This window comes from Salmo salar, chromosome ssa23 (genome assembly GCF_905237065.1).
Source record: "Salmo salar chromosome ssa23, Ssal_v3.1, whole genome shotgun sequence".
Taxonomy (NCBI): domain Eukaryota; kingdom Metazoa; phylum Chordata; class Actinopteri; order Salmoniformes; family Salmonidae; genus Salmo; species Salmo salar.
Window position 1 is genome coordinate 24,661,756 of NC_059464.1, and position 72,089 is coordinate 24,733,844.

The window sequence follows — 72,089 nt, forward strand, 5'->3', positions numbered from 1 at the left end:
CCAAGCATACTTCCAAAGTTGTGGCAAAATGTCTTAAGAACAACAAAATTAAGGTATTGGAGTGGCCATCATAAACCCTCACTTCAATCCATAGTACATTTGTGGGCAGAACTGAAAAAGCGTGTGGGAGCAAGGAGGCATACAAACCTGACTCAGTTCCACCAGCTCTGTCAGGAGGAATGGGCCAAAATTCACCCAACTTATTGTGGGAAGGTTGTGGAAGGCTACCCAAAACGTTTGACCCAAGTTAAACAATTTAAAGGCCTTGCTACCAAATACTAATTGAGTGTATGTAAACTTCTGACGAACTGGGATTGTGATGAAAGAAATAAAAGCTGAATACTTGCACAATACTTGCCAAAGTGCATTTATAAAGAGAGATCAAAGAGATGCGGAAGACCACAGTATCTCCAATTTAATGGTGCCATTTTGAGAGATTAATAATCCCTCTACTGCCTCCAATAGACAGGGATTAAGCATACCCTTAAACAGGTGTTCTAGAGAGTCTTTGCTGGGGCCCCTTTATATAGCTTTTCCAGCTCCACTAGAGCTGAAGGGATGAGATTCCTCCGTGTGCAGTTGGATAAAAAAAACAATGGGGAGGGATGGAATGCTGAGCCCCACTGTGGCTAATTGATTTGAATTCTGTTGACCATGTGTCTCCTCTACCTTGCACTGCATTGGGGGTTTAACATGGACCACATTCTATGAGAGTGGATGTCTTTCAGCCCTGTTAAGTGACAGTGGATTGAAATACTTAAAATAGAGCATCTTCAAACTAAAATGTAGCGGTGGTTTCTGTGTGGCATAGTCACCTTTCTGCAGTGCTTGACTTGGACTGAAATAGGTACCGGTGCTGGTACTGTTTATATTGGAGCAGGAACTCCATAATAGTTTTAAGCTAATTATTCTATAGGATGAACAGGAGCTCAAGCAGTAGAACATTTTAGTGCCGGTACTCAGCTCCAATGAGCTCCTGCTCAAGTCAAGAACAGCCTTTTTGTATGATAAACTGTTCTGCCTCAAGGACTGGCGCTATTCACTATGTCCAATTACGTTCCAAGCATATTCTTATTTTTCTAGAAATCAGTATTGATTGCCAAGGCTTGCTTTCATGTGTGAAACACTCTTGCCCCAGAAATAGCATCCATCCTAGAGACACTCTCTGTAGGCTACTATGTAATATTTCCACATATAGTTAGCTCAATGTGACAGAGGGCTGAGGCCCAATGTAACATTACCCTACCCCCAACAGTGCCTTTCTGATCTAGTTCCACCATTTTCCATAACATCCTCTTATTTGGCATAAATCTCAAACCTTAATGCTCCTATCTTAGGATATTGTGGGTAGAATGAAAGTAGCAGTGTAATGTACAAACCAATGATGATGTCAGCTTGTTATTGACTCTCCAAGTCTGAATGACTGAGCAAAGGATAAGGGGTGGAGTGGAATCTATCTATTGCAGTCAGTGACCAGCCAGGCAAAAGTGGGTTTACAAGCGAATGTGGGGGATGGGTGGGATCCTGCAGTCTCCTTTCCACAGACATAATCTCCAAGTAACTGCACAGCTTTTCAATAGTTTACAATAATCTCTTCCCTGTATTCTGATGAGAACTAAATTAGAATAGCTAGGAGCAGAGGCTGCCATTATGGACAAAGTGGAACGTCATGACAAAGACAATTGAGAGTAATGCTGAAATGGATACCACATTACAACCTCCAGTAGAACAGAGAGTAGAATTAACAAAAATGTTGCTGAATGCAAAGGTGCAGATGTATTAAAATGGGGAAAATACTAAATTACACATTATGTAACATGCTCTAAAATAAATGCCTCTCCATTGCTGCCAAAACCACAGTCCTGACTCCTGAGACAGACTGCATGGGGGAGTAAGAGCGAGGGAGGAGTTGGACGATAACACACACTTCTCTCTCCCACCACCCCTCAGCACACAGGAAAAAATATTCTGTGTACAATATTTGATTTACATTGTTGTGGTGCCTTTTATAAATCCCTTATCTGATTTGGGATTGTATTCATAGTCTAAATGAGATGTACATATACACATTTAAATTGAGATATTTCTAACTCCCTTACACTGATGGTGAGTTGTATGATAAAACTGTATTAAACTACCAAACAACATACCTACAAACATTTAACAACCTGCAAAAAAAAAAGGGTTTTCGTTAAAAACACAACCAATTTGTTCATGTATAATGAACATAAATGATTATAGATAAATATGGATCTCACAGGACAGTTTAGTTGCAAATTGTATAAATGATTACCAACTTGTAATATTTTGGTTTCAAATAAAGGGCAGCTTCTCCCTTCTACACTAACATGTTGTTTATTGTGTCTTCTCTCTGGAGGACAGTTCATTGTCTGAGTTAGATTTCTCATTTGTAAATGTTAATGAGCAGAGTTTTGGATCGATTCAGAACCAGAACGGCCCAGGCTCCACACATATTGACTGGAAGCAAAGTATACCATCTCAAGCAGTACTTGGTTGTGCTCCTGAATAATTTATTCACTTACCTACAGCAGGAGTTTCAATCTTTAATGATTTAGCTAACACTCAAATTATACCATATTGCAGTATCTGCATTACTGAGCCTTTATAAAGAAATATCACAAAAAACAATGATTTGCTAGAACCCAGTAATGCTCACATCCCTGTTTCTGATGCAGAAAATGAAATGTCCTTGCCCTATAAAGATAATTTCCTTCCGCTATGTACAGACAGATCTAGACACCACAGACATTTCAAATTCAAATTCTGTACCATCACACAGAATTGATAGGCAGAGATAACCTCATTTGAAAAGGAAGCAATGTCTCCCTGGCAGTGGGGGAGGAGGCTTGAGGTTGCAATGTCATCAATGGCTGGCATTGTCAGGGTTTAACGGCAATGGGTATCTCTACTAGCTATGCTGTTCAGATGGCCAGTGTCACGCAACGGTGTGGAGACCTCCTAGGGGATATATCTATTGAGCTGGGCACTGAAACCTCATTAGTAGAAAGAGGAAAGTGGAAGTCTTTCTCTCTCTTCCTCTCACTGACACTATACATTGGTCTCTCTCTCTCTCTCTCTCTCTCACACACACACACACACACACACACACACACACACACACACACACACACACACATGCAAATCCGTTCATGCTACACACAGATTACAACAACGGCTGCTACCAGACTCTTAGTATGATTGCTAAATACTGCACAAATTAAACATTTGCCCATCAATCCCCCCTTCCCCAAACAGGTGTAAGTATTGGACTATAAATTGTGTCTTCGTTTATTATACTTTCGGCAACATAACAGGTACTATCATACAGTATTTCACACATCACGATATGGCCATGGATTCCTGAAGACTATTGCTATAGTCTTCTCCTGAGATCGCAGCAAGGGGTAAGATACCTGAAAATAACAGCCTTCCTCCTGCCCCTCTTCCCCCCTCCACTGTTCACTTGTCTTTCCCTGGTGTGTTCAGTAATGGCCATTACACTGGCAGCCCTCTGCCCAGAGGAGCTTCAGACTCTACTCTGCCTCTCATCACTCCCCCGCTTTGTTTCCAGAGACTCTCTTATCCTGTCTCTACTCTCTACCCTCAGTTATCCTCTCCTCACTGGCCTATTCACCCAATGATAAAATGTGTCTTTGTAATTCCAACCTACAAAGCAAAAAATACATTTGAATATCCCCCTTACCTAAACCTGTAGGGTTTCATGTGTGACATGAAAGCTTCATTTATTTAATTTTAAAATTTATATTTCACCTTTATTTAACCAGGTAGGCCCGTTGAGAACAAGTTCTCATTTACAACTGTGACCTGGCCAAAATAAAGCAAAGCAGTGTGACACAAACAACACAGAGTTACACATGGGATAAACAAACATACAGTCAATAACACAATAGAAAAATCTATATACAGTGTGTGCAAATGTAGTAAGATTAGGGAGGTAAGGCAATAAATAAGCCATAGTGGCGAAATAATTACAATTTAGCTTAATTGGGCTAATCATTTAAAGATGTTGATTTTCCTCATGCTTAGTATTAGGCCTATTCTCTTACCTTGCAGTATTATAATACAAAACAAAAGCATTGGTGGCAGGGATGTGAAGTAGTGTAATATTATTCATTTTTTCAACCAATGAGAATTATGAGAGCCAATTGTGAAACAGGAAGACACTGTTCTTTGTACAGGTTTAACAGAGTATCCTTTTATTTTTTTATTTTTTTATAAACATCCTTTTTTTTTAACAAGTATCCTTTCACTATCCCGACCTGGGCTCAGACTAGGGACGGGATCCTGGGCTCAAGCTAGGGATGGGATCTATTCGGTCAGGCTACTGCTGGGGTTGAGTATAGCCAATGTGGTATCGTTAGCTAGTTAGCTGTGTGTGCACTAGTAGTGTGGATCGTGCAAGTGACGTCACCTGCCCTGAAACCTAAAGTTCTGGGCAAATTCGTTTAGCAACGGTCACCCGTTTGTTGTTTGATTCAACAGCCATTTGCATCAGAGGAAAAAATTTAACAATGTCATGGTGTTGCCTGTCATTTGTTAGAGAAACAATTGACGTTTTTATTGGTCTGCCATTTTTCCTTACCTGTCATGTTTTAGTTGGTGACAGCATTCGCTGCTTCCGGCTTTACAGTACAAACAACAGAAAACTCTGCAACACCTTGTAGTCCTGTATCCCCCGGGTGTGCAAAATGAGCGTGCCCACTGTATGATTATAATAATGTGTATAAAACATTGTACATGTACTGTAAATGTAGACTACATAATACATGAAGTGGTGTTTTTGGTCTAACAGTCCTTATAATATGCTATTATATTCAGTGTGTTAGGCCTATATAGAAAATTAATGAATCATTAAGTGACCTTACTTTATTATACAAGCACCATTCTGAGAAGTGGCGGAGCATCGGATTAAGTAAAACATTTTTAATGTTCGCAAGTATGGACCCACCAATGTCACAATCTAACAGAAATCCTGCTCTCACAGCATTACTATGACCAATGGTTAGGACTATTGATTGTTATTTATACGTTATTACAACCAGATTAATTAGACAAGGACAGGCTTCATTATTCTCAACATTGGATATTTCATTGCTAATGTGTTTTTCTCTGTGGGGCTAGGGCTGAAACATCTTGTTTGTAACAGGTCAAACTCATTAAAAAAAACATTTTAGATAGATGGGAATATTATAGACAGCCATCTAGCTACCTAGAATAGATGGTTAACGTGATAGCTAGCTAACTAAACAACTTACCAGTGTGCTACATCATCCTGGCAGTCACATGCCACCGATTTTTACTGCAGTTTAGGCCTATCCATGCAGACAATGCCTTCTGCTGGGCTGCTTCTTTGGGAAATCTGTCATCTTTAATTTCCAAAAATAGGTTTGTTCCCAGTCGTAGGAACCATGCCACCAGTGAACAACACGATCCAAATGTTTATTTTGACATGTGAAAACAACTAGACTTAGTAGCTAGCTTAACTAGCTAGCTGTTTAGCCTGACGAAACAGTTGGGTTGCGTTCAGTACAACAGAACGGTGTGCAACGTTGAATTCAACGAAAACGGTACAGTACTGAATGACCAGTTGAAAAACATTGTGATTATGGTGGCCCAGGTGGGAGATTGCCATATGGGGTGCTGCACAAGTTTTGCGATTTCAAATGTCACACCCATATTGGTCAGGCCACACCTCGCCACACCCACCAAACGGGAGAAAAAGTACCCCAAAGGCTGTTGAAGAACAGCGCACACCGTTTTGAGGAAATGTATCATTCAATACAAACCGTCACGCAACGTACCAAACGTTGAATCAAACTGAACTCACCCCAGAAGTTTGAACATTCCATATGTGCAACATCACCCACTTCAGGCTAGTATTATTATGTGATAAGTTATGATTTAGATATTTGAATATTTTTTATTTGGATTTCTGCATCTTGAGACTTGAGACACATAAACATGTGTGTACTGCTCTACATGTGTATTTTATATAAATACTATTTCAACAACACTAGCTAGGTTATATAGGTACATGAAACACTATTTTATACTGCGACACCCATTTCAATATTTTTGTGTCCTTCATACAGTTTCTACATAACTGCAGAGAATTGCCTAGGCCTGCCTAATTTTTGCCTGGAGAGTCACCTCCTCAGTGTTTCTGTATCTGAAGCCGTTGGCTGGTTCTGAACGGTTTGGCTCTTTCTCCACAAGCAAGCAACCTTACAATGTACCCCAATTGCTTTTCAATCTCATTTTTTTAAGGATTTATCAAATGCTACACTTATGTAATCAAAACACATCGCTCATTTGGGATTTTAACTACCAAGCCGCAATCTCGGAGTAGATTTATAACGCTTTATTGTGACTATATTTTAGAAAATAGCGGTGGAGGAAGAGATTCCATATAAGGAGCACAGCAGAGAAGGCACCCGTTGTGTGATCTGGACAGTTTAAGTAAGTGTTTTCTTGGCTTTTCTCGTGATTATATGTAGTATAAAATATACTACGAGGCGCATTCATTGTACACTATTGTTTGTTGGTCGTTATCGTCAATTATTTCACTGTCACCAATGTTTATTTTTGTAATTTCAACAAGGTGGGGGATGGGCAGCGTGTGTGCGCGCGAAAGAATGTGTGTATGTGTGTGTGTGTGTGTGCGCGCGTGTGGTGACTAGCAGCTTGTTTCCTGTTCCTACCTACAACTTCACAGGGTTTGTAAGGTTGCTTGTTTACTAGCCAGTTTTTACATGTATGATAATCACTGCCAAGTATTTTAGATAAACCATTATAACACTTTGACCATCTGAGCGGTTGAAAACGCAGATTTGTGGCCACAAATCTAGGTGTGATGTGCAAGGTTTGTTGTGATACATAGCTAGACCCATAAACATGCTAACGTTAACAACCATTAACTGTTGCTAACTACATAAAAGGGATGTGGAAGGATGTATTTAGCCATATGTTAACTTCTATGTAATAAAGGAACAAAATCAGAGCTTATTGACAATTCAGTAATGTAACCCATGAGTGTGGGGGAGGGGAACCCAGAGTCAAAGCCAGACTACTCTAGCTCAACTTCCTTACAGTATAGCCTAGTTGAAATCCAGGAAATCATTAGTGAGGTTATGTAGTTATCTAGCCAACTACATAGGCTATACATATGATTTTCCTGCTGTATTGCTTAACCTAAGAATTAGTCTTTAATTGACATTTTGTAGGTTAAGCCTGTTTAAAAACATATTGACCTGAATAGTGCAGTCTGACCACTGCTGTATTATATTATGGGAATATTCAATAAGTGAAATTATCTATGATAATAACAATAGAACAAAGGTTATAACCCAATACTAGCCAAGTTAATTATCTAATTTACACACAAGATGTCTATATTCATATTTCACATAGACATGAAGTTTATTGTATTTGCTATGGAAACATTTGCTTATTCAATGTCTCACCCACTCTTATGTAGCTAGTGGTGGAGTAGCACAGTTATGTAACTGGTGCTTGACAGTAGACTGAAGGAACATGTGGGGGATGGGAAGGATGAGTGGATTTCAGTTCTCCAGCAGCAGTTCTTTGTTTCATAGCTAGATTGCCAGGACAATGACAGAACAAGACATCAATATTAAATCATCTGTTATTAGTTCCCATACCAACCCATATTTAATTTAAATGGCACATATTGTCAGAGATTGTATTTCAATTTGTAAATGATTGTCAGAATTATGATCTTCAGGCTTGGTCTTATTGTGTGTTCATGTGCTATTGGAAACTTGGGACTACTGATGGAACTCCCTCATACTCCAAGCTCCTGGAATCATCATAACTACGCATTTACAATGTCCAAAACAATTCATGTGAGCTTCCAAGTTGGAAAAACTTGTGGGAAACCTGGATAGTTGTGCCCTGTGTTTTACAGTTAGGCTAGACAGTTTTCTAAATTTCTTCTTGCAAGGAGCACATGAACATAAGATTACACCAATAGGCTATCTGACAGTTGGTTGGCCTTATTTAGCCAAAATAATTTATTGAGCCATTGAGGGAAATCAAGTGACATATCTGAAGGAGTGAGGCTTAGCCTAGGCCTAATAGTAATAATGCTGGCCTCTCCACAATAATTTGAAGGGGATTCAGCTTGGAAGGAATGATGAAGCCTTGTTGGGGGTTAGGATAAATCAAAAAGGTCTAATGTGTACACACAGAGAGATGTGAAGTTAACTCTTCTTCTCTGGCTAATATAAATCAGTGCCAGGCTGTGTGTTATGGACCTTTCCATTGCTCTACAGTTTGTTTTTCCTCTGGGGAGCCCAAGGATACAAACAGCAGCCCCTCTCCTCTCCCTGTTGACACTAGTCACATGGTGTGTATTGTGACCTCAGAGTCAAGTTCATCATTCTGAATGCCCCGGAGCCTAGAGCACCCAACCACTTTTAGAGTAGTGCCTCTAAAGGCATCAGCATGCTTCAGTTCGGCTGGCGGCTTGCCGAAGTCGGCAAGACAAACCGAACGAGTGTGCTCACATACTCCCTAAAAGACATTTGCTTGAAAAATGAGGAAAAAGCGGCAATAGTGCCGTTTGTCCATTTTCTTGAGATGCCGTAGCCACTATACACTTCCTCAAAATAGTCAGAATTTGTCTAACATAACTCAAGAAATCTGTTATTAATTTTGACATTTTTGCAGAGGAGATCTTAGTCTCACAATTTTATATCTAACTAAGATGTTTGGTGCAGTATTTCACAATGAAAAATGTGCATGAAAATGAGTCGTCTCTCGTTGAATGACAACAGACTTTATTGAAGAATCCCTACTGTTGACCGATCACTGGCGAAGGGGCGTAGACTTTGGCTCCGGACATCAGTTTGCCTGTAGAAAAATGTTTGTGTCCGAACAGCTGAAAAAACTCTCACTGAAGTCCAAAATGGACAAAAACGTCATAAAATTGTCGTCATAATATACGCACAAACTCTTTCGAACTGTTTTGGCTGAGAAGCATGCAGATGCCTTAAGTCCCAAGGCATATCTTTCCTGTGCTGTAAGACGTTTTCTGACACAGTTTACAGCCTACACATGCAGAATACATTTGCTGAAATTAATCTAGGCAAATTACAGGTTTTAATTAAACAATTTTGTGAAAAATATATATTTTTACTTCCAGATGTTAAGTATGATTTTTACACTAAGAAACGCCCAGACTTGATTTGTTATGAATTGGCCTGGTGCCATATAAGTGGTCTGTAGATATTTGTGAAAGTTCATTTATTCATTGGTTGTATCAGAAAATATTGGACACATAACATATGGACACAACTGATATTTCACTCCGTTTGCCCAAACTGTAGCCTAAACTATTTGTATAACATACATTTGAGATTAATGACTAGGCCTACATTACAGTGCACTACGTTTGAAGAGTCACACAAAGCAGGGATTTAGCCAATACGTGAATCACTGAGACAGGTTTGAACAGTGCAAATGGGTAAGCCTATTACTAGGGTGTTGGCTAAGGGAAGAGTAACATTCCAAATACATCTGTCACGTGAATACTCCACTTACATTTCCCTTAATGGGTTCTAAAGATTTTCACGGAAATAGTTAAACATGCTGCGAAGAATGATTGTGTTGGTCAAGCAGAGCGATCAATGGAGGAGGAGGCAGTTTTTTTGGGAGCACATAAAATGTAGGCCAATGTTCAAAACATTTGTTTGCAGCCAAATAGGATAAAGGCAGATTTACTCTTTTTAAGTAGCAGTAAGCTAAGAGTGACCTGCTTGGGGATAAAGGCTGTGTTTACATTGGCTGGTCTTTTAGATGGTGTACATAACTTCCTGAGAAGTCTGATCTAATATGAGAAAACATGTGAAACCGATTTGTGTGTTACTGAGTTTAGGACTGTTATAAATTAGGAGTAGGCCTATATTAACTGGGTTTTCTTTTTCACAATATTAAAATAAGGTTGGCTAATGAAGTGCTAGTGGAATGGAATAAGGAAGTTCCTTATAACCTTTATTTGTTTGATTTAGGCCTAAACCTGAGCAGAATGACTCGCTTTCCATGCACGGCTATCTATTAAATCTAACTAAAGTTATCAGGGATTTGGCATGGACCATTCTCTGGTCTTGGATGGCCTAATTAAACTCTTCACTGCATGTTTTGCTGGGGCTGTGAAAACAGCTCTGTCTCACCCTTGGTTACGAGGAAGACTGTGAAAAGGAGTTGGGACTTGGGAGGGAAGTGGAGGGTGGTTATTGACCAATCCTTTGACGGCGACTAGATTGTTGGCCCATGTGTATCAAAAATGTGCTGCACAAGTTTAACAGTGACCTAATGAATCGTTCATGTCCATTGTTAGTATTACTAAATGTAGTTTTTGCATTAAATTGCCTAATGATTGTCGAATGTACATTGTGATAGAAACAGTGTGAATGATGAGTAAAGGTCTAGATTCTAGAATGAGGGAATTAGGCTATAGGCCTAGGTCAATACAATTATTCCCACATATTGTATATTGCCTTCATTGCAGAATGTAGGCTACAATAAAACATTTGAAAATACAGCAAGCTAGCAAACATGTTAAACTGCCATTTTAATGACATGCTGGGTCTGTGGGATCTCGTTCTTCCAGCGCTGAGCCAAGTAGCCTGGCTAAGCATTTACAGGATCTGTACTCCCAGTGTAATCCTAGCCTATCTTTCCCCATCTTAGAAACTCTACTATGGAATGTGATATGTGCTGCAATAACAGTGGGGGAAGGAAAGGATGAGGAGTTCCTTTGCTCTTAGGTCTTTCTCATATAGGCCTTCGCTTACAACAGTGGTTGTCAAAGTGGGGGTCGTGGTTTTGGGGCATCGCTAGTGTGAAACTGAATAGGAAAAGTATATAATTATCATCCATATTTTAATAGGCTACATGTAGCCTGCCGTTTGCATGTTATATACCTTTGCCTATTTAATCTGGTTTCTAATATAGGCGTACGGCCCATGAGTGATTTATATATATTTTTTAATCAACAGGAATTCAGCAAAAACTTTTTGGGAGCTAATTTAGGAAATCTGTCCACAAGTACAGCGGCTAAATCTAGTTGCCTACCCCTGGCCTAGAGTATTGCACAAAATTGTCAACAAAAAAAAAACTGTTGATTGTTGACTAATGACCAGTCATTAGCATAGGCGCTCAAAGGTGGGCACATATATCAGATTAGTGACCAGAAAGGACTTGCTTAAGTTTCTGTGGTTTTGCCTCACAAAAACAGAATAGGTCTACGTTTATATTATCCATATAAAATATTTAAAAAAAATCTAATACGGAGGCATATTTGCCAGAACAGTAATAGGCTACGTCCCAATTTCATTGATCATGTTCATATGTCAGATAGGCCTAGTTTGGGTGGCTACTGGCTGTACGTCTAAAAGATAGCTGCAACATCGCTGCCTTCAATATTATGGGATGAAGATGTAACATTCTGGCGAATTAATTATTGTATTTGTGAGGAAGAAAAGGGCTACCCAGTTGGCAACAAGCATTATGCGGGCAGGCAGCCCTTCAAAGTGATAGCGTGCAGTGCAGACAGACCATGCTTTCCCTCCGATCCTGCAACCACCTCTGCATACATGTAGGCCATATCATTCTGCTTGCTCTGTACTCCAGAGAAGTGAGTACATTTGCGCAACGATTGTGCGTGCATGTACGTGCGCGGGGGTCGCAAGCTTCGAACCACTGTTTTTTGGGGGTCGCGGGTCAAAAAGTTTGACAACCGCTGGCTTACGACGTCTCTTAAATCTTTAATGAAAAGTGATCCCTGGTGTATAGGCTACTGTGTTGACTCTCATCAAATGGGCAAGAGGCTCTCTTCTCTTACCACCTTTCAATCTGAAACTGTGTTACTTTGGCTAGGCTATTTGCTGATTTGGGTATCAAGGACCATCCTGCTACGGCTTAATAGTTAAAGACAAATCTGACGGCTCTAATTTAGCAAAACAAATGTTTTGCTATGATGTTGTCTGCAGAAGTAGTATGGAGAAGCAGACTTGAAGATTATAATTGGTTGTCCCACCCTGACTGTTTGTGGGTTAGGCTAGCCTTACACTAAAGGTTGCGTATGATGCCAATGCAGTGGTTTAAAGTACTTAACCTCCCTGGGCAGTCCCACCCTAGTCAACAGCCAGTGGAATCGTGTGGCGCGAAATACAAATACCTCATAAATGCTATAACTTCAATTTCTCAAACATATGACTATTTTACACCATTTTAACCTCTATGGGCTAGGTGGGACGCTAGCGTGCCACCCGTGGTGCACTCCATCAACAGCAGGTGCATTTCAAGAGCGGCAAATTTGAATCCAAATAAATGTCAAAATTCAAATTTTTCAAACATACAACTATTTTACACCCTTTGAAAGATAAACATCTCCTTAATCTAACCACGTTTTACGATTTCAAAAAGGTTTTACGGCGAAAGCATAAATTTAGAGTATGTTAGGACAGTACATTTACAAGAGTTGTGTGTAATGTTTTGTCAAGTCAAAGACAGGGTCACCAAAACCATAAAACCAGCTAAAATGATGCACTAACCTTTTACAATCTCCATCAGATGACACTCCTAGGACATTATGTTAGACAATGCATGCATTTTTAGTTCTATCAAGTTCATATTTATATCCAAAAACAGCGTTTTACTATGGCATTGATGTTGAGGAAATCGTTTCCCTCCAATAACCGGCAGTCAAGTCAGCGTCACAAATTAAATAATTAAAATTAGAAAACATTGGTAAAATATTATATTGTCATTTAAAGAATTATAGATTTACATCTCTTGAACGCAATCAACTTGCCAGATTTAAAAATAACCTTACTGGGAAATCACACTTTGCAATAATCTGAGCACTGCGCCCAGAAAAATACGCGTTGCGATACAGACTAGACGTCATGTTGGGGAGATCTAAAATCGAAAATACTATGTAAATAATCCATTACCTTTGATTCTCTTCATCAGATGTCACTTCCAGGTATCACAGGTCCATAACGAATGTAGTTTTGTTCAAAAAAGCTCATCATTTATGTCCAAAAATCTCCGTCTTGTTAGCACATGATCTAAGCCAGCCGGACTTCTCGTCATGAACGAGGGGAAAAAATATATTTACGTTCGTTCAAACATGTCAAACGTTGTATAGCATAAATCATTAGGGCCTTTTTTAACCAGAACATGAATAATATTCAAGGTGGACGAATGCATTCTCTTTTATAACGTATTGGAACGAGGGTACCCAACATGAACTCGCGCGCCAGGTGTCTAATGGGACATCATCGTTCCATGGCTCTTGTTCGGTCAGATCTCCCTCCAGAAGACTCAAAACACTTTGTAAAGGCTGGTGACATCTAGTGGAAGCAATAGGAAGTGCCAAAATATTCCTCAGCCCCTGTGTTTTTCAATGGGATAGGTTTAAAGGTAATACAACACATCAGGTATCCACTTCCTGTCAGAAAATGTCTCAGGGTTTTGCCTGCCAAATGAGTTCTGTTATACTCACAGACACCATTCAAACAGTTTTAGAAACTTTAGAGTGTTTTCTATCCATATATAATAAGTATATGCATATTCTAGTTACTGGGTAGGATTAGTAACCAGATTAAATCGGGTACATTTTTTTATCCAGACGTGCAAATGCTGCCCCCTAGCCCTAACAGGTTAAAGACAAGACTCTCGTTAATCTAACCACACTGTCCGATTTCAAAAAGGCTTTACAATGAAAGCAAAACACTAGATTATGTCAGGAGATTACCCTGCCAAAAAGAATCACACAGCCATTTTCAAAGCATGCATATATGTCACAAAAACCAACACCACAGCTAAATGCAGCACTAACCTTTGATGATCTTCATCAGATGACACTCCTAGGACATTATGTTATACAATACATGCATGTTTTGTTCAATCAAGTTCATATTTATATCAAAAAACAGCTTTTTACATTAGCATGTGATGTTCAGAACTAGCATACCCACCGCAAACTTCCGGTGAATTTACTAAATTACTCACGATTAACGTTCACAAAATGCATAACAATTATTTTAAGAATTATAGATACAGAACTCCTTTATGCAATCGCGGTATCAGATTTTAAAATAGCTTTTTGGCGAAAGCACATTTTGCAATATTCTGAGTAGATAGCCCGGCCATCACGGCTAGCTAATTTGACACCCACCAAGTTTGGCCCTCACCAAACTCAGATTTATTATTAGAAAAATTGGATTACCTTTGCTGTTCTTCATCAGAATGCACTCCCAGGACTTCTACTTCAACAACAAATGTTGTTTTGGTTCTAAATAATCCATAGTTATATTGAAATAGCGTGCGTTGAGGTCAGTATCCGAAGTGTGACGCGCGGGCGCATTTCGTGACCAAAAAATTCAAAATATTCCATTACCGTACTTAGAAGCATGTCAAACGCTGTTTAAAATCAATTTTTATGCTATTTTTCTCGTAAAATAGCGCTAATATTCCAACTGGGCGACGTTGTATTCGTTCAAAGAAAGAAAGAAAAAAATGGAGTCCTCTCGTGCACGCCTGCTCTAGTGTCAGTGTTCCCTGCCTGACCACTCACATACACTCCCGCTGTTTTTCGCCCAGAGACTGCAGAGCTCTCATTCCACTTTCTGGCGCCTTCTTAGAGCCAATGGAAGCCTTAGAAAATGTCACGTTACAGCAGAGATGCTGTATTTTTGATAGAGATGCCCTAGAAGGACAACAAATTGTCAGACAGGGCACTTCCTGCATGGAATCTTCTCAGGTTTTGGCCTGCCATATGAGTTCTGTTATACTCACAGACACCATTCAAACAGTTTTAGAAACTTTAGAGTGTTTTCTATCCAAATCTACTAATTATATGCATATTCTCGTTTCTGGGTAAGAGTAGTAACCAGTTTAAATCGGGTACGTTTTTTATTCGGCCGTGAAAATGCTGCTCCCTAGCCCCAACAGGTTAAGTAATTATTTACAGTATTTTATTTTATTTGTGGTCGGTCCAAGTGATTAGCATAGCAAGGGAAGTTTGCAGCGTAAGCCCCTCAGCCCTCGTTTTTTAATGGAGTTTGCGAGTGTACAATTATGTTCACTTCGGGACCTGAAACACCCCATAATTCAATTCGCGAAGATTCTACATCCGCTAAGAAATATCCGCCAAAACTTAAAACCTCAATGTCAATATGGAGTCAACATACAAGTGTAAGTAAAAACGAATGTAAATAAGTTAGAAATTGTGCTACTAATGCACAAACACGTCTTATAAAAGAAATTATGTTTTTGTTTGGTTAGCTTTTGGAAATTGTAGAAATAAAACATTTTCCTTCTTCAGAAGTAGCTAGTTAATTAATTTGCTAGCTATCATACAGTAGGCGTATATTAATAATGATATAGTTAATTTAAGTAGACATGCAATCCCTCGCCCATGCCCTGCAAGTGTATACTCGTCAGACGTCATCAGAAGTGTCCACTTAATTTGAGGGCTGAGGGGACAGGGTGTGTATTTAAAGTGTTTGGAATTCATCCATGGTCATCCCTACTGCCTCTGATCTGGCAGACTCACTAAACACAAATGTAAATGATGTCTGAGTGTTGGAGTGTACCCCTGGCTATCTGTACATTTTAAAAACAAGAAAATGGTGCCGTCCACTTTGCTTAATATTGGGAATTTGAAATGATTCATACTTTTCCTTTTGGTACTTAAGTATATTTAACCAATTCCATTTACTTTTGATACTTAAGTATATTTAGAAACCGAATACTTTGACTTTTACTCAAGTAGCATTTTACTGGGTGACTTTCACTTTTACTTGAGTAACTTTCTATTAAGGTATCTGTACTTTTACTCAAGTATGAATTGGGTACTTTTTCCACCACTGTGCCAATGATCCATCGCATTTGTTTTGTAACGCGTATTCATTGATTTTAATCAGCATCTCTTTTCTTCTTTTTCCTCAGGCTGAAGAGGGATTACTGTCAGATATCTGAATGACACTCGGGCACATGGTAAGCACACTAACCTCCCTCTATAAACTAGCTGATGTCTGAGGTAAATCTCTAATGTTGAGTCTTTGCGTTAACAAACATTTTCATAAATGCCTGCTTGTACTATCAAAGCTGTTGCAGGTTGTTTTATTGTGAGTGAGGAATGAAGGGGGCTATAGGCTATTGGTGATGAACTGCGTGCCTCATAGCAAAAGGCAGACTTGTTGCACCCACACAATGATCATTGTAACTTTAGGTCATTAGTGGGCTAAATGTGCTGCTTGAAAAACCTGCCTCTAAATGCTGTAGATTAAAGGGAAACTCCACTCAAACACTATCTTTTGGTATTTTTTCCATTAGTCCACTTTTGATACAGTCCTAAAATGTTTTGCATGCCAGCAGTCAAGTTTTCAAGATATTGGACTTTTAAAAAGCAAAGTGTCACTGGTCACATCATCATGATGATGCAACTAATGAAAAAAATACCCAATATATTTTTTATGTGGATTTTCCCTTTAAAGCAGTGCTGGTTGTAAAATATATAATCTACTAGATTGGAACCACACTATCAGGAGTTTAGTTTAATAAGTGATAGGCTGCTATCCTAGTATTGGCTTTTTGTCATAGCCATCAAGTAGTGATGGGGGAAAAATTAAAAGTTACATATCGCAATATTATTTTGGGACAATAATATATTGATATTTGACTCCCAAGTATAGAATTCTATTTTTTTGCTACTGTGGATAGCATTAGATAGCGCTAGTCTGCTGTACCTGCGACAAAACTCAGCAATTTTTTTTTATCCTATAGTCTGTTCTCCATTTTCTTTTTAAATAGTGAGCCAACATGTTTTCAGCACTTTTATTTCTCTGTGACTGATCAACGTATCGTGATAATATCGTATTGTGAGGTGCCTGGCAATACCCAGCCCTACTATCAAAGTATCTGTAATGCCATGGCACAATGTGCAAAAAACTTTTGTTTAGGCCTGGTTACTGTTGTTTGCTACCGTTGAAACAAGGTGATTAGTGTAACTTGGGTTTGTTAAGGTCTTCAGGGATTTTTCTGCCGTTGAAATCCTCAGGATGCCTGAGGATGTCCAATCAGTGGACTTTTTCAATAAGAAAAAAAAAAAAACATTTTCTGGATGGGATAAAAACTTATAAACTAAAACCAGATATATGGTATGAGTAAAAGATAATGGACCTATATATTTTTTTTAAATCTTTGAAAACTATCATTCACCAAAATAAAGGGAGGCAGGGAGAATAATAATAATAAAAAAAATGAATCTAGCAGTATTAATTCTCGTTATGTTTGAGAAAAATGACATTGCATCAATCATGGCAAAATGCATAGAATTAGGTTTAAAACTGCAGCATGGAGACATTTCTAGAATTGCAGCAAATGAGCTTAAAATGTAACAAGTTCTCTATTTCGCCAAGATGTGGGGGCTATAATTTTTTCTCAGAAATTCAGCTGCGCCAACGGGCCAGCCGCACCCATTTCCAAATCCCCTGCCACACCCACCACCTAAGCCCCATTTTGATCCAGAAAAAACTCTGGTCTTACAATATCAGAAGTGCTTTTTCGAACATTGTCTTTGAACTACAGAAGATTTTATTATGTAGCATTCAACAGAAAGCTTTAGGCTACATACCTCTCATGCTTTCACACGTCAGGGGAAAAGGATTGTCTACTACTCTTCAGTGGTTTCTAAATGTCAACCTGAAGTCAGATGTACGTTGATATAAGTACAGTCAAGGGGAAGTGTGTGTGTGTGTGTGTGTGTGTGTGTGTGTGTGTGTGTGTGTGTGTGTGTGTGTGTGTGTGTGTGTGTGTGTGTGTGTGTGTGTGTGTGAGTTCACACCCAAAATAATGATTTTTTTTTTATGACAATGTTGCTGCTAGGCTTATGTGTAGATTACTATCGACCAAGTAAGACAACACAATGACATTTGCTTACTGCTGCCATTGTCTCTTACTTTAGGGGCATCAATGAGAGGTGGATTGAATATGGGCTAAATTACAAAGGGATGGGCTGAATGTGATGTTGGGCTGATCTTTTTTAAAGCTTTGATTAAAGGGGAACTCATTACCATCTATGCTATTGCGTTGTTAACATTGTTTACTTACAATCTTGGGCCTGGAATCAATGCATCAAGCATGCTGCTTGCTAAACAGGTCTAACGATACTCTACTCTAAATATAGTAAAGATCGGCAAGTGTATGCCAGACAGACCATGGAGCATGTCTCGTAACCCTTTCACATACAAAAGAGGCATTTTGTAGTGCTGCAGTGTCAGTTTCCTAAAAACTGCTTAGTTTTAACCCTCTTGCTTGTCTTGCAGGTGCTGAGACTGGTGGACTGTACCCTTTCAAAGCATATTTGTTGTGAAAACAGACTTACTACTGTGGTAAGTAGGGTCCTACATATTAGTTTCTCTATTGTGTTTTTGGCTAAATGCTGTGTAATTGATTTGCTCTTTTTATTGGATGTCTCTTTAATTCTCAGCTCTGTGAGCATAATGTGACAATCATTATTGTAGTATAGCCTAGTTACTGGGGGAGGAAAAGCTCTCACGGCAGCAGGCAGTGCTGCTCCGCTATGGCTCTGATTTACTGTAGTGAGTGGATAGTAGGCACAGTGAAGATAGAGAGTGCTGTAAGGTCACCAGGGTAGAGTGGAGCCATTTTACTTGCATATGCGCCTAATTATTCTGCTGTGCGACCTGACATTTTTATTTAGGAGCACCAGTGCATCTAGAAAAATTAAGCATTTTAGTTTTAATATCTCAAATAATACCTACATTTCTTTGTGTGTACCTTCAGAAAGTATTCACACCCCTTGACTTTTCCCAAATTTTTGTTGTTACAGCCTGAATTTAAAATTGATTATATTTAGATTTTTTTTGTCACTGGTCTACACACAATAACCCATAATTTGAAAGTGGAATTGTTTTTCTACATTTTTATAGATTAATTAAAAATGAAAAGCTGAAATGTCTTGAGTCAATAAGTATTCAACCCCTTTGTTATGGCAAGCCTAAATAAATTCATTCAAGTCAAATTTTGTCATTTACAATTGCGACCTGGCCAAGATAAAGCAAAGCAGTTCGACAACATATAACAACACAGATGGAGTAAAACAAACATACAGTCAATAATACAGTAGAAAAATAAATCTATATACAATGTGAGCAAATGAGGTGAGATCTGAGTGCCCGACTTACATTTTTTGACTTAAATCTACTGGAAAATGTTATGGCAAGACCTGAAAATGGTTGTCTAGGAATGATCAACAACCAATTTGACAGCTTGAATATTTTTTTTAATAATAATGGGAAAATGATTCACATTCCAGGTGTGGAAAGCTCTTTTTGAAGGCACTATATATTTTTCAACAAGGGTGCACATGTGCTCCTTGCAAAAAAGGTCAGTGTAGAGCCTTGGTGACTCTTGCATAACTCACTCAGGCAGATCAGGTTTCAGACCTCTGCACTGAAGTGGCAGGGATCCTCTGCAGAACACTGTCTTGTGATAAGCCTAATAGCTTGGTAGCATTGAATTAAGAATATTCTCTATTTTGAGAACATTATAGATTGAATAAAAAATCTCACAGGTCTACACTGGCTATTTGTATGTTGTGGTAGTGACGACTTCTTTGCCTTTACTAAATGGACCTTGAATGTGCTCCTGACATTGGGATTTATCCAATGTCCTCAAATCCAAGATGGCATAGCAGTCAGACATCCTTTGTCCTCGTTTTGTCGTGTCCCGTGTATATATATATTTACATATTTTCTTCACATATCTTTTTATATATTTCTTTCTAAAAACTCAACTTCAAAACACTCTCCTGCAACCCGCATCACCAATTAAAAAAAAAAAAAAGTATTATTTACCTCAAATCTGAAATCCACAACAGAAGCTAGCCAGAAGTTAGCCAGTTCACTAGCTAACGTTAGAATTCAGCTAACCACGGTTAGCGGTCATCAGCTATCGCTTAGCTCGAAAAGCTATTGCCAGTTTTGTACAACGCGACTCAGACCAGAGCATACCGGACCTATTTTCTCTCCATATCCCCGGATTTCTACCGCAAGCTCTGGACATTTACACCTGGATCTTACAGCTAGCTAGCTGCTATCCGAGTAACTATTGGCTAACGTCGGTCCCGGAGCTAACATCAATTATTGCCGAGCTAGCCAGCTGAAGAGTTCCATCAGCCACTCCAGGGCTACAATCACCTATCCGGACCCGTTTTACTGCCGATGCGGAGCCCCATCGGGCCTTCACGACTGGACTACCGACATTATCTGCCCGAGGGAGTTATCCAACTGGCCCCTCCGTCGCGACGTAACCTGAACGCCCATCTGCGGCCAGCTAATCGTTAGCTGTCTCATCGGCTGCTATCTGAATAGGTCTATCGGCCAATATAACTAACTATTTTGCCAATTGGATTGGTCCCCTCTACCACACAGAACCCCACTAATCTACCGACGGAAACGCACGAGGTGGCTAATAACAGACCATCTTCTGCCAACTTGCTACCCATGGCCCGACTAGCCGTGACCGCAACCGACCTCACTACTCACTGGACCCATTTGATCACTTGGCTAAGCATGCCTCTCCTTAATGTCAATATGCCTTGTCCATTGCTGTTCTGGTTAGTGTTTATTGGCTTATTTCACTGTAGAGCCTCTAGCCCTGCTCATTATACCTTATCCAACCTCTCAGTTCCACCACCCACACATGCGATGACATCACCTGGTTTCAATGATGTTTCTAGAGACAATATCTCTCTCATCATCACTCAATGCCTAGGTTTACTTCCACTGTATTCACATCTTTGTCTGTACATTATACCTTGAAGCTATTTTATCGCCCCCAGAAACCTGCTCCTTTTACTCTCTGTTCCGGACGTCCTAGATTATCAATTCTCATAGCTTTTAGCCGTATCCTTATCCCACTCCTCCTCTGTTCCTCTGGCGATGTAGAGGTGAATCCAGGCCCTGCAGTGCCTAGCTCCACTCCTATTCCCCAGGCGCTCTCTTTTGATGACTTCTGTAACCGTAATAGCCTTGGTTTCATGCATGTTAACATTAGAAGCCTCCTCCCTAAGTTTGTTTTATTCACTGCTTTAGCACACTCTGCCAACCCGGATGTCCTAGCCGTGTCTGAATCCTGGCTTAGGAAGTCCACCAAAAACTCGGAAATCTCCATCCCTAACTACAACATTTTCAGACAACATAGAACGGCCAAAGGGGGCGGTGCTGCAATCTACTGCAGAGAAAGCCTGCAGAGTTCTGTCCTACTATCCAGGTCTGTACCCAAACAATTTGAACTTCTACTTTTAAAAATTCACCTCTCTAAAAACAATTCTCTCACCGTTGCCGCCTGCTATAGATCACCCTCTGCCCCCAGCTGTGCTCTGGACACCATATGTGAACTGATTGCCCCCCATCTATCTTCAGAGCTCGCGCTGCTAGGTGACCTAAACTGGGACATGTTTAACATCCCAGCCATCCTATAATCTAAGCTTGATGCCCTCAATCTCACACAAATTATCAATGAACCTACCAGGTACCACCCCAAAGCCGTAAACATGGGCACCCTCATAGATATCATCCTAACCAACTTGCCCTCCAAATACACCTCTGCTGTTTTCAACCAAGATCTCAGTGATCACTGCCTCATTGCCTGCATCTGTAATGGGTCAGCGGTCAAACAACCTCCACTCATCACTGTCAAACGCTCCCTGAAACACTTCAGCAAGCAGGCCTTTCTAATCGACCTGGCCCGGGTATCCTGGAAGGATATTGACCTCATCCCTTCAGTAGAGGATGCCTGTTTTTTTTTTTTTTTAAATGCCTTCCTCACCATCTTAAATAAGCATGCCCCATTCAAGAAATTTAGAACCAGGAACAGATATAGCCCTTGGTTCTCTCCAGACCTGACTGCCCTTAACCAACACAAAAACTTCCTGTGGCGTTCTGCATGAGCATCGAACAGCCCCCGTGATATGCAACTTTTCAGGGAAGTTAGAAACCAATATACACAGGCAGTTAGAAAAGCCAAGGCTAGCTTTTTCAAGCAGAAATTTGCTTCTAAAGTCCTTGGAGAATAAGAGCACCTCCTCCCAGCTGCCCACTGCACTGAGGATAGGAAACTCTGTCACCACCGATAAATCCACTATAATTGAGAATTTCAATAAGCATTTTTCTACGGCTGGCCATGCTTTCCACCTGGCTCCCCCTACCCCGGTCAACAGCACTTCACCCCCCACAGCAACTCACCCAACCCTTCCCCATTTCTCCTTCTCCCAAATCCAGTCAGCTGATGTTCTGAAAGAGCTGCAAAATCTGGACACCTACAAATCAACCGGGCTAGACAATCTGGACAATTTCTTTCTAAAATGATCTGCCGAAATTGTTGCAACCCCTATTACTAGCCTGTTCAACCTCTCTTTCGTGTCGCCTGAGATTCCCAAAGATTGGAAAGCAGCTGCGGTCATCCCCCTCTTCAAAGGGGGGGACACTCTTGACCCAAACTGCTACAGACCTATATCTATCCTACCCTGCCGCTCTAAAGTCTTCGAAAGCCAAGTCAACAAACAGATTACCGACCATTTCGAATCCCACCGCACCTTCTCCGCTATGCAATCTGGTTTCAGAGCTGGTCATGGGTGCACCTCAGCCACGCTCAAGGTCCTAAACGATATCTTAACCGCCATCGATAAGAAACAGTACTGTGCAGCCGTATTCATTGCCCTGGCCAAGGCTTTCGACTCTGTCAATCACCACATCCTCATCGGCAGACTCAACAGCCTTGGTTTCTCAAATGATTGCCTTGCCTGGTTCACCAACTACTTCTCTGATAGAGTTCAGTGTGTCAATTCGGAGGGCCTGTTGTCCGGGCCTCAGGCAGTCTCTATGGAGGTGCCACAGGGTTCAATTCTTGGGCCGACTCTTTTCTCTGTATACATCAATGATGTCGCTCTCGCTGCTGGTGATTCTCTGATCCACCTCTACGCAGACGACACCATTCTGTATACTTCTGGCCCTTCTTTGGACACTGTGTTAACTACCCTCCAGACGAGCTTCAATGCCATACAACTCTCCTTCCGTGTCCTCCAACTGCTCTTAAATACAAGTAAAACTAAATGCATGCTCTTCAACCGATCGCTGCCTGCACCTGCCCGCCCGTCCAGCATCACTACTCTGGACGGTTCTGACAACTACAAATACAGTATATTATAAAAGTGAGTACACCCCTCACATTTTTGTAAATATTTGAGTATAACTTTTCATGTGACAGCACTGAAGAAATGACACTTTGCTACAATGTAAAGTAGTGAGTGTACAGCTTGTATAACAGTGTAAATTTGCTGTCCCCTCAAAATAACTCAACACACAGCCATTAATGTCTAAACTGGTTGCAACAAAAGTGAGTACACCACTAAGTGAAAATGTCCAAATTGGTCCCAATTAGCCATTTTCCCTCCCCGGTGTCATGTGACTCGTTAGTGTTACAAGGTCTCAGGTGTGAATGGGGAGCAGATGTGTTAAATTTGGTGTCATCGCTCTCACACTCCCTCATATTCACTGGTCACTGGAAGTTCAACATGGCACCTCATGGCAAAGAACTCTCTGAGGATCTGAAAAAATAACTGTTGCTCTACATAAAGATGGCCTGGGCTATAAGAAGATTGCCAAGACCCTGAAACTGAGCTGCAGCACGGTGGCCAAGACCATACAGCGGTTTAACAGGACAGGTTCCACTCAGAACAGGCCTCGCCATGGTCGACCAAAGAAGTTGAGTGCACGTGCTCAGCGTCATATCCAGAGGTTTTCTTTGGGAAATAGACGTATGAGTGCTGCCAGCATTGCTGCAGAGGTTGAAGGGGTGGGGGGGTCAGCCTGTCAGTGCTCAGACCATACGCCACACACTGCATCAAATTGGTCTGCATGGCTGTCGTCCCAGAAGGAAGCCTCTTCTAAAAATTATGCACAAGAAAGACCGCAAACAGTTTGCTGGAGACAAGCAGACTAAGGACATGAATTACTGGAACCATGTCCTGTGGTCTGATGAGACCAAGATAAACTTATTTGGTTCAGATGATGTCAAGCGTGTGTGGCGGCAACCAGGTGAGGAGTACAAAGACAAGTGTGTCTTGCCTACAGTCAAGCATGGTGGTGGGAGTGTCATGGTCTGTGGCTGCGTGAGTGCTGCCGGCACTGGGGAGCTACAGTTCATTGAGGGAACCATGAATGCCAACATGTACTGTGACATACTGAAGCAGAGCATGATCCCCCTCCCGTAGGAGACTGGGCCGCAGGGCAGTATTCCAACATGATAACGACCCCAAACACACCTCCAAGACGACCACTGCCTTGCTAAAGAAGCTGAGGGTAAAGGTGATGGACTGGCCAAGCATGTCTCCAGACCTAAACCCTATTGAGCATCTGTGGGGCATCCTCAAACGGAAGGTGGAGGAGTGCAAGGTCTCTAACATCCACCAGCTCCGTGATGTCGTCATGGAGGAGTGGAAGAGGACTCCAGTGGCAACCTGTGAAGCTCTGGTGAACTCCATGCCCAAGAGGGTTAAGGCAGTGCTGGAAAATGATGGTGGCCACACAAAATATTGACACTTTGGGCCCAATAGGATATTTTCACTTAGGGGTGTACTCACTTTTGTTGCCAGCGGTTTAGACATTAATGGCTGTGTGTTGTGTTATTTTGAGGGGACAGCAAATTTACACTGTTATACAAGCTGTACACTCACTACTTTACATTGTAGCAAAGTGTCATTTCTTCAGTGTTGTCACATGAAAAGATATACTCAAATATTTAGAAAAAGTGAGGGGTGTACTCACTTTTGTGAGATACTGTACCTAGGTGTCTGGTTGGACTGTAAACTCTCCTTCTAGACTCACATCAAACATCTCCAATCCAAAGTTAAATCTAGAATTGGCTTCCTATTTCGCAACAAAGCATCTTTCACTCATGCTGCCAAACATACCCTCGTAAAACTGACCATCCTACCGATCCTCGACTTCGGCGATGTCATTTACAAAATAGCCTCCAATACCCTACTCAATAAATTGGATGCAGTCTATCACAGTGCAATCCGTTTTGTCACCAAAGCCCCATATACTACCCACCACTGCGGCCTGTACGCTCTCGTTGGCTGGCCCTCGCTTCATACTCGTCGCCAAACCCACTGGCTCAAGGTCATCTACAAGACCCTGCTAGGTAAAGTTCCCCCTTATCTCAGCTCGCTGGTCACCATATCAGCACCCACCTGTAGCACGCGCTCCAGCAGGTATATCTCTCTGGTCACCCCCAAAGCCAATTCCTCCTTCGGCCGCCTCTCCTTCCAGTTCTCTGCTGCTGATGACTGGAACGAACTACAAAAATCTCTAAAACTGGAAACACTTATCTCCCTCACTAACTTTAAGCACCAGCTGTCAGAGCAGCTTACAGATTACTGCACCTGTACATAGCCCATCTATAATTTAGCCCAATCAACTACCTCTTCCCCTACTGTATTTATTTATTTATTTATTTTGCTCCTTTGCACCCCATTATTTCTATTTCTACTTTGCACTTTCTTCCACTGCAAATCTACTATTCCAGTGTTTTACTTGCTATATTGTATTTACCTCACCACCATGGCCTTTTTTGCCTTTACCTCCCTTATCTCACCTCATTTGCTCACTTTGTATATAGACTTATTTTTCTACTATATTATTGACTGTATGTTTGTTTTACTCCATGTGTAACTCTGTTGTTGTATGTGTCAAACTGTTTTGCTTTATCTTGGCCAGGTCGCAATTGTAAATGAGAACTTGTTCTCAACGTGCCTACCTGGTTAAATAAAGGTGAAATAAATAAATAAATAACATTTATACTAGTATACTGCCCTACCAAGCAAAAAGGCAGTAACTACTCATAGCATGGAACTGAGAAAAATTGCTTTTATTTACCTTGGTTTCACAGTAACTTTATGCAGTTACTGCTAACATGACCCCCATTTTCTCCAAAACACAATACAATAGAGGCACGATACGTCCACATGATTAAGTATGTATTTAATGTATAAAAAATGTATGACATGAACTCATTTTTGACCAAATGAGCACTTACTGCCTTTTTGCTTGGTAGGGCAGTATATTGTTGGTCTACAATTGTTGACTTTACAATTGGAAGCAAGATGAAACACTGTAGTTGATGAATAAGCTCTGGATCAAAAGGTGGAACATTTTGTGATTGGGTTTATTATAGTTTGTTAGGCCTGTTGATTCACTCCAACAAAAAGGCCATATCTGCTGTGAACGAAGTGCTACAGGCTCCATTTATCAGTATGCATTTATGAGGAAGTAGCCTGTAGGCTACACATGTATGGATAATAACCACTGTTTCCTGATGTAACAGGAAGTGTGTATTCATTAAACTTTGCAGAGCGCTAAGATAAAGTGATTAGTGAGGAGAAGATGAAAATAACATTTGCATGGCACGTTGGAGTGAATAATGTAATTTCCATGTAAAATGACCCATGAGCAACATGTGAAGTTTATAGGAACATATCAAATATGGCTACAAATGAAAGGTAAGAGTCTCAATATTTTTGGCATATTAAGGCATAGATACATTGTTCAACCAATTTCCATACTAAAAATAAGGAATAAGCAAAGGCTTTTAATTCTGGTCACACAGATGGAAAAAGGGTCTTTAAAAAACATCTAATACAAAAAGTCTTACGGTATTGGAAATACATCAGGCACCTGCCATCTAATATCAACATTTATATTTAGTTTAGCAGGAATTTGCCTTCTGCAAGTTTAAGAAATATTGCCTAGTGTCTTGTGATTCTCTTACCACAAACTCACATAGCTTAAAGATATTTTGTAATTTCTCTCCCTCATGAGGAGGGAGGATTAGGAAAGTTCAAAGTAGTAACAAATAAAGGTAGACCTACCAATTAGTTAGTGTTTTTACTGATGACAATTTTGTTTGACTTATTAAGTGATTAAAACTTGGACTTTGTTATCAAATAGGTAACAGTGAGTGAAAAATCAGTAGAGCACATTAGAGTACAGAATAGTCTTTGTCGGTGTACCAAATATACCATATACTGGGGTATTTTGAAATATGGATGGTTTGGTTTTCAAAACTGTAAAACATTATATTATAATAAAATACACATTTGGGGAGGGGGTCTGAAGATGTGCCAAAATAAATTATCTCCATATCAAGGGTCTAGCTATGCATTTGGTTTGCTCACTTGCCACTTAGCTAGCTAGCTTGCAAGATAAAGCTTATTGGTTACAGCAGAGACAATCAATCCCCTCCTGGAACAAGGTCCCTGCTGCCTACATTTGTTTTGTGCAAAAAATAAATAGCATTTGGAAAGAAATAGTGCCCCTTGTGTGCACTGCTGGTAATACCATATGGTACAGTAACGGTATGAAAATCTTGGTACCGCCCAACCTTAGTACAGTAGAGTAAAGAAAAGTAGAGTATAGTTCAGTACAGTAGTGTTGCACGGTATACCAATACTTCGGTATGAAAAAGGGTTCGGTACTAGGGCTGTGGCAGTCATTACATTTTGTCAGCCGGTGATTGTCAAGCAAATAACTGCCGGTCTCACGGTACTTGACTGCTAATTAACATTAACACGTTCCGCATCTCGTGGCTTCCATGCTTTGCCTGAAGGACACTGATGCAGACCTTTTGGAACATCTATGTTTTAAAAAGCCTAATTAATCAACTTTAAAATAACTACACTATCACAATAAATCCATTATTTGTTTTAGACCGGTCTAAAGAAACATGTTATGAAGAAAATGTAGTCTATTTCAGAAGAACATAATAGCATACTCTGAGTTGTCCTTATTTTATAGTATGAAAAATACAATTGAACATATCTTAATAAAATGGAAAGGATATTTTCTCCAAACGATTACAATGCGGCTATTCTGTGTTTAGCCGTTAACAAAGAAACTGTTCCTTCTGTATGCTTAATTTAGAGTAATTTATGCAACTTCAGTTGTGATACAAACGTTGGGCTATATGTTTTGATTTTTAATACATTCTAAGGCTGCATAATGGGACTCTTGATCATTTGAAAAAAGTTGCAAGCTGCACACACCATCAGTCTCTCATTCAAAATTTGACAAGTGCTTGATAATATTCTCACCAAGCCTTGAATTTCCCGGCGGCATCCCCCTTGTGTGGCCGTAATGCCCCCTAAAAAAATAATGCCTTTTGCGGCCAAAGTAAGTGGCCGTTGTGCACTTGGGCTGAATATAATAATTATAATTCCCTTCTCCCGGCTGCCGTGCTCCGAAGCACCTCTCACTCACATGGCTCTCTCAGATGTAGCCAATGCCCGTCACGTGATTGGATCCTTCTCACAGGCATTTTGGCTAAGAAGTAGGCCACAAGTGAATGAAGACCGACACATCGGCGACGCAACTGCACGTGCCCCTCTTATCGACTTCCGAGGCGCGTATTGAAGATGTTAGAACTGTCCACATTCAGCCAACAAGATGAGTAGGCCTAATGAACAGCAAAAGCAATAGCCTATGTCTCCCATCGTACAAAAGTTGACCTATTTTATTGGTCAACTTGTCCTATGCGAGAAATACATTTTCCAAACATACTCTGGGACAGTTGTGGGATGCGATAGATCCCAAATTAATACAACCACTCACGTCCAAAAAAAACATTTAAAAGCACTGTTCTCGAAAGTGACGGCAAATGCGATTATGCATGTAATGCTTTATTATAAAGGTGCATTTTTATGGTTAAATTATCTTTCCCGAACTTGAAACTTACGCGCAGCCTTTGTATGCCAGTTAGACTCTACACCAGTTATAAAGCGGATTAATGTGCTTAATTTGAAGAAGTTATTTGGCCACTTTAGTTGTGATACGAACCTTATCAAAACATGTGGGGCTTTGGGCTAGGCTACATTAGGTGTTCGACTATGATTTGAAAAAGTCAGGGGGAAAAAAAGGTATGCGCTGTTTGTTGCCTTACTGCACAAGCTGGGCATCATTCACACTTGATAATACATCATATACATTATGGGCTAATATTGTGACCCATCAGACTATTCTTAATTTGTTGTTGTCTTTACATATACTAAATAATATGTGTGAAATTTGTTTTGATTTGGAATGGACCATAATCTTGCACCTGTCTCAGAACAGGGGCATGGAAAAATAGCGAATGGAGGATGCTTTTCCTGCGGTTAATTTTCATGCCGGCCAGGTAGGCTATACTCCCGTTGAAAGCGAAGCAATGTGCTTAATATTAGGAAAGTTGATAGATAAATATAGTAGGTCTAGCCTATAGAAAGCTGATGGGAACCTCTTTTTAATAGAGGCCATCAAAACTCTGTTTTCTTACACAATCGTGTAGCCTATAGAAATGTGGTGCTACATAAGCTCGTGGGCTCTCATGAAGTGTTTGATTCGATTTTTGATGACATTTGCATTGATGTCAGAGTGATTAGTGGGGCAATAGAGTGCTGAGTACCAGGCAGTTAACAAGTTTGGTAGGCTACTAATGACCATCAGCAGCATCAGAGCTTGGAGAAGCCTAATTAACAGTCATTTGGAATTTGACTGTGGTCATTTGGAATTTGACTGTGGTCATTTGGAATTTGACTGTGGTCATGTGGAATTTGACTGTGGTCATGTGGAATTTGACTGTGGTCATGTGGAATTTGACTGTGGTCATGTGGAATTTGACTGTGGTCATGTGGAATTTGACTGTGGTCATGTGGAATTTGACTGCGGTCATGACTCGTGACTGCTGGTGTGACGGTAATATGGTCACCGTAACAGCCCTATTTGATACAAAAGTTTTTGTTACTTTCGGTACTTATGCCAAATGTGTCTCACGGATCATGTCTGTATCAACTCAGCTGATGTCCCTCTTATAGCGCGAGCGCACTGTGCCTGCTCCACATAGCCTGAACTGGGAGTCTGGGCTGCATCATGTTAGCGCCCCACTCATGCTGCACAGAAGTAACATACTTGAATAATGTGACGTGGCATGTAGAAATGTTTAAATTGTTAATTACTGTCCGCAAAACAATGTTCATACAGGCTAGAACAATTTGCAATGCAAGATTTGCAAACCATAATGCAAATTATGCTGATTTCAAAGCTGGTTGCCACCAAAACTTGATGAATTCACCTAATTGGTCTCTCTCTCTCGTGTATCTCCCAAGGATTATCTATTGTTTCAGCGAACTGTGGCTGCCCCCCTCTTGCCTGGTGAATGACGTCATTACTGGTTATAGAGACAGAGCACACTTTTATAAAATTAGCTACTTATATGCTAATGTTCTTAGTCAGTACAATCAAATAAGTCCCAAATGAAAGGGAAGCAGATTGTTTGACATCTGTAGCCCCATCAAATTATCCAAAGCAAGTTCAATAACTCAATGAATGCACACACTCCTATTGAATATGCATTAACCTGTATTATGAATAGGCCTAGGCTGCTTCTTGATTTACCCAGTTTGTCAATAGAGATTTACCATTCAAATAAATGCTTACCGTTATGTTGTCATGTAGTTAGATTGGTCAAATTGATTGTATGATTGTATAATTGATTCATTAACCTCTCTAGGGTATGTGGGACGAAATCGTCCCACCTACTCAACAGCCAGTGGAATCCCGTGGCGCGATATTCAAATACCTTAGAAATGCTATTACTTCAATTTCTCAAACATATGACTATTTTACACCATTTTAAAGACAAGACTCTCGTTAATCTAACCACACTGTCCGATTTCAAAAAGGCTTTACAACGAAAGCAAAACATTAGATTATGTCAGCAGAGTACCCAGCCAGAAATAATCAGACACCCATTTTTCAAGCTAGCATATAATGTCACATAAACCCAAACCACAGCTAAATGCAGCACTAACCTTTGATCTTCATCAGATGACACTCCTAGGACATTATGTTATACAATACATGCATGTTTTGTTCAATCAAGTTCATATTTATATCAAAAAACAGCTTTTTACATTAGCTTGTGACGTTCAGAACTAGCATACCCACCGCAAACTTCCGGTGAATTTACTAAATTACTCACGATAAACGTTCACAAAAAACATAATAATTATTTTAAGAATTATAGATACAGAACTCCTTTATGCAATCGCTATGTCCGATTTTAAAATAGCTTTTCGGCAAAAGCACATTTTGCAATATTCTGAGTAGATAGATCGCCATCACAGGCTAGCTATTTTGACACCCACCAAGTTTGGGACTCACCAAACTCAGATTTACTATAAGAAAAATTGGATTACCTTTGCTGTTCTTCGTCAGAATGCACTCCCAGGACTTCTACTTCAATAACAAATGTTGGTTTGGTTCAAAATAATCCATAGTTATGTTCAAATATCCTCTGTTTTGTTCGTGCGTTCAAGACACTATCCGAAGGGTGACGCGCCCGGCGCATATCGTGACAAAAAAATTCTAAATATTCCATTACCGTACTTCGAAGCATGTCAACCGCTGTTTAAAATCAATTTTTATGCGATTTTTCTCGTAAAAAAGCGATAATATTCCGACCGGGAAACCCTGTTTTCGTTCAAAGACTGAAAATCTAAAATGGACTCTTCACGTGCACGCGCGCCCCCGTCTCATTGTTCTCAGATCGATCACTTACCAAATGCGCTACTGTTTTTCAGCCATGGCCTGCAAAGTCATCATTCAACGTTCTGCCGCCTTCTGAGAGCTTATGGGAGCCGTAGGAAGTGTCACGTTACAGCAGAGATCCTCAGTTTTCAATAAAGAGAGTGTAGAAGGCCAAGAAATGGTCAGAGAGGGCACTTCCTGTTTGGAATCTTCTCAGGTTTTTGCCTGCCATATGAGTTCTGTTATACTCACAGACACCATTCAAACAGTTTTAGAAACTTTAGGGTGTTTTCTATCCAAATCAAACAATTATATGCATATTCTAGTTTCTGGGCAGTAGTAATAACCAGATTAAATCGGGTACGTTTTTTATCCGGCCGTGCAAATACTGCCCCCTACCCTAGAGAGGTTAATGCATACATTAATGCACACATAAAACATTTCAAATGTAATGTTATTGAAGTCAAAAGTTGCCCAACGATTGAACAGAGCAGGAGCCATTCTGTGGCTTTGGCTAATATGCCTTCTTTTTTTTGTTGTGGTATCTTTTTTGTATTGAGAATCGTGATGGTATCAAGTATCGTGAAACTAAACCTGGTATCGGTATTGAAGTAAAAATTCTGATATCGTGATAACACTACAGTCCAGTAGAGTACAGTATAATGTAATGTAATGTGCTTTACTTTACTGTCCTGTACTGTAGTGAACTATACTGTACTTTTCTTTACTTTACTGACCTGTACTTACTCTGCTGTGCTGTACTCTACTTTTATTTATTGTAAGGAACTATACTTTACTTTTCTGTACTGTTCTGTACTGTACTGAACTCTACTTTGCTGTACTCTACTAGACTATGCTCTACTGTGCTGTACTGTGATGTCCAAACTTGTGAAGCATAGACATCTGTGATTGGTACAGATTTGGTCTGGTCTGGACAAACCAAATTTGGTCTTGTTTGGCGGCGAAACTCATTAAAATAATAACCAGTGTGTAGAATAATACCCAAACATTCAAAAGAGGACATTACATTTTTCTACCTTTGCGTACCTATTCAGGATACAGCACCGTCGTTACACAGTTGACTGGCGGCTGACAGAACGTGTTTACATGTCGTATTGGGTTCAACACGGGGATTTGTATTTGGCTGTTTAGAAGTTCAAAATTAGGGATCGTATTTTGATCATATTTCCAGAGGTTGCTTTGTGTGAACCAGGCTACCGATGGTCTGGTGAGTCCAGCAGTATCAGATGAATGTTGGCATGACCACTGATCCAGGAAAATAGTCTGGTGGAGAGATGGGACCTGTAAGATGGAAAACAACATAATTGTGACCAAGTCTATACAGGTCCAGAATCCACATGCATAGGTTTTAAGCTCATTCAGCGAGGTTTAGTGCCTTGACAATGATTATCTTGGTTGCTGCGGTTGAGGTGAGGCGCGACACTCTCTCCGCTTTATAATCATTTAACAAATCACCTTCATTTTCAAAAATGTGTCATTTCTTAGGGAGGATGTGTTCCTTTGTGAACACGGGTGCTACCATTTCCTTCCTGTGAAACTACAACATGTGGACTGCATGCTAAGTTATGTTGTTGATAGAATCAAACCTTATTTAGACTAGGTTATTGGTGTGGAATGCACATTATTGCTGCGTGAGCTTGCATAGAATGTCTGAGGTAGGCTGCGCAATACTGAATGTGTCTGAGAAAACAAGGTCAAACTCCGATGTGCATTCGCTCCACTCGGCCCTCAAGGAATGCAGACATTTCACACCTCCACATAGGAGGACGTCCCAGGATGACCCTATTTTTCTGACCTTAGAGCAAACCTCTGCGGAGAAGCCTTGTGACGGCATTTTCTTTGATCCCAATGCTATCTGTGTGCCAGAGATTAAAATAGGCTAGCATCTGAGTCAGTGCTCGCACCACACTAGTAGGACTCACTGACAGAGAAATGCCCTTGCCAAGACACGCGATAGCGCTTCCATTTCCCACTCGCTTTCAATTGAGTTGTGTCAACTAGGTTTTACACTGAAGCCATTGCTATTTGCAAGTCCTAGGCTATACCACAGTCTATTATTAGGTCAGCATGGCAACACTTCTGCCTTTGTTTGATTTAGCCTTATTTGTTTGCTGACTTAAGCAACATTATTGTATTTGTCTGTTTAGCCATGCATTTATACAGACTATATGATAAATCACTGCAGCAGTGATGAATCAGTGAGTGTGTGTGTGAAAAATGTGGACAAAGGAGCTCCAGCAGTGTTCATGTGAAAAATGAGTGCACACTGAGATTATGAGTAGCTACCCAGAGAGTGGGATTGTAACAGCTCATGTTGCTTTTGCTCGTTTACCCATGTCCAAGTTAACCACAAACGCAGCAGACAGGCATGCCACTACAATCTGTCACCTCCGAGCACGAGAATGCCCTCCAAATTGATTGGGGATGGGATCTTGAACCTACAGTAATACCACAAGTTGACATTACCTCAATACTTTTTGATACAAACCTGCTGTAGTAGGCCCTATTTATCTCTTTATATTGCTCTTGCAAGGTCATTTTCAATACAGGCTCAAGCTGTGTTTATACATTTCCTTGAAAATATTGTCCAGCCAGGACTTCATTGGTTCAGCTTTTAGATCAGGTTGCACTTAGTGAAGGTTGTTTATAGCATGTCTGTCACAGGAGGTTGGTGGCACCTTAATTGGGGAGGATGGGCTCGTGATAATGGCTGGAGCAGATTGAGTGGAATGGTATCAAATACATCAAACGCACGGTTTCTATGCATTTGATTCCATTCACTCCGTTCCAGCCACTATTATGAGCCATGCACCTCTCAGCAACTTCCTGTGATGTCTGTACATTGGAGGAGGTTTAGCTGAGTGACACGTTCATGTGACACAAAATGCAGTGCAGCAAATATTTCGTGTTTTTATTATGTAAAATACATATTTAATAGGTCTAACTAATCTGATTATCACTTTTTTACACCCTGAAAGATAAGTTGCCTGCGACTTTGGTTCTGACTTAGTGAGTCTAGGGGAAAATGGAAATGATGCAGGTCCTACTGTGCGAGCAGATGTGTGCTCTGCCAATATACTTTATAGCCTAGCCATTGACAACACATAGCTAGAGGACTCTTATAATGTATCAATAACAGAGGAAGTTCATTTAACCCCATTTGTACTCCCCCATACTAACATATTCCCCTTATTCACAACATTGTGAGGGATGTGTACTAAACTGTAAAAGTAGGTCAACCAAGGTTAATCTGCTGTGACACTGTCTGCTAGCATGTGGCATGTACGCCTAATAATCACAACTCATTGGTAGCCCTCCTGGAATGATCAGGGAGAAGTTCCTTCAGTCTGTTAGAATTGTCAGATGGCCATACAGTAATATCTAGGGGCAACTTTGATGGGGGTGGGGGCCACAAAAATCCGAACTCATCATGAGGGCCCGCAAGTGGCTCACGGGTCTGCAGTGGCACACTGGTCTGCATACCCACATTCATACACCCCACAACCCCACCTTGCGAGCAAAACAATTTAGTGGCCCTCCTCTTGACAGCGGAGAGGAGTTATAATTTCCTTCAATTCTACACATTTTGCCATTGGGCATAGAGAAAATTTTGCCGTTTTAAGAAAGTTTGTTGCAATTCTACTTGGGCTGGGAATTTTCAGAGACCTCACGAGATCGCACAATGATATTATCACAAGTTGATGTTATAGGTGCCAATATGATATGTATTGCGATTCTCATGACCATTCCATGGTCCAAACATATTGCTTACCATACAGTCTCTGCTGCAGAGGGACAAGAGAGCCATGAGATAATTATGTTTTGATCAGTCATGGAAATAAAAGTGCTGAAAACAAATAGCCTCTCTATTTAAAAAGATGGAGAATAAGCTATGAAGGAAACACTGGCGTTTTGGTGCAGGTACAACCATCTAGCGCAAAAATAATATTGCGATATTGTCAAAGCGATATGATATACGTCAAATAATATCCCAAATATGTAACTATCGATTCCCCGTTGCTAAATTTCGACACATTTTGCTGTGGAGTGAAGATTTGTACATTTTATAACAAATTTCACGTAATTCTACTTGTTTTTCCATGAGGAGGAGAGAACAATGTGCGGTTTTACAGCAGATTTTCTGCAATTCTACACGTTGCTATAGTGTGGAGAGACATTTTTGCTGTTTTTAATATGATATCTGAGCGACTCACAAAATAAATCGGCCCCCCTGTCAATAATTGAACCATGATTGCTACAAGTTTAAATAGCTGGCTTGACTAATTTACCAATCTAAAAAATGTTAGCTGACATGGGGTAATTGAGTAACTTTCAGTGATTAACATAACAGAAACATTGCTGATGCACAACCAAATTTTGAAATTGCACCTAGTGTATTCTACTATTCTAACTCTCAGCAGTTTGGAAATTGGAACTTGATCCAGTTTCCCTGATCTAGGGGATGTTAACCGTATAGTGCCCTTTGGGCTGGATGATATGGCCAGATTATCGTATCACAATATATTTCACGGTATTGATAGTATTTTGTTTTTTATAATAAAAGTTCAAAATTTAGTAGTGCATTACCCTATGGTGGCAACAAATACATTCTGAGGGATTTCAATCGGGCTTTCTCCATTTTGATTGTTTTATACTGTTCAATCAAATGGAATAATTTTCTGCATTTTCATAAATTTCTGCATTTCCTGCACTGATTTGAGATCACTTCCACTGCCACATAGGGCTGCATGATATGGGCAAAAAATCGAGGTCTTATTTTTAACCAAATACTTGCAATTTAGATAAACACTTGGGTGAGCTGTTTGAATCATGAAAATGTAAAAGTAATTCAAATTCTGTAGTTGGAATATAATAGTGGGCACTTTAAATAGTGTTTGACATGACAACAAATTAAAAAGCCAGAGAGGAGTTATTGTGTCAGAGTAGGAAACAAAGTGATAGCCAGTGTTTCCAAGGGGACTCTGTAATCTTTGGCTACATTAAATATTTTCTCTTCATGTAGCTTAGCTGTATTAGCTAGCTATGTCTGACTCAGTACTTTTATTAGCTAGCTAGCGAGTAGCATTAGCGGCTAACATTATTTATTTTAGCCACAACTTGTTAGAAAAGAAAAACTAAACAAATAGTGTAATTATAGAATGCTTGTGGATTTATATTAAGAAGCAAAATGGAAAGCAGCATTGTCATCAACATCTTGTTGCATCTGCTGTATTGACCATGCAGACTGAAGAGTGAACGGCAAGTGATCTCGTGGTCGAGCAACAACAACTGCTCTCCTTGAGTGACAAGGGGCAGGACTTGGTGAGAGAGGGATAGCAACGACTCAAGTAGCGGACGTTACACACTGGCGTATTACATTTAACAAACCAAACATTGAAATACCATTATAGAAGGTAAAGTAAAACCCTAACCGGTCTGCACATCAATACCGGTATAAAGTAAAATACGGTATACCGATCAGCCCTAAATGCTCTTACTGTCTTTGTTGCAAAACTTGTATTGCTTTAAGAGAAAGGAAAGAGGCAGATCTTTTGAGGCACACGTATGCAAGAGGTGGGTGTTGTAAGAGTAGCTAGAATTCATACAGGCCCAAAAAGTCTGTATCCCAAATCAATTGAAAAATATTTTCTAACTTTAAGTTGGGATCACCAGTGCTCCCAATGGAAAATGTTAATTTAGAGCCCTGCTGGTGTGAATAGGACTGAGTGGCTCACTTCAGAGAGAAGTTCATGGTTAATTAGGGAGGTTCCTGAAAAGCCCTTGCCTTAGTAATGTTGCCAAACAAGTCTTTGACATGACTTATCAGCCATCTCAAGAGGACAAGAGTTAATCTGTTTTCCCAGCCAAGTGCATGTTTGTGTGTGTCTGCGTCTGTCTTTGTGGCTGTATGTGTACTTTTTAGCTCCTTTTAAAGCATTCTGAGATAAGCCTGTCTGTCTCAGTGGGGGAAACAATATAGGCTAGTGGCCAACCCTCAAAAAGGTCTTTCATTTGTTGAGATACCCCTATCCGAGGTAGAACAAAAAACAAACATGTTTTTTCACATCTCTTATGTCTCCCATTTCTGAAATGGATGGTTGTAAAAATATTTTACTGCAAAAGTGGTTACTATAAAACTTTTAATTAAACACCGTCTCAAATAGCCGCCTGTCTCTTTTAATAGCAGAACAACGGCACACATTTCAGCAAATTAACACCTGTTTCAAATAAACACAGGGTCTAAATGAATTGTTTACAAGGTTTGTTTGATTTGTTACATTAAATAATTCAATAATGACTTGAAAATCATCTGATTTTATAGCAGTTTCTAACAGTTGAGAACTGCTAGCTAACTGGCAAGCAAAAAACAGTCAACAACTTTAGCAGTGCAGACCCCCAGAAATCGTCTGATCGCCCTTTAGTTGCGAAAGTAAGAACTGCCGAAAATGCACAGTCAGAGAAGAATAGTTATTCAGTTAAGGAAAAGTAAAACAATTCTGAAATAGAGGGATACTTAGACAAAGAAACATGACACAGTGTGTTAATGATAACACAGTGGAGGAAATGAAATGTATTAAAATGTTGGAAGTGAATGCAGGAGTTAAACAATTAACTATGCAAATTAGCAAAAGCTGTGTGCATTAAGGAAATAGACACCTGGCTCAAATAGAAGCCTTTCTCTAAAAAGCGCCTGTTGTGATTTAACAAATAAACGCCCAGGCTATTAAAGTTTTACGGTAAATTAATATTGTGACACCCCCCCTAAACTCCAAATGTGCAGAATATGCCTGGCTGGTGGGGGGGATGGGCCACATAAGCTCATGTAACCCAATATTGCAAGCTCTGATATTGCAAAAATGTGGAATACAAGTAGTCAGATGTCTGCACCTACATACACAAACTAACAGCATTGGGATATCTCAATGCAACTTGGAAATATAGACCTGTAAACACAGAGCTACAATAGGTGGGAATATAAACTATGAATATTTATGATATATTTTAATGTTTCTGCTAGCTGATAAATAGACAACTTTCCAAGAAAAATTCAGTGCTGTATGGTCCAGCCTGCCCAAAATACATAGTTAAAATGTTTATGTTGTGGCTATTGTAATCCAATCTGGGAAAATGGTGGGCACAGACACGTCTATGGCAAACAAAAGCACCCTGAGGATGGTCAAACTTAAACAACAAAGATGCTGTATGTCATTGTGTATGGTGGCTGGGGATTGACTGTGTGATAATGGCCTTTGTGCACCATGCTTGATCAACTCCACCTCCTCTGCAACCCGTTTACTGTCCATCAAAGCCCAGGGATCATCTTCAAATGTATATGTGTGTAGCGCTGTGCTACGTCCCTCGTAACGCTTCTTAGTCGTCTATGACCTACACTCGTAAGTAACCTCTAGTTGACCTGAGGTTGCCCTCACCGGTTCTGTCACTCTCCTCATCTCCAGCTGGGCCTGCCCCAGACCATAATCACAGCCAGTTAATATCAGCCAAATAATCATCTTAGCCGACTTCCAAAGGAATGTGAAGGAATATGTAAGATGTGACCTGCAGGATTTTTGCCACATTCAACATAAACTCTACCCACAGGTCAATTAGGCGATGGAAAGATCTAAGGGCAGGGGTGTTTATGACAGCCTTTTCACACTCTTCTTCACAACCAGACAACTAGGCCTAACCAATACACTACCGAAGTATCCCCAGCATCATTCAGGCTAAGATAACATTCAAATGAGTCAATGGGTCTTGCTGGCATGCAAGCAGTATCTCCTGAGTGCCTGCACCTTAATAAATAACAAACCCAACTGTTGTAGAATTGGAAATGGATCAACACACAGCCCCAATACCCCGCCAGTCATACAGGATAACCGTTAAGCTGTACAATCTGGTCAGGCTCCATAACTACATCCACCACTAGCTACTTTCTCTCCCCACCCTGTTTAGACACACTCATGTCCTGGTCACCTCAAAGACTTTGAATCAACCTTGCACACTTTGTTTCAGTGGGGAAAATAGGGAAGTGGTTAGAGCTGACAGATTGCTTTCCTGTAACTTGGTTATGCTACTATGTCACTGGCGTACCGGACATTCCCGCAGCCCCCGCAAGTCGGGGGTGCCCACGAGCCTGTCATCGATGTCAATTTGTATTCATTTTTATAAATCATTTTGACATTAATCCTCCAATAAGCCATTCATAAACCTTTTTATTTTCCATATGTTCTAGGAAGCTAAGTGTTTGTTTCTTGGGCTTCAGAAATGTGGCTGAAAAAAAAAAAAAAGATTGAAAGTATGAGGGGATATCAGTGAATAAATGCCGTTGTCAAGGCTACGGCAGTGCCAGTGCAATGAGTAGAGCTTACTCAGGTGTTCAAAAGCTCATATCAGACCGAGAGCCTAATGCTTCTTATGTAGTTCTTTGAGTTTTAGTTAAGAAAACTATGTCTTGGCAGAAGCGACAGTTACAGGGATGGTAAAAACTGCTTGATTGCCGTAGCAACATCAGGGAAACTGGGCAGAAGGGAGTTGTTTCAAATACATCAGTTCTGCAACATCTTTAATTGAGCCTCTCATTTTAATTGCCGGCCTTAACACGTTACGGAAAGAGATTAACTGTATAGGAAGCTCTGGGGACAGGTCATCTGGGTACTGGACAGCCAATAAATTGGCAGATATAAACAGATTATCATCTTTAGCAGACAACAGTACTTGACAAAAAAAAAGCTGTTTGCAATTTCTTTCATACTGGTGAACTGGCATTTGAGTTGTGTGATTGCATTATCAACAGTCCCTTATCTCTGGTACGCTACATGACCAAAAGTATGTGGACACCTGCTTGTCGAACATCTCATTCCAAAATCATGGGCATTAATGTGGAGTTGGTCCCCCCTTTGCTGCTATAACAGCCTTCACTCTTCTGGGAAGGCTTTACACTAGATTTTGGAACATTGCTGCGGGGACTTGCTTCCATTCAGCCACGGGCATTAGTGAGGTTGGGCGATTAGGCCTGGCTCGCAGTTGGTGTTCCAATTCATCCCAAATGTGTAAGATGGGGTTGAGGTCAGGGCTTTGTGCAGGCCAGTCAAGTTCTTCCACACCGATCTCAACAAACCAATTCTGTATGGACTTCGCTTTGTACACAGGGTCATTGTCATGCTGAAATAGGAAAGGGCTTTCCCCAAACTTTTGCCACAAAGTTGGAAGCACAACATTGTCTAGAATGTCATTGTATGCTGCAGCGTTAACAATTCCCTTCACTGGAACTAAGGTGCCTAGCCCGAACCATGAAAAACAGCCCCAGACCATTATTCCTCCATCAAACTTTATAGTTGGCACTATGCATTGGGGCAGGTAGTGTTCTCCTGGCATCCGCCAAAACCAGATTATTCCGTCTGACTGCCTGATGGTAAAGCATGATTCATCACTCCAGAGAATGCATTTCCACTGCTCCATTGAGTCCAATGGTGGGAACTTTACACCACTCCAGCCGACGTTTGGCATTGCGCATGGTGATCTTAGGCTTGTGTGCGGCTGCACGGCCATGGAAACCCATTTCAAGAAGCTCCCGATGAACAGTTCTTGTGCTGACGTTGCTTCCAGGGGCACTTTTTCGGTAATGAGTGTTGCAACCGTGGACAGACAATTTTTTAATGCTTAAGCACTCGGCAATCACGTTCTTTGAGCTTGTGTGGCCTACCACTTTGCGGCTGAGCAGTTGTTGCTCCTAGACGTTTCCACTTCACAATAACAGCACTTACAGTTGACCAGGGCAGCTCTAGCAGGGCAGAAAGGTGGCATCAGCTTGTTGGAAAGCTGGCATCTTATGACGGTGCCACGAAAGTCACAGAGCTCTTCAGTAAGGCCATTCTACTGCCAATGTTTGTCTGTGGAAATTGCATTGCTGTGTGCTGGATTTTTATTTTTTTTATTTATTTTTTATTTACTTTTTTACACCTGTCCGCAACAGGTGTGTCTGAAGTAACCGAATCCACTAATTTGAAGGGGGTCCAAAAACTTTTTTATATATATAGTGTAGGTCTTAGGAAAGACTGTCTGGGTTGGCAATACTCAGTATGGAAAATAGTCGGGCCTGCAACCTGGACCAGAGAAACTGCGTTATGCCAGTGTAATGTGTGCGAAAGGCTTGTTATTATATTTTGCGGAATTGCCCATTGTTGATATGCTGTAAGTGTGTGAATGAGATTTAAACATGAAAAGCGAACACTCATTGTAAAGCTATATTTGGCTTCAGGTATTCAAACGCAAGAGGCATGGCAGTGCCACACATCTTTCTAGATATACCTAGAGCCTTATGAAGCACTTTTGAAAACATAATACACATTCAATACATAACAAACAATGGCAACTTATATGCAGGCAAAAGCGTTTGAGTGAAATCATGTTGGCCATGTTGGATTAAGAATAAAATGTATTTACACTAAAACAGTCTTTAAGGGTATGAGTGTTATACACACTTCTGAAAAATGCCTAATCTACAAAATGCATATTTACATGTGATCTAAACATCAAATGGAATTATGGCAGCCATATTTGATTTTCAACGCCATATTGGATTTGAGGCAAAGCCCATGTTGGCTCTGTGGTGACCTCTGACTTAATTCCGAGAGTAGGGGCTAAAGATACAAAATCCTTCAAGGAACCTTGGACTCCAAAAGATCTAATTCCAATGTTGGAGCTCATTTGTTTTCCATAGAGCAGATTACACTAGCCACAACATAAAAAAACATGTGTAACTGTATGTATTTTTGTCAGGCAGGACGATACAGCACTGAATGAGAGCAAATTTGACTTGGAAAGTTCTCTATTAATCATCGATCTAAATTTAAAGCATACAATCCATCATAAATATTCATAGTTGACATTTCTGCCTATTGTATCTCTGTTTACAGGTCTATATTCCCAAGATGCATTACATATCCTAATGCTGTTTGTCTGTGTATGTAGGGCAGACAGCTGACTACTTGTATTCCAAATTGTAGCAATATCAGAGCTTGCAATATTGTGTTACATGAGTTTGAGGCCCATCCACCCTCCAGCCAGGTATTATGTTTCACTTTTGGAGTTTAGGGGGTTTGCCACAATATATATAAATGTAACAACTTTTGCTGTAAAATATTTTTCAACAACTATACATTTATTTTATGGGAGATATTATGGACGTGGGAAAAAAACATTGTGTTTTGTTCTACCTTGGCTAGAACAAAAGGCCTAGTTGTGTCTACAAAGTGAGTCAACTTGGCTCCATAGGCAATGTGCATGTTGTGTTCTATTCTAGACCAATGGATGTAAAGGTGGCATAATCGAACATCATGCAGGAGAGAGGCTGTGAAACAGTGTTGAGCAATATTCATATCAATGGTTAAAAGTATAGAAGACCACGGACACCTACCATATGAAATGCCTATTACAATCACTTTGGGTTGTGTGTGTGAGTTGTAAACAATGTGACTCCTGAGAGCAAAGATGTGAAGTGCTCCATCTCTACAGCGGTGCGCTCTCGCTCTCTCAAAATAGACCAAAACCTCATCACTTAGATATGGCGATGAAAAGGAAATGAACTACGTCTCTAGTGGTGTGTTCAAGTATAAAAGCAGCTGACAAAATTGCAAACAAACCACATCCCATGACAGTTTTTGTCAGTTATTATGTGCATCTATCCAATAGGCCTACACTTCTCTGAAGAGAATTAATGATGGTCGACAAGGCAGTAAAACTTCAATAATACTATCTTCAGTAGCTGGGACTACTAAGATTGCACCTCCCCTGTAGAGTACTGTTATGGTTATGCAATGTTTTGACATGGAAATGAGAATGTGCTCTAGTAATCTAATGGCAATATGCCTCTTCAGATCTGATGTATCTTTGGGTGAATGTACAATTCTGCATGTCAGGCTGGCAGAGATTGCTCCTTAATTGGGATTGCTCAGCAGTAGTTAGAGAAAGGGGCCCATATTATAATCACATGGAACCTTAAGGTTTGTGTTTTGTGCTCGATCTAGAAATACATTTTGGCTATGCATTGATTTGTTATTTCAGGTGTGTATATAAAATACTTCTGTGAAACACCAGTAGCACCGGTCCTGCAGTAGTTTTTCCAGAGAGAGGGATGTTTGTGCTCCTATTCAATATCTTTCTGTTGAATGAATGAACCCAGTTGAGAGTAGCAGACAGACTGTCCATGCTGTGGTCATGCTTGCTTGGTTGTCACTTCCTTGATTCTACAAGGTCTCTGACTAGCCCTCTTCTGCTCCGATTCAGACCTGGCTGAGATAAACACCACTGCTGCAGTGTCGTCGGCTAAATAGGACTCATTGTCAGCCGGCTACTTTTTCCACTTCATTAATTCAACCTAGGCTTCTTTTCATTTAAAAGTTTAAATTCGCTAGTCAGAAAAGTTAATATTGCCTTCTCCTGCTAGAATGAACTACATGGATCTTCTATTGATAGGACAGGCGCCTGTCAGTCACAAAGCGAGTGATGACGGGGACACACTGCTAGTTTGTCAGTCTTCTGTCTGTTTATTTTTGTGCTCTGGTTGGCTGCAATAAAATGTATTTTCACAGAGGAGGGAGAGCATGATGCGTTATCGTTTCCTGTGAGTTAATTTACACGTCCCATGTAATGTAAGTGGTAACGATGACGGAACACCTGCTCCAATATCCAATGATGGGCGTGGCGCGAATTACAAATTCCTCAAAAATACAAAAACTTCAATTTTTCAAACATATGACTATTTCACAGCATTTTAAAGACAAGACTCTCCTTTATCTAACCACACTGTCCCATTTCAAAAAGGCTTTACAGCGAAAGCAAAACATTAGATTATGTCAGCAGAGTACCCAACCAGAAATAATCAGACACCCATTTTTCAAGCTAGCATATAATGACACAAAAAACAAAACCACAGCTAAATGCAGCACTAACCTTTGATGATCTTCATCAGATGACACACCTAGGACATTATGTTATACAATACATGCATGTTTTGTTCAATCAAGTTCATATTTATATCAAAAACCAGCTTTTTACATTAGCATGTGACGTTCAGAACTAGCAAACCAGCCTTCTGAGAGCCCATGGGAGCCGTAGGAAGTGTCACGTAACAGCAGAGATCCTCTGTAATGGATAGAGATAATCAAGAAGGGCAAGAAATTGTCAGACAGGGCACTTCCTGCATGGAATCTTCTCAGGTTTTGGCCTGCCAAATGAGTTCTGTTATACTCACAGACACCATTCAAACAGTTTTAGAAACTTTGGAGTGTTTTCTATCCAAAGCTAATAATTATATGCATATTCTAGTTTCTGGGCAGGAGTAGTAACCAGATTAAATCGGGTACGTTTTTTATCCGGCCGTGTCAATACTGCCCCCTAGCCCTAACAGGTTAAATCAGCATGTTGTTTGTGAAACAGTATCTTCTAAATCAAAGAGGAATAGATGAAGCATGAATATGTTGGCTATATGAATAAAGATTTAATGTAGCCAAAGATTATAGGGTCCCCGAGGAAACACTGAACATCACTTTGGTTCCTACCCTGTCACAATAACTCGTTCATGGCATTTTCATTCGTTGTCATGTCAAACACTGTATTCAAAGTGCCCACTATTATTTATATTCTAACTATAGAATTATAATAAACATTCTATTTCCATGATTCCACAAGTTCACCTAAGTGTTTTGATCTAAATCGCAATTGCAACATTTGGTTAAAAATAAGGCCTAGTATTTTTGCCCATATCGTGGCAGTGTGGAAATGATCTCAAATGAGTGCAGGAAATGCAGAAATTGATGGAAATGCAGGAAATTATTTTAGGTTGAAGTTGAATTTAACAGTAAAAAACAATCCGAATGGCAAAAGACCTATTGAAATAATTTTGAATATGTGTTGCCACCCTAGGGTCACGCACTACTCATAAAGCAAATGTAGAACTTTTCTTAACTTCTTTGGGATGGGGGCGGTATTTTGACATCCGGATGAAAAGCGTGCCCAAAATAAACTGCCTGCTACTCAGGCCCAGAAGCTAGGATATGCATATAATTGGTAGATTTGGATAGAAAACACTAAAGTTTCTAAAACTGTTAAAATAATGTCTGTGAGTAAAATGGCAGGCGAAACCCAGAGGACAACCCCCCCCCAAAGATTTCATCCTACCACTGTTTTCAATGGCTGGCAGTTTTATAATAGGGCGAAATCGTGCCCGGTTGCAGTTCCTGGGGCTTCCACTAGATGTCAACAGTCTTTAGAAAGAGTTTCAGGCTGGTTTTTGGAAAAATTAGCCAGAAATTGTCGTTTTTCTAGGTGGCTCCCATTTTGGCTGTAGTGTTTCCAAGCGTGTAAATTAGAGCGCGTTCTTTGGTATTTTTCTCCGGTAAAGACAATAACGATTCTCCGTCTTAAATTTTATCGTTTCTCATCTCCTGCTTTCGCCGTAAAGCCTTTTTGAAATCTGACACGGCGGCTGGATTAACAAGTTAACCTGTTAGGGCTAGGGGCAGCATTTGCACGTCTGGATAAAAAAAATGTACCCGATTTAATCTGGTTACTAATCCTACCCAGTAACTAGAATATGCATATACTTATTATATATGGATAGAAAACACTCTAAAGTTTCTAAAACTGTTTGAATGGTGTCTGTGAGTATAACAGAACTCATTTTGCAGGCAAAACCCTGAGACATTTTCTGACAGGAAGTGGATACCTGATGTGTTGTATTACCTTTAAACCTATCCCATTGAAAAACACAGGGGCTGAGGAATATTTTGGCACTTCCTATTGCTTCCACTAGATGTCACCAGCCTTTACAAAATGTTTTGAGTCTTCTGGAGGGAGATCTGACCGAACAAGAGCCATGGAACGATGATGTCCCATTAGACACCTGGCGCGCGAGTTCATGTTGGGTACCCTCGTTCCAATACGTTATAAAAGAGTATGCATTCGTCCACCTTGAATATTATTCATGTTCTGGTTAAAAAAGGCCCTAATGATTTATGCTATACAACGTTTGACATGTTTGAACGAACGTAAATATATTTTTTCCCCTCGTTCATGACGAGAAGACGGAGATTTTTGGACATAAATGATGAGCTTTTTTGAACAAAACTACATTCGTTATGGACCTGTGATACCTGGAAGTGACAGTTGATGAAGAGAATCAAAGGTAATGGATTATTTACATAGTATTTTCGATTTTAGATCTCCCCAACATGACGTCTAGTCTGTATCGCAACGCGTATTTTTCTGGGCGCAGTGCTCAGATTATTGCAAAGTGTGATTTCCCAGTAAGGTTATTTTTAAATCTGGCAAGTTGATTGCGTTCAAGAGATGTAAATCTATAATTCTTTAAATGACAATATAATATTTTACCAATGTTTTCTAATTTTAATTATTTAATTTGTGACGCTGACTTGACTGCCGGTTATTGGAGGGAAACGATTTCCTCAACATCAATGCCATAGTAAAACGCTGTTTTTGGATATAAATATGAACTTGATAGAACTAAAAATGCATGCATTGTCTAACATAATGTCCTAGGAGTGTCATCTGATGGAGATTGTAAAAGGTTAGTGCATCATTTTAGCTGGTTTTATGGTTTTGGTGACCCTGTCTTTGACTTGACAAAACATTACACACAACTCTTGTAAATGTACTGTCCTAACATACTCTAAATTTATGCTTTCGCCGTAAAACCTTTTTGAAATCGTAAAACGTGGTTAGATTAAGGAGATGTTTATCTTTCAAAGGGTATAAAATAGTTGTATGTTTGAAAAATTTGAATTTTGACATTTATTTGGATTCAAATTTGCCGCTCTTGAAATGCACCTGCTGTTGATGGAGTGCACCACGGGTGGCACGCTAGCGTCCCACCTAGCCCATAGAGGTTAAGCTTTATTTTGATGTATTGCACTTGTGATTTCATGAAAGTTTAATATTTATAGTAATTTAATTTGAATTTGGCGCTCTGTAATTTCACTGGAAGTTTTCGAAATGTTCTGGAGGTGAACCCCCAGACCCCCGTGATATTTTGGCGATATGGCCAAAATATCACATAATGGTATTTTTCACATTTTTGACGGTACTTTATGTTTTTGATTAACTTCTTGCGGATTAGTGGTATTTTTGTGAAAAATACCATTATGTGATATTTTGGCCATATCGCCCAGCCCTACCTGTAGGTCTATCTATGGGCGCCAGACTTTGTCCACCCCCGCTTTTATACAATCTGGCGGGGTCTGGGGGTTCACCTCCTGAACATTTTTGCATTTTTAAAACCATTTTCCTGCAGTTCTATATTGTTTCTCAGCAGGGAATCCATGTTTACTTGACAGAACACAACCTTTTTTCTAAGGTTTTTGTTACAAACTAAATTGAAAGAGTAGACTAGACTAGTTTTCCTGACTAGATTACTACCGTAAAACTTCAATTAATAGCCTGGGTGTCTATTTGCTTAAATCACTGAACACAAGAGGCACGTATTACAGAGTGGCTTATATTTGAGCCAGGCGTGTTTTTCCTTAATGCACACAGCTTTTGATCATTTTCATAGTTAATTGTTTAATTCCAGCATTCACTTCCAGCATTTTAATAATTTTCTTCATTTCCTACACTGTGTTATCACTTAAACACTGTCACATTTTTTTTTGTCTTAGTATGCCTAAAAAAAAATTATAATAATAATTTTCCTTGACGGTATAATTATTCTCCTCTTTGACTGTGCACTTTCGCCAATAGAGGGCGATTTGGCTGATTTCTAGGGGCATTAGAATGTACCAGTAGCCACCAAAATAGAGCTCATTCTGCAATTTATTTTCTCGGGGGCATGCCCCCACCGGTGCCCCCCAGCCCAGAACTCCCTGGCTGGCAATTATTTCTATCTGGCTGGCTACTCCATGCACTTACGGAAAACACTGCTGCTGTAATTGATGGAGCACAGTACAGCCCAGAGCAACAGCTCAGCTCCGCTCTGGAAAGAGAATCCCCTTCCCATCCCCAATTACACACATTCAGTCAGTAGTAGAACGGCTGAGATTCTGTTTAACGCAACAGCACCACTGCAGTGGGATGGCGAGAATGGGCACTGCACCTTGTTATTTGCCATAATGGAGAGACACACTAGCAGTGCTACTGCTCCTGTCCACAGTTAGCCCCCAGCAGCAGGTTTCTGTGCACACCCTGACCCCTGACTGAGAACCCTGCCTGCTGCCCTGGTGCGAACTTGTGTGTGCAGCAGGGTGGAATGGTTTTTGCACACAGACAAAATGTGTTAGTGCATCTCCTGGGAGGAAGTCTCCACTCTCTAGCCCTGGCTTCAGTTTTTACTTAGCAGCACTTATATGTGTGATTTGTCTAATGTGAAAATATTCTGCGCTGGGTTCTGATAAAACAACTGTCTCACCTCCTCCCTTTCATTGCAGGCCTATGTCCTGTTTGCTGACCTCATGGTGTAACCAGGTGTAAAGATGAGCATTAGCAGTGATGAGGTCAACTTTCTTGTGTACAGATACCTACAGGAGTCAGGTAGGCTCCAACGCTCAAACCACATGTCCATTCACATTCGGTAAACACTGGTAACAGACAGCTGTTGAAACAATGTTCTGTATATTCTCCTACTCATGTAATGTTCTAGTGCTATTAAAGGGTGCCTAGAAAATGTGCACTACAATAACAACCACAGAGCTATTTGAAATGTGCTATTTCCAGAGTCACCAAAGGGAGGGCTCTGCTCAGTATAATGTGCTGCCTAGTGCCTACTGACATGCTGCTCATGCTTGCCCTCGACAGGATTTTCCCACTCAGCCTTCACGTTTGGCATAGAGAGCCACATCAGCCAGTCCAACATCAATGGAGCCCTGGTGCCCCCTGCTGCCCTCATCTCCATCATACAGAAGGGCCTGCAGTACGTGGAGGCCGAAGTCAGCATTAATGAGGTGATCTCATCTCCTCCTCATTCACACAACTCATTATCACAGCATCTCATCTCAGCCGACTATCAGGGAATCTGTGGACTTTATTTCCGCAAGCCTGGTATAGTGTGATCAAATGCAGAAATCAGCAATTGTTTGATCACAAATCAGAAAGAATATGCATGCGGTGCTAGGTTTCTGCTCTTCAGTTAATATGCCGTTATTAACCAATGTAGCTTTATAATGCATTGCATTATTATATTTTAATAGATGGTTCTCTAGTGATTATTTTTGAGAATGTATTTATTATTCTTTAATTTGAGTTATAACTGATGATTTTAGCCTATCATTGCTTATAGCTACAGTAGTTATTTAGCAGTTTGCATTTTAGTATAACCAGCTTGTCTGGTGTCCCCAGGACGGCACGCTGTTCGACGGACGGCCGATCGAGTCCCTGTCGCTCATCGACGCGGTAATGCCGGATGTGGTGCAGACACGGCAGCAGGCCTACCGAGACAAGCTGGCCCAGCAGCAGACGGCCCAGGCCCCCCCGGCCACCACCACCAACTTGACGGCCAATGCCAAGAACGGAGAGAACACGGCCAACGGCGAGGAGAACGGAGCTCACACCTTAGCTAGTGAGTCTCGGCTTTAGCGTTTATTAACTATAACACCGAGAGAAAGGAGGGAAACAAATATTTGTAACATTGTTGAGTCAATGCCAATGCTGGATGTTTTGTTATTCAGATCTTGCACATGCTGATGAGGTGCTCTCTGTGTGCCATACAGACAACCATGTCGACATGATGGAGGTGGATGGGGATGTGGAGATTCCCCAGAACAAAGCCATGGTGCTCCGAGGTCACGAGTCAGAGGTGTTCATCTGCGCCTGGAACCCTGTCTCTGACCTGCTTGCGTCCGGGTCAGTGTCTGTCTCTCTCTCTCTATATATATATTGTTGTAATGATGTGCATATAGTTACAAATAAATCAACATAAATATAGGTTGTATTTACAATGGTGTTTGTTATTCACTGGTTGCCCTTTTCTTGTGGCAACGAGGCACAAATATTGCTGCTGTGATTACACACTGGTATTTCACCCAATAGATATGGGAGTTTATCAAAATTGGATTGGATTTGTTTTAGAATTGGATTTGTTTTAGAATTCTTGGTGGGTCTGTGTAATCTGAGGGAAATATGTGTCTCTATGGTCATACACTTGGCAGGAGGTTAGGAAGTGCAGCTCAGTTTCCACCTCATTTTGTGGTCAGTGTGCACATTAGACTGTCTTTCTTGAAAGCCAGGTCTGCTTTTGGTGGCCTTTCTCAATAGCAAGGCTAGTCTGTACATAGTCAAATATTTCCTTAATTTTGGTTCAGTCACATTGGTCAGGTATTCTGCCACTGTGTACTCTCTGTTTAGGGCCAAATAGCATTCTATTTTGCTCTGTTTAAAAAATATATATATTTCCAATGTGTCAAGTAATTGTCATTTTGTTTTCTCATTATTTGGTTCGGTCTAATTGTGTTGCTGTCCTGGGGGTCTGTTTGTGTTTGTGAACGGAGCCCCAGGACCAGCTTGCTTAGGGGACTCTTCTCCAGGTTCATCTCTCTGTAGGTGATGGCTTTGTTATGGAAGGTTTGGGAATCGCTTCCTTTTAGGTGGTTGTGGAATTTAATGTCTCTTTTCTGGATTTTGATAATTAGCGGGTATCGGCCCAATTCTGCTCTGCATGCATTATTTGGTGTTTTACGTTGTACACAGAGGATATTTTTGCAGAATTCCGCATGCAGTCTCTGAATTTGGTGTTTGTCCCATTTAGTGAATTCTTGATTGGTGAGCGGACCCCAGACCTCACAACCATAAAGAGCAATAGGTTCTCTCTCTCTCTCTCTCTCTCTCTCTCTCTCTCTGTCTCTGTCTCTGTCTCTCTCTCTGTCTCTCTCTCTCTCTCTCTCTCTCTCTCTCTCTCTCTCTCTCTTTCTCTCACTCTCTTTGGCTCTCTCTCTCTCTCTCTCTCTCTCTTTCTTTCTGGAAAACGTCCCAGTAGGATTCTGGATTTCTTGCTTATTCCTTCCTTATTCCATGAATCTCCCAACCTGGATTAGAAAAAAACCTGGGCATTTTGGGAAAGTTAACAGAATTTTGCAATCCTATGTCAATATATTGATTGATAGACTGATTTACCGAGGACCTAGGGCTTTCTGTGTTTCTGGTTTGTTGCTGTATTGCATTGTACTGTGCTGACTGTCCCACCACGGTGCAGGTCTGGGGACTCGACGGCACGGATCTGGAACCTGAGTGAGAACAGCACCAGCAGCTCCACACAGCTTGTACTGAGGCACTGCATACGGGAGGGAGGTCAGGACGTCCCCAGCAACAAAGACGTCACATCATTAGACTGGAATGTGAGTCAAGGGTCTACACTCACTCATAACTTATCACAACCCCTCAAATTCCATAACTTTATTTCCACTTCTATTTTTTTGAATGTTAGGAGTCACTTGAAACTGCTTTAATGTTTCAAAGCTTTGACCTTGCTACTGTTTTGCTCTGTATGTTATTTATCCTTGCAAGGGAAATTTCATCGAGCAGAATTATGTTCCTATGCTGATGTGCTGAACAATATGTATTTGCTTTAAAACCTTTTTATTTTATTTATACAATTTATCTCTTTCCACCTGACAGAGTGAGGGTACATTACTAGCAACCGGCTCATATGATGGATTTGCCAGGATATGGACAAAGGATGGTGAGTTGCCACTTTTTACTGCTTTTTCAACTCACCATCTTGTCAGTTTCCGAAACACTCGCCTCTCTAATATAAATGCTTTGAACCCTAGGTAATCTTGCAAGTACCCTGGGTCAACACAAAGGTCCCATTTTTGCATTAAAATGGAACAAGAAAGGAAACTTTATTCTTAGTGCCGGAGTAGATAAGGTAAGAACCCAAACAGGCTTATATTTGTGTTATGAGCTCAAGACTTGAAATGCTATGATGACTCATTAACCTCTTCTGTTAGTCAGAACTAAAAGAACCTTGTTATTCTTAGGCGTGTTCTAATTTAATGTTTTTGTTTGTGTGTGTGTGTTTCTCCCTGCAGACTACAATCATATGGGATGCTCACACAGGAGAAGCAAAGCAGCAGTTCCCGTTCCATTCAGGTGCACTGAATTATCCATTGGCTTCTTTCCTCTTAATTAACCCTTATTAGACATGTATCAGTACATACTTACGTGACTACAAACAGTAAGGGTATTTTTGTGCCGAATCATTCCTAGTTTCTGTCAAGCACAGGCATAGAGTTCTATGTTGTTTATTCATTGCATTTTCTTCCACTCTTCCTCTTGTTGTGACTCAACAGCACCTGCTCTGGATGTGGACTGGCAGAGCAACAACACGTTTGCCTCCTGCAGTACAGACATGTGCATCCATGTGTGTAAGCTTGGCCAAGACAGGCCTATCAAGACATTCCAAGGACACACAGTGAGTCAGCCCCCACACCCCACAGTGTAACACTGCTCCTGCAGACATTATAGAAGTACCTATTTCTATGTGTCAGAGACTTTGCCCTTTCTCTGTCTGCACTGATAACTCTGTTCCCCTCCGTTCCAGAATGAAGTGAATGCAATCAAATGGGATCCAACCGGTAACCTGCTAGCCTCTTGCTCAGATGACATGACGCTGAAGGTAAGATAGGAATGAAAACTAGCTGTCTAGCTACATCCAGTGTTGTCAGAGTTTTTGATTACTGTCCCTGTTAAATACATTTTATAAATAAATACTCGTGCACTGTTTAATGTTGTGCTCTGGATTATGTACCAGAAATTCAAATAATTTATGTGTTGTTTATATCACTCTATCATTTTTCTTAGTTTCAATTGTGATGAATACCACTCGACAAATTGTCGACCTGAAAAATAAACCAAGTATAAAACCAACCAAACATTCTTATCTTTCTGAACATTCAGCTTTTTTGCATGATCATCACATGTAAAACATTATTTTGTCATTTCACCATGCTAGATCTGGAGTATGAAACAGGACACGTGCGTTCATGATCTGCAAGCTCACAGCAAAGAGATCTACACTATCAAATGGAGCCCCACCGGTCCTGGAACCAACAACCCCAATGCCAATCTGATGCTTGCCAGGTACTGAAACAGAAGCACTGCTGTGCCCTCTGTGTCGGCATTCATTTGCTTGGATGTGCGAGCAGCATTACTGACATAACAGCGGTGTGGCCCTGTTCGAGGGTAATGGACTGATGACCACACTGTTTCTGGGCCAGCCACAGTCTTTGTGCCCTGAGCAGAAACTCTGAATTGCAAGAGTTTGTGTTTTGCTGTATTGGGGCTTTGTTTGAAGTGAGCTATGACTATGAGCCAAGTACTTGCTTCTGGGGGGGCAGATAGATGACAGTTTTTCCTGTGTTCCTTGCAGCGCGTCCTTTGATTCGACGGTGCGGCTGTGGGATGTGGACCGAGGCATCTGCATCCACACGTTAACCAAACACCAGGAGCCTGTCTACAGTGTGGCCTTCAGCCCAGACGGCAGGCATCTGGCCAGCGGCTCCTTCGACAAGTGTGTTCACATCTGGAACACGCAGGTACAGTCTGACACCATCAATCCCCTGGCTATCCGTCCCCTGACACTGTCCCGCTGTCCAGCTTGCATGGAGCTGGGAACTGTTAGTGATAGTACCTATTAGCTATTTTGTTACTTAGGTCAGTGGTAGTGCTTATTTTGGAGACTTTAATTAGGCTTTCGAATGAATTTAAATCTAAGCAAGCTATGGCTGATTTTTAATGAAATATCTACATAGGTGTACAGAGGCCCATTATCAGCAACAATCACTCCTGTGTTCCAGTGGCACGTTGTGTTAGCTAATCGAAGTTTATAATTTAAAAGGCTAATTGATCATTAGAAAACCCTTTTGCAATTATGTTAGCACAGCTGAAAACTGTAGTGCTGGTTTAACCTTTGGCTTGTGCCTGTCGTTGTGGTTGTTGATCTAACGTCTTCTCTTCCCTTTCCACAGACTGGCGCTTTAGTCCATAGTTACAGGGGGACAGGGGGGATCTTTGAAGTTTGCTGGAATGCAGCAGGTGACAAAGTGGGAGCAAGTGCATCAGATGGATCTGTGCGTACTAATGTTTTGAGCATTTTCATATACTTAGTTTTTTTAAATGTTTTCTATTGTGTTATCGCCAAAATAAAAGTTTAGCACTCTGAGATATATATCTCAAATAATAATATACTAAAACTAGAATTTCTTGTTTTTCAGGTTTGTGTATTAGATCTGCGGAAATAACACTGCTTGTTGGAAGCCATGGACCGACAATGAATGTGTACATAGCCAAAATGACTGTCCCTGCCCCATGTACTGCTAGTCCCGCTTAAACCATGGCTGGCCACTACAGACCAGAAACAAGCACTCCGACACAGCAGATTCAGGAGCAAGGACACGCTCTGTGCAGCAAGTCGTTAGGACCAGAGACATTAAAGGGACACAGACAAAAAAATGTAAATGAAGAAGAAAAAAAAGCAGATCTGTATATGTACCAACATTTGGAAGCTATTTTGCTTTTTGATCTTTAAACCATGCTCATCAAGACAAAAAAATATGTTTTAACTTTATTGGTAGTTCAGTCTCTGTGTGCAGACATATCGGCTTTCCAATCCTGCGGCCGTCAGTTCGGTTTTTAACAAAATCATTTATATTATTTCAATGTTTAAGGAGTCATCTTTTTATACACACTCACAAAACTGTTCTTTGAAAAAAATCATATTTGGTAGTGTACGCTTTGTGGTTCAAAACAATATCGGGACTTGAAGAAAAATTTCATTTTTTGTAGTTGTAGTTTTTACTGTTGACATCTAAATGCAGTAGTTTTTTTATTTATTTTTTCTAAAGAATACATTGTTTCTTCTGGCCATAATATGAGTATAAATTAACATGGGCACACATTAAAAAAGAGGCATTATACATCTGGATCCTTTAAAACCATGTTTATGGTTGGTTTCTGCACCATCGATGGAGCTAGAGAAACATTCCATGAGTCCCTCCTGGACAAAGCTGTACTGCTGTAGCTATCATGTGGAAACATCAGGTATTGGATTGGTTAAAGAACAGAAGCAGACAAATCAGTACCTAATGACCCCCCCCAGTGTGAAGGATTGGAACTGTGATGCCCACTGGACCTTTCACAACAGTGTTACCACTCGGGAAACGGAGGCCCCTTTTACAATATATAGCAAAAAGGGAAGACTTGCTTTAAGTTTTGTATTCTTCTAATGACTACTTAGCTGATAATGTGTTTCTCTCAATGATTATTTTCAAGTACATTTCATATTGCTGATTTATCATATTTGTGTCATAACAAAACTTCCATTAGGGTTTTACTCAAAATGGTTTACATGTTTATAAGGCAAAGTTTTTTTTTTATTCCTGTAGATGATTTCCCAAACTAGATATTGACAGTGGTTATTTGGATCACAAACAAGCAATGCTGTTTTCAGTGGAAAAATGTAATCTTAAAGCAAGTCTGGGTGTTGGGCTAGGAATAAGAAATCACATGGAGTAACATACACCATATACATTATTTTTGTGCTGCATTTTTTAAAAAGTAGTTAAAAAGTTAACTGAATTTGAAGCAGTCATGCAACACTGTGTGATATAATTGTACATTCATGTAAATGTATCATTTCAAATCATTGTGAGCAGAGAAGTCCCCTACTGGTCAGTAAGCAATCAACAGTTACAGGGGCTTGCTAAAGTATTCACCCCCCTTGGCATTTTTCCTATTTTGTTGCCTTACAACCTGGAATTAAAATATATTTTTTTGGGGGGGGGTTGTATCATTTGATTTACACAACATGCCTACCACTTTGAAGATGCAAAATATTTTTTATTGTGAAACAAACAAATAAGAAGACAAAGAAATTAAAGATGAGCGTTCATAACCATTTACCCCCCCCTCCTTTGTAGTGCCACCTTTTGCAGCAATTACAGCTGCAAGTATTTTGGGGTATGTCTCTATAAGCTTGGCACATCTAGCCATGGGGATGTTTGCCTATTTTTCAAGGCAAAACTGCTCCAGCTCCTTCAAGTTAGAAGGGTTCCGCTGGTGTACAGCAATCTTTAAGTCATACCACAGATTCTCAATTGGATTGAGGTCTGGTCTTTGACTAGGCCATTCCAATACATTTAAATGTTTCCCCTTAAACCACTCGAGTGTTGCTTTAGCAGTATGCTTAGGGTCATTGTCCTGCTGGAAGGTGAACCTCCGTCCCAGTCTCAAATCTCTTGAAGACTGAAACAGGTTTCCCTCAAGAATTTCTCTGTATTTGGCACCCACCATCATTCCTTCAATTCTGACCAGTTTCCCAGTCTCTGCCGATGGAAAAACACCCCCACAGCATGATGCTGCCACCACCGTGCTTCACTGTGGGGATGGTTTTCTTGGGGTGATGAGAGGTGTTGGGTTTGTGCCAGACATAGCATTTTTCTTGATGGCCAAAAAGCTAAATTTTAGTCATCTGACTAGAATACCTTCTTCCGTATGTTTGGGGAGTCTCGCATATGCCTTTTAGCGAACACTTATTTTTTTTCTTTAAGCAATGGCCACTCTTCTTTTTCTGGCCACTCTTCTGTAAAGCCTAGCTCTGTGGAGTGTACGGCTTAAAGTGGTCCTATGGACAGATACTCCAATCTCCGCTGTGGAGCTTTGCAGCTCCTTCAGGGTTATCTTTGGTCTCTTTGTTGCCTCTCTGATTAATGCCCTCCTTGCCTGGTCTGTGAGTTTTGGTGTACGGCCCTCTCTTGGCAGGTTTGTTGTGGTGCCATATTCTTTCCATTTTTTTAATATTGGATTTAATGGTGCTCTGTGGGATGTTCAAAGTTTCTGATATTTTTTTTAGAACCCAACCCTGATCTGTACTTCTCCACAACTTTGTCCCTGACCTGTTTGGGGAGCTCCTTGGTCTTCATAGTGCCGCTTGCTTAGTGGTGTTGCAGACTCTGGGGCCTTTCAGAACACAGATTATGTGACAGATCATGTGACACTTAGATTGCACACAGGTGGACTTTATTTAACTAATTCTGAAGGTAATTGGTTGCACCAGATCTTATTTATGGGCTTCATAGCAAAGGGGGTGAATGAATATGCATGCACCACTTTTCCGTTTTTAAAAAAATATATAATTCTTTGAAAGAAGTAATTTTTTTTCATTTCACTCCACCAATTTGGACTATTTTGTGTATGTCCATTACATGAAATAAAAATAAAAATCCATTTAAGTTACAGGTTGTAATGCAACAAATAAGAAAAATGCCAAGGGGGATGAATACTTTTGCAAGGCACTGTAAGTAATTTTGGATTTACTTTTTAACAATTTCATTTGAAATGGGACAAATCTGAATATTCACCAATTACTTTCTAGATATCTGGTTAAATGTAGTGTTTTTAAAACAAAGCAAGCCATTCTAATTTTAATGATTGCAGAGTGAGGTTTTGCCTTGATGGAACTGTGAGGATCCAGAAGCAATTGTGATGGCCAGGATTCCTTGTCCCCCTTGTTTAAGCCTTATATCTTATCCGTTTATTTTTTAAGGATATCGCTAGACATAGGGCCGGATGCATGGGCCCATATGAAGCCTACTCCTGGTCTCATAAAGCACTTTCTGTGGAAACATTGAGGATGTTTTAGTCTTAGAGTAGGTTTAATCAGGGTCTGTGCAATTGTCCCATAAATTTGCATTTTATACAAAGTGTAGACCTTTTAAATCTGTATAAACCGTCTACTCTAAGTAGATTGCACCATCTGGACACTATTTATTATACAGTCCATGACAGAGGAAAGGTATTTGAGGTTTTCTTATATGAAAAATCTGCTGTCTTAGTGTCTGCTTTGCCCTTCATTTTCACTACCTGAATTCTAATCATATTTTTATGATGTGTATGTCCCCTGGACATTTTGTACTCTTTTAAAACTTTTGTAATTCATATTTCTTTGTAGCCTAAAGGAGTAAAATGTTTGATTATTGGGGATACTCAAGTACTGTGTGTTCCAGTTTAATGATTTTTTTGGTTCCACATTGCATCATGAGTGCCCACACCCCACCCTTGGTTTTCTCAAGTCAAGTTTTGTTTTTGTTTTTGCAGATTCTCCTTGCATTGCATTGATCTGTTGTAATTTTAACCAGATCTGAAAAAAGTCCAGAATAAAATATATTTTGATATTAATATATATAATTTTTTATTTCATTTTCCCGTGGTTGTTTATCTGTTTATTCTAAACGTTCTTTATAAACCCAAAGTCAAATGTGTAAGCTAGTGAGATGCATAAATATGAAATCATTCTTAGTAGGGAAAGAAGGCGTAGGCAACTTTTCCATAGTGAGATCCCAGACATGCTGTGGCATCATACCAGTTATTTTCAGATTTGGTGATGCACCAGTCTACATTTGATGTATAGACTAAAATAATTGTATCTGCTCTGGTTATGCTGTTAAACAATGTAAATATATAGTTGTAAAGACTCCCTAACAGCAGGACTACTGTTAATTCAATAAAGCCCTTGGAAAACAATTAAATGAAAACCAAACAGTACATGAAATGGTTGGCCGTAGGAAATAACCCTGATGCAAATTTTATTTGTCACATGCTTTGTAAACGACAGGTGTAGACTAACAGTGAAATTATTACTTACGTGCCCTTCCCAACAATGCAGAGAGAAAGGAACTATAGAAATAATGGAAAAGTAATAACACTTTATAATCAAAGTAGTAATAAATACAAAATGACTAATGGTAACTTTGCTATATATACTGAACAAAAATAAAAATGCAACATGTAAAGGGTTGGTCCCATGTTTCATGAGCTGAAATAAAAGACCCCCCAAAAAGAAGATAAATATGCTTATTTCTCCAATTTTGTGCACATATTTGTTTACATCCCTTTCAGTGAGCATTTCTCATTTGCCACGATAATCCATCCACCTGACAGATGTGGCATATCAAGAAGCTGATTAAACAGCATGATCATTACACCGGTGAACCTTGTGCTCGGGACAATGAAAGGCCACTAAAATGTGCAGTTTTATCACACAACACCACAGTTGTTTTGAGGGAGTGTGCAATTGGCATGCTGACTGCAGGAATGTCCATTAGAGCTGGTGACAGAGAATTGAATGTTAATTTCTGTGACATAAGCCCCCTGCAACATTGTTTTAGAGAATTTGGCAGTATGTCCAACCGGCCTCAACCGCAGACCACGTGTAAACGTGCCAGCCCAGGACCTCCACATCCGGCTTCTTCACCTTTGGGATCGTCTGAGACCAGCCACCCCGAGAGCTGATGAAACTGAGGAGTATTTCTGTGTCACGACTTTCGCCGAAGTCGGCTCCTCTCCTTGTTCGGGCGGCGTTCGGCGGTCGACGTCACCGGCTTTCTAGCCATCGCCCCTCCATTTTTCATGTATCCATTTGTTTTGTCTTGTTCCCTGCACACCTGGTTTTCATTCCCCAAACAATCTACATGTATTTATTCCTTTGTTCCCCATCATGTCTTTGTGTAAGACTGTTTGTGTTACGTGTGAATTGTTGACGCGCCAAGACTGGCTTGTTTTTTCGGTGTTATTTTCACAAAGATGTTTATTGTTAAACATAATTCTTGTGACTGTTTTGCGCGTTTTGCACTTTTGTCTAAATAAAGTGTGCGCCTGTTCACAAATCTCTGCTCTCCTGCACCTGACTTTGCTACCAGTACGCACACACCTGACAGAATCTTACACCAACCATGGAGTCAGCAGGAGCAGGTACCCCGGTCAGAGGAGTCGAGGAGCGAGTCCGGGAACATGCGGTAAAGGTACATCATCTCAGTGCCATGATGGATCGCGTTGTCCAGACCATGGACCGCTGGGAGAGACAGTCTCCAGCGCCTCGACCAGCGCAACCGGGGTTACCTCTACCCGTCCCGTCCGGATCCAGCTCCAGTGGGATACGTCTCTCCCTTCCCAGGGAGTATGATGGGACGGCCGCACAGTGCCAGGGGTTCCTTTTACAACTGGACCTATACCTGGCCACCATTCACCCAGCTCCCTCAGGAAGGGAGAGAGTATCTGCCTTCGTCTCATGCCTCTCGGGGAGAGCTCTGGAGTGGGAAAATGCTGTGTGGGGAGAGGAAGACGCAGCATTGGACCACTTCAAGGAGTTCACCCGCCGCTTCCGGGCCGTCTTTGACCATCCGCCCGAAGGTAGAGCGGCAGGGGAACGACTCTTCCATTTGTGGCAGGGGACGAGGAGCGCGCTGGAGTTCCGGACCTTGGCCGCCGGAGCAGGCTGGAACGACAGGGCCCTCATCGACCACTATCGATGCAGCCTGCGTGAGGACGTCCGATGGGAGTTGGCCTGCAGGGATGCCACCATCACCTTTGACCTACTGGTGGATCTGTCCATCCGGTTGGATAACCTGCTGGTCATCCGTGGACGTCCTGATGGGGCTCTGTCGGTTCCATCTCCCAGCACTCCCGCTCCGGTGCCCATGGAGTTGGGAGGGGCTGCAAGTAGGGAGGCTGGAGGAGGGGCCTTCACGTGCACCATCTGTGGCCGCAGAGGGCACACTGCCGGTCGGTGCCGGGTTGGTCCCTCTGGGAGTCGAGGCAGCAGGCAGGGCACTCTGGCATCACCCCAGGTGAGTCTGCACCACTCTCATCCAGAGTCCTTTGTTGTCCACCTGTTTGTACCTGTTTGTTTCCCTGAGTTCTCCCCGCATTCCCAGCATAAGGCGCTCGTCGATTCAGGTGCCGCTGGGAATTTTATCGACAGAGCCTTAGCTCTTAGTTTAGGGATCCCCATTATTCCTGTGGATAGACCTTTCCCGGTTCACGCTCTGGATAGTCGACCATTAGGGTCCGGGCTAATCAGGGATGCCACCATCTCCCTGGCCATGGAGACGCAGGGGGGTCACGAGGAGAGAATCAGTTTCTTTCTCATTGACTCTCCTGCGTTTCCCGTGGTACTAGGCCTTCTCTGGTTGGCTCGTCATAACCCCACCATTTCCTGGCAAAAGAGGGCTCTCACGGGGTGGTCGTGATTTGGATAGAAAACACTCTGAAGTTTCTAAAACTGTTTGAATGGTGTCTGTGAGTATAACAGAACTCATATGGCAGGCAAAAACCTGAGAAAAAGTTGCTGTAGTTTTTTCAAGTGATTGCCTTGACTGTATACAGTGATTTAGGGTTCATTTTGCACGTCCTAAAGCTTCCACTAGATGTCAGCAGTCTTTAGAATTGTGTTTGAAGATTCTATGGTGAATTTGAAGGGAATACCAGCTGTGGTAAACTGGTGTCCCGTTATAAGGCATGGGCTCAAGTCAAGCGCAATGACTTGGGAGCGAGCTGAGTTCATATTCACTCCTAAAGAGAACGGATAGGTCCGGTTGGAATTTTATTCAAGGTATATGATAAAAACAACCTAAATATTCATTCTATACATCGTTTGACATGTTTCTACAAACTGTAGTATAACTTTTTTGACTTTTCGTCTGGACTAAGTAAGCACGCGCGTAGTGGATTTGGATAGTGAACCTAACGCGCAAACAAAATGGATTATTTGGAAATAAATATGAACTTTATCGAACATTTATTGTGGAGCTGGGATTCCTGGACGTGCCTTCTGATGAAGATAATCAAAGGTAAGTGAATATTTATAATGTAATTTCTTAGTTTTACTGACTCCAAGATGGCGGGTTTCTGTTTGCTAGTTGTTAGTGTCATCTGGGCTGTACTCAGATTATTGCAAATTGTGCTTTCGCCGTGAACCTTTTTTGAAATCTGACAAAGCGGTAGCATTTAGAAGTGTATCTATAATTCTGTGCATAACACTTCTATATTGATCAATGTTTACGATGAGAATTTACGTACTATGTGTGCTCATTGTGCTCATTCACCGGGAGGATTGGAGGGAAAACATTTCTCAACATTACGCGCCAATGTAAAATGCTGTTTTTGGATATAAATATGAACTTTATCGAGCAAAACATACATGTATTGTGTAACATAATGTCCTAGGAGTGTCATCTGATGAAGATCGTCAAAGGTTAGTGCTTCATTTAGCTGTGTTTTGGGTTTTTGTGATGCATCTAGTTGCTTGGAAAATGGCTGTGTGGTGTTTCTTGTGAAGTTTATGTCCTAACATAATCTAATTTTATGCTTTTCCCGTAAAGCCTTTTTGAAATCGGACAATGTGGTTAGATTAACGAGAAGTTTGTCTTTAAAATGGTGTAAAATAGTTTATTGTTTGAGAAAATGGAATTATGAGATTTTAGCTGTTTTAAATTTGGCGCTCTGATTTTCCACTGGCTGTTGTCAAAATCAATCCCGTTAACGGGATGAGAATGAGAAGGGGTCACCAACAGGTTAAATAAAGGTAAAAATAAATTAGTTGCACTGGTGACATGCAGGTATAAATTAGGTAAGAAGGATTTCAGTTTCCCTGCATTAACCTGTTATGGATAGTGGGCAGTATTTTCACGGCCGGATAAAAAACGTACCCGATTTAATCTGATTATTACTCCTGCCCAGAAACTAGAATATGCATATAATTATTAGCTTTGGATAGAAAACACTCCAAAGTTTCTAAAACTGTTTGAATGGTGTCTGTGAGTATAACAGAACTCATTTGGCAGGCCAAAACCTGAGAAGATTCCAAACAGGAAGCGCCCTCTCTGACCATTTCTTGGCCTTCTTGATCATCTCTATCCAAAACAGAGGATCTCTGCTGTAACGTGACACTTCCTACGGCTCCCATAGGCTCTCAGAAGGCGGCAAAAAGCTGAATGATGTCTTTGCAGGCCCTGGCTGAAAAACACTAGCGCATTTAGATCGATCAGAGAACAGAGACTGGAGGCACGTGCACGAGGCGACACCATGTTTTTATTCTTTCGTCTTTGAACGAAAACAACGACTCCCGGTCGGAATATTATCGCTTTTTTTATGAGAAAAATAGCATAAAAATGGATTTTAAACAGCGGTTGACATGCTTCGAAGTACGGTAATGGAATATTTAAAAAAAAATTGTCACGAAACGCGTCGGGCGCGTCACCCTTCTTTACCCTTTCGGATAGTGTCTTGAACGCACGAACAAAACGCCGCTATTTGGATATAACTATGGATTATTTTGAACCAAACCAACATTTGTTATTGAAGTAGAAGTCCTGGGAGTGCATTCTGACGAAGAACAGCAAAGGTAATAACATTTTTCTTATAGTAAATCTGAGTTTGGTGAGGGTCAACCTTGGTGGGTGTCAAAATAGCTAGCCTGTGATGGCGAGCTATCTACTCAGAATATTGCAAAATGTGCTTTCACCGAAAAGCTATTTTAAAATCGGACACCTCGATTGCATAAAGGAGGTCTGTATCTATAATTCTTAAAATAATTATGTTTTTTGTGAACGTTTATCGTGAGTAATTTAGTAAATTCACCGGAAGTGTTCGGTGGGAATGCTAGTTCTGAACGTCACATGCTAATGTTAAAAGCTGTTTTTTGATATAAATATGAACTTGATTGAACAAAACATGCATGTATTGTATAACATAATGTCCTAGGATTGTCATCTGATGAAGATCATCAAAGGTTAGTGCTGCGTTTAGCTGTGGTTTTGTTTTTTGTGACATTATATGCTAGCTTGAAAAATGGGTGTCTGATTATTTCTGGCTGGGTACTCTGCTGACATAATCTAATGTTTTGCTTTTGCTGTAAAGCCTTTTTGAAATCAGACAGTATGGTTAGATAAAGGAGAGTCTTGTCTTTAAAATGGTGTAAAATAGTCATATGTTTGAAAAATTGAAGTTTTGGGATTTTTGAGGAATTTGTAATTCGCGCCACGCCTATCATTGGATACTGGAGCAGGTGTTCCACTAGCGGAACGTCTAGATGTAAGAGGTTAATATCACTGGTCACTAGGAGCGCTGCCTCTGGATGAGCATTTTCTTGTTTGTTATGGCCCTATACTGCTTGTTGAGGGCGCTCTTAACCTGTTGGGGCTAGGGGGCAGTATTTTCACGGCTGGATAAAAAAACGTACCCGATTTAATCTGGTTACTAATCCTACCCAGTAACTAGAATATGCATATACTTATTATATATGGATAGAAAACACCCTAAAGTTTCTAAAACTGTTTGAATGGTGTCTGTGAGTATAACAGAACTCATTTGGCAGGCAAAACCCTGAGACATTTTCTGACAGGAAGTGGATACCTGATGTGTTGAATTACCTTTAAGCCTATGCCATTGAAACACACAGGGGCTGATTAATGTTTTGGCACTTCCTATTGCTTCCACTAGATGTCACCAGCCTTTACAAAGTGTTTTGAGTCTTCTACTATGAGATCTGACCGAACAAGAGCCTTGGAACGGTGATGGCCGATTAGACTCTGGCGCGCGAGGTCATGTTGGGTACCCTCGTTCCAATACGTTTTAAAAGAGAATGCATTCGTCCACCTTGAATATTATTCATGTTCTGGTTAAAAAAGGCACTAATGATTTATGCTATACAACGTTTGACATGTTTGAACGAACGTAAATATATTTTTTCCCCTCGTTCATGAAGTGAAGTCCGGCGGGCTTAGATCATGTGCTAACAACACGGAGCTTTTTGGACATAAATGATGAGCTTTTTTGAACAAAACTACATTCGTTATGGACCTGGGATTCCTGGAAGTGACATCTGATGAAGAGAATCAAAGGTAATGGATTATTTACATAGTATTTTCGATTTTAGATCTCTCCAACATGGCCGTTTGTCTGTATCGCAAAGCGTATTTTTCTGGGCGCAGTGCTCAGATTATTGCAAAGTGTGATTTCCCAGTAAGGTTATTTTTAAATCTGGCAAGTCGATTGCGTTCAAGAGATGTAAATCTATAATTCTTTAAATGACAATATAATATTTTACCAATGTTTTCTAATTTTAATTATTTAATTTGTGGTGCTGACTTGACTGCCGGTTATTGAAGGGAAACGATTTCCTGAACATCAACGCCATAGTAAAACGCTGTTTTGGGATATAAATATGAACTTGATAGAACTAAAAATGCATGCATTGTCTAACATAATGTCCTAGGAGTGTCATCTGATGGAGATTGTCAAAGGTTAGTGCATCATTTTAGCTGGTTTTATGGTTTTGGTGACGCCTGTCTTTGAATTGACAAAACATTACACACAGCTATTGTCAATGTACTCTCCTAACATAATCTAACTTTATGCTTTCGCCGTAAAACCTTTTTGAAATCGGACAACGTGGTTAGATTAAGGAGATGTTTATCTTTCAAAGGGTGTAAGATAGTTGTATGTTTGAAAAATTTGAATTTTGACATTTATTTGGTTTCAAATTTGCCGCTCTTGAAATGCACCTGCTGTTGATAGGGTGCACCACAGGTGGCACGCTAGCATCCCACATAGCCCCAAGAGGTTAATGCCAGCAAAATATAGATGGAAACTCTTGGTAAATAGTATGGTCTACAGCTTATCATGAGGTTGGGAGGAGTGCTGTAAATTGTTCTCAGCTATCTCCACGATGCTCTGGATGACATCGTAGGTCACAGCAAACAGGAAGTAAATAGGCAGGATCCAGTGGAGTTGGAAGACCCGCTGGCCCATGGACAGAGGCACAGTGAGGTGTCTGGGAGGAGAGGAAGAAATGAGAACCTGTAGGAACTAGTTATCTGTATCATTGATAAAACAGAAAGCTACTAAAATCCCTCTGATCCGGAGGCTCGCAGCATCACAAAGATGAACAACAACTCAACTGCAGTGTTCAAGGAGCAAGACACCACTCTGTCCATCATCACCACAAATCCCTAGGTAAATGGTACACATAAATATAGCTTTCTGTATTATCTTTGTTTCTACATACCATAATATCTTGTTTGTATACTTAGGGCTCTATTCAATCAGTATCGCTGAAGCGTTATGGATTGTGCGATAGAAATGTAAAGGTAATTTCCGATTGAGCCGACATTTGCAGTGTTTATTCTGAAAGCAGTCTCCTTTAATGCGAGAACATTGCCTTTATATTTCAATCACACTGTAATGCTGAACGTCCGCAATAGGGAGTGAATAGAGCCCTTGATTAACATAGTTCATGCGAATAGTTTGAAACTGCAATCAAGCTCAAATTCATAGCCAATATACAGTTAGAAATGAAGTGATAGGACCGGGTGACTCATTTTATTTTGCTGTAGCAGGATGAATAATGAGGCACGTTGGATCACAGGACGAGACAATACAAATGATTCCAAATTCAAGCAGAGACATGAGCCCATTGGCAAAGCTGTCAAAGAGGAAAGACAAAATGGATTGTTTGGTTAATACCATGAAATCAACTTAATTAGTCAAAGTAAGCATCCTGAATGCATCAGAACATTTTCTATTACGGGGCAGAGAAATATTCCATTTTTATGGTTGTGGTAATGGTCAGAGAGTGAGAAAGCAAATGGCCTGTGAAATCATCTTGTGATGGGAGAAATTCAAAACCAGATGGAGAAGTAGGCCTTTATAGCCTTCTTGAATTGCGTCTGTGGAAGCTCTGTGGCAATGTCCTCTCCCAGACCTTAGACATCCATTCCAACTTGGTGTTCCAGTGTGAGTTCACAAGGCTATCAACTGAAACAAAACAACAAACACAGTCAATATACAGTATCTACAATGCACAAAATCTACAGTTTCAGAAAGCCCTGGGTTTTTTGTAAATGTAAATACACGCCATTGGTATTTTTCCTGATTCATATCATTCCGGTATTTTGATAACTCTTAACTGTAGAAAGGAGAGATAATGATGCCACATCAATGAAAGGCAAAATTGTGCTACTGTGAAACATGATTTATTGCATATATATATATATATAAATGTTAGGCTGAAGCATTTCAATGAGTTTCTCAGCCTGAGGCAACTTAACATTTAGGAAAATTATATTTTTATCTCTTCTATCTACTCCCCCCTCTCTGAAGATTAAATTGTCAGCTTATTTTCAGGCCTCCAAACATCAAAACAGATACATATATATTAACATGAATATGCATAAATATAGTTTTATAACCATGACGCATGACCCTCTTTAAACAGATAAAACCGACTAACAGAGTTTGGTCACATTAGTACATCTTATGAGGTTAGCCATTGACTTAGGCCAGAGGTTTGCATGTATATTATCAACGTCTCTAACCAATACTTTCAAAAATACATTCCCCCTCTTCCGAGAATGTTGCCATGCATAGAGAACAGGAGTTATTGAGAGGGAACATACTGTACTTGTGTGCTTCATAGCAGGTCCCATCACCAGAAAGGACACTGTTATACTGGCAGCAATCATTTGGATCAGCTCTGCAACCCACAAGAAGTGATGGTGCTTCAAACTGATTATCTGTAGAGTGACAACATGACATGTGGTTAGTGTTCTGTAACCTATAGGCATCTATCTACAGTAAATCACCCATTCTAAAAGACAGATTTCCCAGATGATGGTTATTGACACAAAGAGAATAAAAAGGGAATTAAACTATGATCTGTCATTATTACACAATGTATCAACATCATAGGAGTTTGTCGTCTGGAATGGAGTCTAGTTCAGACTTTGAATTATGTACGTGGAAGACTAGAAACAACAAATTTCCATTTTTAGACCTGACAAGTGATGTACACATTTGTTGTTCAGCAAGCACTATTCAATGATCCACAAAATGTTGTTAACACCAAGAGGGCTCTGGAGTATAATTCTACCTCCTGAAATCCAACCCTTGCAAATCCATTTGATTTCCATATTGCATAAGTCAAGTTACACATTATGCACAGTTAATAGGGGGAGATGGATGAGGCGAGGATTCTGTTTACTCAACCTTGTTTATTAAACTTTATATATTACCAGTATAATTTGTTCTCATGCATATAGTCTTGTGACGTGGAAGATACTTGAAAAAACAACATGCAATTTGAACCAAATGCCACTAGATGACACTAAAGATCTTCATGAAGAAATCTATTATACTGTACATACTGTATGAGTAGATATGTAAATGACATCTGAAAATAATAAATTGTAAGTTCATTATTGCCAAAATCACAAGTTGATTCCACAGACAATACTACCCTAATCCAAAACCCTCAAAAGTGGAGCTATGATAAGAACCTTACAGTGCAGGCCTCAACCTCTACCTGTCCTATACTCTGATCTGGCTTGATGGTCTCCACATCTCCCAGCTCTTACTGCTATCTTTAACATGGCAATAGGTACATGGACTGGAGTAAGAATCAGGTTAATATTTGAAGCCAGTCTGCTCTTCCTTCACCCTGCCCTGGGTAATGCAGGGCCAATACAAATAATTAATTGGATTTATATAGTGCCTTTTTTCTGTATTTCCACTGAGGACTTACCACAGTTTTTTACTCAAAAGCGTCAGACTTTTGTGTTTTCACCTCCACGGTCTGGCCCTAGTGTCTTTTTGGGCCATGGCCTCAATTGAACTGCTCTGACTTGGAGCCAAGGCCCTGGCCACTTGTACTTTTCAGCTGGAATTTAGATAACTAACTGTGAACATGAGTTAACACCCTCTACGGTTAACACCTCACAAAAACCTGTCTTGGTGATGCAGAGGTTGTTGATTGTGCTCTTCACAAGTTCTCATTGTTAGGTCTAGCTATTATGGAAACACAGTTATCTAAAATAACACTAGAGCTCACATTAACATAATCACTGGCGACACACTAGTCCTGTAATGTAAAAACCCCAAAAGCGCTTTACATCACAGCTTTACATCATCAGCTATCAGGGTGGAGAGATATAAGCCAATTAGTAATGAGGGGGGTGATTAGGTGGCCACGTTGGAATAGGGGCCAGGTTGGGAATCTTGCGACAAGTGCCATGGGATTTTTATTGACCACAGAGAGTCAGGACACCCATTTAACGTCCCATTCAAAAGATGGCAAAATACGCAGGGAAATGTCCCCTTCACTGCCCTGGGGCAGAAGGAAGTGTTCCCCCTACTGGCCCTCCAACACCACTTCCAGCAGCATCTGGTCTCCTAGGGACTGACCCTGCATAGCTTCAGAGGCATGCCAGCAGTGGGATGCAGGGTAGTATGCTTCCTGGCCAGAGCAGAGGGCTGCAGGCCAAGATGAGCTACTCTTCCTCATGGGTCACATCTACTTGAAGGTGGCATTTGAAAGGCCACTTTTCGCTCCAGGGATACACTGTGTTATGCCATTACATGCTTAAACACCAAGCGTATTTGGGCAATGAGGAACAGCACTGATCTTTAGAAGCAGCCATCCAGACACTGAGCAGACTGAGTTCAAAGACAGCCCACTGGGCATACCACGTAATTTCAATGTGGAAATGTGGGTAATTTTTGGTTGAGACGTTGATCAATGAGATTTCAACATTTATTCACTCACTCAAAAAGACAGCCAGAAGTTTGTTGAATTCCCAAAGTGTTATCACTATGCTTTCAACCATCTTTAAAAGAACAACCAAATTCCAATAGAAAAACAATGTCTGATTTTTTGGTTTAATTATCACTGCACTTTCATCCATTTAAAAGCACAGTTTAAAAGCACAACAAAGTTCAAATGGGAATACAATGTCAGATATTTTGTATTTAATGTGTTATCACTGTGCTTCATCTAATAGCACAACCAAATTACCTTGATCACAGTTGAGATTACATTAAAAGTACATGGTGCAGGTGATCAATACTGTTTGAGATTCTGCACATATATTTGTATTGTGAAGATATCCACAGATCTGCAACCTTTGCAAGCTATCTTGAACATGCACTCTTTCTATGATTACATAATACGACTTGTATAGTTACAGTATCCTCAAAATGTGGCCATGGATGAGTTTTAAGTTTGAATAAAAACTGTTACATTAGTGTAATGGGAATTTGAATGTTTGTGCTTTTCTTATAACTACTTTCTGTGTTCTATTCATGTGCTGTTCTAATAACCAATTTCTGTGTTCGTGCAAGTGACTGATTTAACGAATCTTCACTTATCACTATCTGCAATTTGGCAGTACGCCCAGACCTTGTTTTGAGAACGAAAGATATCTTAGTTTCAAGGTCTCAGCTTAGAGAGAAGAAGCCTCGTGAGGTATTGGTCTGTCACGTGTTATGAACCAGTATTGGTCGGAATCATGAATGAAACAAAACGGTAATGATTCATTAATTAATGCTAAATCATGCAAATATTACTTGTCTGTGTATAGCCGTATATAAAACAACTGCTGGGACTGCCCAAGCAGAGCTCCTAATTGACCTGTGTACTATGGTGCATTGCGTTGGTTGGAACCTCTCCAGAGCGCTGACAATAAACAATGATTCATATTGACTTCAAGTGTCGCTGTGTAAGAATTTCCACAACATTAGATTGCAAGATAGCCTTAACTTTAGACTATTTACTGTATTACAAAAGTCAAATTGTGTTTGGTTGACAACACAACCAAATATCTACATTTAAAGGAGATGTATATAATGGTTGGATAGTTTAAAAAAATATATATTTTACCTTTATTTAACTAGGCAAGTCAGTTGAGAACAAATTCTTATTTTCAATGACAGCCTAGGAACACCCATGGGTTAACTGCCTTGTTCAGAGGTAGAACTACAGATTTTTACCTTGTCAGCTTAGGGATTCGATCTTGCAACTTTTCAGGTTACTAGTCCAACGCTCTAACCACTAGGCTACCTGCCACCCCTAGTTTTATCTGAGCCTCTGGCTTAATCCTACTCTTTAACTTTTATTTTGGTTTATGATTTGTTAACAAGTAAATAGGCTATTTACTGTGTAGCAAAAGTTATATAGAATTGTGTTTGGCTATCAACGCAACCAAATATCAACATTTGAAGGAGAACATTTGAAATGCCACTGACTATTCAATCAGATCCGCTTTAGCCGAAATCTGCATAGCGGTTGTTTTGACAGTGTCAGAGGTGGAACTGCATTAGAGCTATCAAAACTACAAGAGGCTCCTGGCATTATACCTAAAGGGGACATTGCCATTGACTGCAAGGAGTCACATTAACAGAAATCCCATGCATCCTTGTTTACAAGTTTGAACACTGGAAGGTGACATGTCATCTACACCTCGATTAGTCTGATAGTAATCCTCATTTTATTTAATGATTTGTCAATTTGAGCGTAATTATTTCGCTTTGAAATGCTAAGGTGAGTGGGTGTGGCTTTGTGACAATGATTGCAAGAGTAGCTGCTCCCCGATTTGAGGCCTCCAACGCAGTTCCACCTCAGACACTGCCAAAACATGCGCTGTGAGGGTGTATGCTATCACTGGTTAACACCTTAGTCTGACTTTAATTCCAGTTTGTCTACAAATGCATAATTAATATGTTGGATTCACCTCT

General features: G+C 40.5%; 1 protein-coding gene across 4 annotated transcripts; it reads left to right on the forward strand.

Annotated features, from left to right (window-relative positions):
• The first annotated feature begins 6,207 nt into the window (after nt 1-6,207).
• LOC106584305 (F-box-like/WD repeat-containing protein TBL1XR1) lies at nt 6,208-56,645 on the forward strand. Of its 4 annotated transcripts, XM_045706026.1 has the most exons (18): nt 6,208-6,501; nt 16,027-16,074; nt 18,405-18,470; nt 21,198-21,375; nt 49,184-49,286; nt 49,551-49,696; nt 50,091-50,310; nt 50,420-50,594; nt 51,940-52,081; nt 52,362-52,425; nt 52,517-52,614; nt 52,778-52,838; nt 53,039-53,160; nt 53,290-53,364; nt 53,701-53,828; nt 54,118-54,283; nt 54,716-54,817; nt 54,962-56,645. In XM_045706026.1, the coding sequence occupies exons 5-18, from the start codon at nt 49,229-49,231 to the stop codon at nt 54,986-54,988; spliced, it is 1,584 nt and encodes a 527-aa protein (XP_045561982.1). In that variant the 5' UTR covers nt 6,208-6,501; nt 16,027-16,074; nt 18,405-18,470; nt 21,198-21,375; nt 49,184-49,228; the 3' UTR covers nt 54,989-56,645. The 4 variants fall into 4 exon arrangements, with proteins under 4 accessions (XP_045561982.1, XP_014024865.2, XP_014024867.2 ...); XM_014169390.2 differs by lacking the exon at nt 21,198-21,375; XM_014169392.2 differs by lacking the exon at nt 21,198-21,375 and having other exon boundaries at nt 50,462-50,594.
• Nucleotides 56,646-72,089: the final 15,444 nt, after the last annotated feature.

Excerpts from the sequence above, each read along its gene's own strand:
- LOC106584305 (XM_045706026.1), top strand. The coding sequence starts at position 49,229 with ATGAGCATTAGCAGTGATGAGGTCAACTTTCTTGTGTACAGATACCTA. Across the intron at positions 52,082-52,361 it reads TCACATCATTAGACTGGAAT|AGTGAGGGTACATTACTAGC; the intron begins GTGAGTCAAGGG and ends TCCACCTGACAG. Across the intron at positions 52,615-52,777 it reads TTAGTGCCGGAGTAGATAAG|ACTACAATCATATGGGATGC; the intron begins GTAAGAACCCAA and ends TTCTCCCTGCAG.